At 43.5% G+C, this 72,089-nt stretch overlaps 2 protein-coding genes across 2 annotated transcripts; both read right to left on the bottom strand.

Annotated features, from left to right (window-relative positions):
- Positions 1-21,132: 21,132 nt before the first annotated feature.
- Positions 21,133-29,437, bottom strand: LOC123483226 (E3 ubiquitin/ISG15 ligase TRIM25-like; the record flags this gene model as incomplete). The annotated part of the gene is made up of 5 exons (XM_045212749.1): positions 28,841-29,437; positions 28,320-28,415; positions 21,597-21,830; positions 21,311-21,470; positions 21,133-21,185 (listed from the first exon to the last, which is right to left on the bottom strand). Coding segments are annotated over exons 1-5 (1,140 nt in total), but the record flags the coding sequence as incomplete, so codon positions are not given.
- Positions 29,438-53,889: 24,452 nt separating this feature from the next.
- LOC123483224 (tripartite motif-containing protein 16-like) lies at positions 53,890-67,991 on the bottom strand. Its single transcript, XM_045212748.1, has 6 exons — positions 67,362-67,991; positions 66,853-66,948; positions 55,081-55,314; positions 54,815-54,974; positions 54,630-54,689; positions 53,890-54,398 (listed from the first exon to the last, which is right to left on the bottom strand). Exons 1-6 carry the CDS (start codon positions 67,941-67,943, stop codon positions 53,890-53,892), a joined length of 1,641 nt encoding a protein of 546 aa, XP_045068683.1. The 5' UTR covers positions 67,944-67,991.
- Between the last annotated feature and the right edge of the window lie 4,098 nt (positions 67,992-72,089).

Here is a 72,089-nt window from a genome sequence, read left to right as displayed (position 1 = left end):
GCCTTCTTCACCACACTGTCTGCATGGGTGGACCATTTCAGTTTGTCAGTGATGTGTACACCAAGGAACTTGAAGCTTTCCACCTTTTCCACTGCGGTCCCGTCGATGTGGATATTTTGAACCAAACAAACTGCTAAATCTTCCAGTCTACATCACAAAACAAACACTGGCTGCAGTATATGTCTAACCAACACATACCAACATTTGAATTACACTCAGAAACCCAGATTTTACTCAATGCCATTGACCCAATGCTATTGAAATGACAAAGAAATCCCGCAAATAGCCCAATTACAATGGTTTGTCGTCTTAACATCAAATCAAATCAAATCAAATCAAATCAAATTTTATTGGTCACATGCGCCGAATACAACAAGTGCAGACATTACAGTGAAATGCTTACTTACAGCCCTTAACCAACAGTGCGTTTATTTTAAACAAAAAAGTAAGAATAAAACAACAACAAAAAAAAAAAAAAAAGAGTTGAGAAAAACAAAGAGCAGAAGTAAAATAAAGGGACAGGAGGGAGGCTATATATACAGGGGGTAACGGTGCAGAGTCAATGTGCGGGGGCACCGACTAGTTGAGGTAGTTGAGGTAATATGTACATGTGGGTAGAGTTAAAGTGACTATGCATAAATACTTAACAGAGTAGCAGCAGCGTAAAAAGGATGGGGTGGGGGGGCAGTGCAAATAGTCCGGGTAGCCATGATTAGCTGTTCAGGAGTCTTATGGCTTGTGGGTAGAAGCTGTTGAGAAGTCTTTTGGACCTAGACTTGGCACTCCGGTACCGCTTGCCGTGCGGTAGCAGAGAGAACAGTCTATGACTAGGGTGGCTGGAGTCTTTGACAATTTTGAGGGCCTTCCTCTGACACCGCCTGGTATAGAGGTCTTGGATGGCAGGGAGCTTTGCCCCAGTGATGTACTGGGCCGTACGCACTACCCTCTGTAGTGCCTTGCGGTCAGAGGCCAAGCAGTTGCCATACCAGGCGGTGATGCAACCAGTCAGGATGCTCTCGATGGTGCAGCTGTAGAATTTTTTGAGGATCTGAGGACCCATGCCAAATCTTTTTAGTCTCCTGAGGGGGAATAGGCTTTGTCGTGCCCTCTTCACGACTGTCTTGGTGTGCTTGGACCATGATAGTTCGTTGGTGATGTGGACACCAAGGAACTTGAAGCTCTCAACCTGTTCCACTACAGCCCCGTCGATGAGAATGGGGCGTGCTCAGTCCTCTTTTTTTTCCTGTAGTCCACAATCATCTCCTTTGTCTTGGTCACGTTGAGGGAGAGGTTGTTGTCCTGGCACCACACGGCCAGATCTCTGACCTCCTCCCTATAGGCTGTCTCATCGTTGTCGGTGATCAGGCCTACCACTGTTGTGTCGTCGGCAAACTTAATGATGGTGTTGGAGTCGTGCCTGGCCATGCAGTCATGGGTGAACAGAGAGTACAGGAGGGGACTGAGCACGCATCTGATCCATAATGAAATTCCTGCACTTCCTCACCATAGCACCTCAATGATAATACATTTAATGGAAACCCTGAATTGGCTTTGTACAATGTTACAAGTTACGTCTATAAATTCCAGTCCTTATGGGCAGTTTATTCCTTAAACCTTATCTCTATCACATGACCCATCAACGGCACCAACTTCTAAAGCTTTTATTTATTGTTTCTCACACCCAACGTACGTCTACGTTTTGGGGTTAACATATTGTATACTAATAATATTCCAATTATTACTTTATCAAATCTCTAGTAATCGCTTAAACACACATAAAATTCATCACATTTTCATATATTCACATAATCCATATAGAACGTTAGAAATCCTTAAGTACTCACATCAAACAATCCCTTCTTTTTTTAAACGATTCTCAATCGACACAAATGAACTTCTCCAAACATACTCCCAGCGGAACCAAAAAACAGACTGTAGTTTCCAGGACCCTGCCCTGCCTGTCATGGGATCCTCCCAGAAAATACAGACTTTTCCACAACTCTCTAAAATAACCTCACGCTCTCCATACCACTCCTTGATATTCTATGACCTAACTCTGTGATATATCGAAACTTCTTATCGAAACTTATATCAAATTATCATACACATTTATATAATTTATTATGCACCCTTCAGATTAAAAGTACTTTCTGCTGTTTGTTCATAAAATAGCCTATGTTGTTCCATTCCATTACTTAACTTCGTTAGCAGACTTTTTCTCCTAATTAATTATATTTCCAGGTCATCGTGCGCTCATTAAATCGCATGCTTGATACGCCTCTTTCATATAATCTAAATCCCATTTCGTGTTGCTTACGGCGATATTGCCAATTATATATTTTCACGCTATCTGTAATTTATCCCTTTTAAAAATCCCTTCTTGAGGATACTCATTATCTGTCCATGCTGCTACATCACTGAGATGTGGTTCCCCAGAGACAAATCCTAATTTACTTAACATCCATTCGCCCATTCTCTGATTTTCGATACTTTTAGTACAGACTTGTTTAAAATACTGATTTGTCTGTAATAATTTAGTCATTTCCTTTCTCTCTCTTCGAGTTAAATGAAGCTCTGATTTATTCTTGTGATTGTCTTGCCAGATTCCAGTCTACTGAGTTGACACTATAGTTTTTATTATTAGTTCATGCAATATTAGTAATCAAATACTTGAATCAAATCCCCAACTTGATCTTTATTAAAATTTTGTTTGCCTGATTTGTCATTGGTGCCATGATTCAACATGCTCGTTTTGAGTAATTCACAAAGGACTAATTCTGTACTTCTTTTTATGATGATTTACCACACCAAAGGCCCGTAACCTATCTCTTTATAATGTCTCTATACACTAAGGGATACCTGCGCCCAATCTTTTTATAATGTACTTTAAACATAATGGAATAACACCCACTCTGACATTCAGAGACTCGTCCCGAAGCCATTACACATTAAGGGAAGTCCTGCGCCCACTCTGTTTATAATGCCATTACACATTAAGGGAAGTCCTGCGCCCACTCTGTTTATAATGCCATTACACATTAAGGGAAGTCCTGCGCCCACTCTGTTTATAATGCCATTACACATTAAGGGAAGTCCTGCGCCCACTCTGTTTATAATGCCATTACACATTAAGGGAAGTCCTGCGCCCACTCTGTTTATAATGCCATTACACATTAAGGGAAGTCCTGCACCCACTCTGTTTATAATGCCATTACACATTAAGGGAAGTCCAGCGCCCACTCTGTTTATAATGTCATTACACATTAAGGGAAGTCCTGCGCCCACTCTGTTTATCCTCTGTTGCTTTTTTACTCATTACTCTGAACACACCCTATTTTGAATCATAGCACCATGTCATTGTCTAATTTGATATTTCTCCTTACATATGTTTACATACTTGAAAACCACTAATCTATTCCCCTAAAATAAAATATTGAATTTTAAACGTTCGTTACAGCTCAGCTTTACCACAGATAAGCAGAATTTGACAATCAATATAATGAAAGTCTGCTGGTCTCCTGAGTGGTGCAGTGGTCTAAGGCGCTGCATCGCAGTGCTAACTGTGTCACTAGAGATCCTGGTTCGAATCCAGGCTCTGTCGCAGCCGGCCGCGACCGGGAGACTCATGGGCGGCGCACAATTGGCCCAGTGTCGTCCAGGGTAGGGGAGGGAATGGCCGGCAGGGATGTAGCTCAGTTGATAGAGCATGGCGTTTGCAACACCAGGGTTGTGGGTTCGATTACCACGGGGGGCCAGTATAAAAATATATATATATATATGTATTCACTAAATGTTAGTCGCTCTAAGAGCGTCTGCTAAATATGTAAAATGTAAAATGCTTCCCTGTTATTTCAGCTGTAAACTGTATCCTGTTCATTTAGATGCCAATCTGTTACGACGAGTTCCTCTGGTATCAAGTAATTCATGATGCAAGAAGATATTTAACACTTAGATGGAGTTGATGCAAAGTATTTAATTGATTACGGTACCGGGTTCGTATAACAAACGGCACGTGCTTTGCCTCTTGTCATCCGAACTCTGGACAAAGGAAATCTCTCAGTTTATATATTTCATGTTACACGTTTCTTCAACAACATCTGGTAACCATCAGTGGGCACTCCCCACTCTGATGTTATTACCTTGTACCCCAAGTCAGTATATTCCATCTAGCAATCATTCTAAGATAAACCCTAGTAAGCTCCCTCGAGATAATGGAATCCTTGGCATTCAGACTCTGTGGCACCATGTGGCACCAAGAGTTACCTATCTAACAGATTTAACTTAGTTCCCACAACACTATGACAAGACGTTATATCACTTTACATTAGTGTGGTTATTACTGTTAGGCCTAGGGTCAGGGTTAGAGTTACTACATTCAGCAGTAACCCTAACCCTAGCCATATCTAGGACTAAAAAGAGAAGACGTTTTATAATCAGAATTCTTTGTATCTCTTCTTAGTCAGACAGAAACCCCCCACATCTTATAGGTGGACGGGGTTATGAACATATCCAATGAATTGTTTTCTGCAACCAGATGAAATGAAACTGCCTTTCAGCAGGAAAAGCTTCTCTAATAATCCTAACCATTGCTGGGTGTCTTCAGAGACTGAGGTATAGAGACACACTGTCAAGTCAAATCATCTGGCTGTGCTTTCATGTCAAAACATTTATTATTTTCTATTCATAAAATTATATTCTATTATATTCTTTGATAACATATTCTATCCATAGGCTCCACTCTGTATAGTGTTAATGATGACTGTTTGTTCTGTACATTGATTGAAAGGTTAGGACTATCTCACTGTATTCACTGTTTAAATCCCAAGAGACCAGGAGACCTAAAGGAAGCCTTCAACACTGTATCCCTTCATCCAGTCATAGTAAACAACCTCTGTCTGTCTGTCTGTAAACACAGCCAACTTTTCTACGGTGGTTGTTGTTGCTATCAGTGCTGCACAGCTATTTTCAGGTCTCTCCAGAGATGGTTGATCGGGTTCAACTCCAGGATCTGGCTGGACCACTCAAGGACATTCAGAGACTTGTCCCGAAGCCACTCCTGCGTCTTGGCTGTGTGCTTAGGGTTGGTGTCTTGTTGGAAGTTGAACCTTCGCCCCAGTCTGAGATCCTGAGCGCTCTGAAGCAGGTTTTCATCAAGGATCTCTCTGTACTTTGGTCTGTTCATTTTTCCCTCGATCCTGGCTATTCTCCCAGTCCGTGCCTCTGAAAAACATCCCCACAGCCTGATGCTGCCACCACCATGCTTCACCATAGGGATGGTGCCATGTTTTCTACAGACGTGACGTTGGCATTCAGGCCAAAGAGTTCAATCTTGGTTTCATCAGACCAGAGAATCTTCTTTCTCATGGTCTGAGAGTACTTTAGGATCCTTTTGGCAAACTCCAAGCGGGCTGTCATGTGTCTTTTACTGAGGAGTGGCTTCCGTCTGGCCACTCTACCATAAAGGCCTAATTGGTGGAGTGCTGCAGAGGTGGTTGTCCTTCTGGAAGTTTCTCCCATCTCCACAGAGGAACTCTGGAGCTCTGTCAGAGTTACCAGAGGGTTCTTGGTCACTTCCCTGACCAAGGCCCTTCTCCCCCGATGCTCAGTTTGGCCAGGCGGCCAGCTCTAGGAAGAGTCTTGGTGGTTACAAACTTCTTCCATTTAAGAATGATTGAGGCCATTGTGATCTTGGGGACCTTCAATGTTGCAGAAATGTTTTGGGACCCTTCCCCAGATCTGTGCCTCAACACAATCCTGTCACAGAGCTCTACGGACTCTTCACCCTCATGGCTTGGTTTTTGCTCTGACATGCACTGTCAACTGTGGGACCTTATATAGACAGCTGTGTGCCTTTACAAATCATGTCCAATCAATTGAATTTACCACAGGTGGACTCCAATCAAGTTCATCTCAAGGATGATCAATGGAAACAGGATGCACCTGAGCTCAATTTTGAGTCTCATAGAAAAGGGTCTGAATACTTATGTAAATAAGGTATTTCTGTCTTGTATTTTCAATAAGTGTGTAAAAATAAAAACCTGTTTTCGCTTTGTCATTATGTGGTATTGTGGGTAGAGTGATGAGGAAAATGTTTTATTTAATCAATTTTAGAATAAGGCTGTAACGTAATAAAATGTTGAAAAAGTCAAAGGGTCTGAATATTTTCCGAATGCACTGTATGGCAGCTAGAAATCAAAACTGGATGGTCTTCAGAGATAGATGGGAGGGGCTGAGGGTAGCTGAAGGCGGGACTAAAACAAACAAAAGATAACTAATGTAAAATGTAGTGTCTGTGAAATGTATGTAGTATGTACATTTATAAGCTGGAAGTGGAAGCCTAAGTATTGTTTGTCCATTAGTTTAGGAGGGGTGGTAGGGTTAGGGGAAAATAATAAAGAAGGAAAATATATTTAAAATAATATTTACAAAACATATATATGGGGGATTGGAAATGATGCAGACAATTACACAGATAGAAGCCCCAATATATCTGCAATGTTAAAGCTGATCCTATAGCTGTACGGTGGCTTTGACCAGCTGGTGCTTCTTCAAAGCAGGAGATTCATAGTGAGGTTGGAGGTGAGTCTCACAGTAAGAGGCCAGACACACCAGACAGGACATGAGGGCTTTCTGCTTTCTGGTCCCATTGCAGACATCACACGCCACATCTCCAGGTCCAGCATAGCACAGAGCAGGAGGGGGAGCAGCCTGGAGTCCTGTCTTCTTCAGTTTCTCCACCACTTAGGCGAGCACAGCACTCCTGTTCAGAATAGGTCTTGGGGTGAAGGTATGTCTGCACTGCACTCAATCTGGTTTATTTAGTACCCCAGCGCAGGTTAAGTAGTGGAAAGAACATGTTGGGTTATTTTGAACCAGACAGTTTAGTTGCGTGAATAACCCAATATGTTGGGTTGTTAGTATTAACAGAACACGGGTTAATTTAACCATCAGTTGGGTATTTTTTACACTCATGCTTGGTTGACCTAGCAACTGGGTCTGTTTTAATGTCATGCTTGGTTGACCTAGCAACTGGGTCTGTTTTAATGTCATGCTTGGTTGACCTAGCAACTGGGTCTGTTTTAATGTCATGCTTGGTTGACCTAGCAACTGGGTCTGTTTTAATGTCATGCTTGGTTGACATAGCAACTGGGTCTGTTTTAATGTCATGCTTGGTTGACCTAGCAACTGGGTCTGTTTTAATGTCATGCTTGGTTTACCTAGCAACTGGGTCTGTTTTAATGTCATGCTCGGTTGACCTAGCAACTGGGTCTGTTTTAATGTCATGCTCGGTTGACCTAGCAACTGGGTCTGTTTTAATGTCATGCTTGGTTGACCTAGCAACTGGGTCTGTTTAATGTCATGCTTGGTTGACCTAGCAACTGGGTCTGTTTTAATGTCATGCTTGGTTGACCTAGCAACTGGGTCTGTTTTAATGTCATGCTTGGTTGACCTATCAACTGGGTCTGTTTTAATGTCATGCTTGGTTGACCTAGTAACTGGGTCTGTTTTAATGTCATGCTTGGTTGACCTAGCAACTGGGTCTGTTTTAATGTCATGCTTGGTTGACCTAGCAACTGGGTCTGTTTTAATGTCATACTTGGTTGACCTAGCAACTGGGTCTGTTTTAATGTCATGCTTGGTTGACCTAGCAACTGGGTCTGTTTTAATGTCATGCTTGGTTGACCTAGCAACTGGGTCTGTTTTAATGTCATGCTTGGTTGACCTAGCAACTGGGTCTGTTTTAATGTCATGCTTGGTTGACCTAGCAACTGGGTCTATTTTAATGTCATGCTTGGTTGACCTAGCAACTGGGTCTGTTTTAATGTCATGCTTGGTTGACCTAGCAACTGGGTCTGTTTTAATGTCATGCTTGGTTGACATAGCAACTGGGTCTGTTTTAATGTCATGCTTGGTTGACCTAGCAACTGGGTCTGTTTTAATGTCATGCTTGGTTTACCTAGCAACTGGGTCTGTTTTAATGTCATGCTCGGTTGACCTAGCAACTGGGTCTGTTTTAATGTCATGCTTGGTTGACCTAGCAACTGGGTCTGTTTTAATGTCATGCTTGGTTGACCTAGCAACTGGGTCTGTTTTAATGTCATGCTTGGTTGACCTAGCAACTGGGTCTGTTTTAATGTCATGCTTGGTTGACCTAGCAACTGGGTCTGTTTTAATGTCATGCTTGGTTGACCTATCAACTGGGTCTGTTTTAATGTCATGCTTGGTTGACCTAGTAACTGGGTCTGTTTTTAATGTCATCGCGCTTGGTTGACCTAGCAACTGGGTCTGTTTTAATGTCATGCTTGGTTGACCTAGCAACTGGGTCTGTTTTAATGTCATACTTGGTTGACCTAGCAACTGGGTCTGTTTTAATGTCATGCTTGGTTGACCTAGCAACTGGGTCTGTTTTAATGTCATGCTTGGTTGACCTAGCAACTGGGTCTGTTTTAATGTCATGCTTGGTTGACCTAGCAACTGGGTCTGTTTTAATGTCATGCTTGGTTGACCTAGCAACTGGGTCTATTTTTAATGTCATGCTTGGTTGACCTAGCAACTGGGTCTGTTTTAATGTCATGCTTGGTTGACCTAGCAACTGGGTCTGTTTTAATGTCATGCTTGGTTGACATAGCAACTGGGTCTGTTTTAATGTCATGCTTGGTTGACCTAGCAACTGGGTCTGTTTTAATGTCATGCTTGGTTTACCTAGCAACTGGGTCTGTTTTAATGTCATGCTCGGTTGACCTAGCAACTGGGTCTGTTTTAATGTCATGCTTGGTTGACCTAGCAACTGGGTCTGTTTTAATGTCATGCTTGGTTGACCTAGCAACTGGGTCTGTTTTAATGTCATGCTTGGTTGACCTAGCAACTGGGTCTGTTTTAATGTCATGCTTGGTTGACCTAGCAACTGGGTCTGTTTTAATGTCATGCTTGGTTGACCTATCAACTGGGTCTGTTTTAATGTCATGCTTGGTTGACCTAGTAACTGGGTCTGTTTTAATGTCATGCTTGGTTGACCTAGCAACTGGGTCTGTTTTAATGTCATGCTTGGTTGACCTAGCAACTGGGTCTGTTTTAATGTCATACTTGGTTGACCTAGCAACTGGGTCTGTTTTTAATGTCATGCTTGGTTGACCTAGCAACTGGGTCTGTTTTAATGTCATGCTTGGTTGACCTAGCAACTGGGTCTGTTTTAATGTCATGCTTGGTTGACCTAGCAACTGGGTCTGTTTTAATGTCATGCTTGGTTGACCTAGCAACTGGGTCTATTTAATGTCATGCTTGGTTGACCTAGCAACTGGGTCTGTTTTAATGTCATGCTTGGTTGACCTAGCAACTGGGTCTGTTTTAATGTCATGCTTGGTTGACATAGCAACTGGGTCTGTTTTAATGTCATGCTTGGTTGACCTAGCAACTGGGTCTGTTTAATGTCGTGCTTGGTTTACCTAGCAACTGGGTCTGTTTTAATGTCATGCTCGGTTGACCTAGCAACTGGGTCTGTTTTAATGTCATGCTTGGTTGACCTAGCAACTGGGTCTGTTTTAATGTCATGCTTGGTTGACCTAGCAACTGGGTCTGTTTTAATGTCATGTTGGTTGCCCTAGCAACTGGGTCTGTTTTAATGTCATCCTTACTGTAGGTTATTTTAAGGCGTTTACATACTGTAAACTCAATTTTTCCTTATTAAATTATTCTATAATATGTAGAGTATTTATTACATATTATAATAAGGTATATCACTGTATCATAGCCCAACAATGAGACATACGTGGACTTTTAGGAAACTCTATAAGCATAATTGAAGCTAAAAAATGTCAATGTTCAACCTTAACATGTGCTAACTACGCAACAGACTAGATGAACAGGAATTATATTTACTCTCATGGGTGGCAGAAATAACTATCTGAAAGCCACACCCCTACTAAACTATGCCTACAGTCTTCTGATCTGACCTGCTGGGTCATATCTCAATAACCAAGCAACAATAACCCAACACCCAGCATCCATAACCCAGCAGTTTTTAAAGAAAACAACCCAACTAAGTGACCCAACGCCTGCAACCCAACATTTGGGTCAACCAAACAACCCAGCATTTTTTAGAGTGTGGGGACAGTTGTAGACACCTTTCAGATCATCCTGATCGCAGCTTTCTTTAATACAGCCCATACAGTAGCTGTGTCCACAGGCAGTAGTCACCGGATCCTTCAGTGGATCCAGACAGACGGAGCAACAGAACAGTTCTAGATTGTCAGACATTTTAGTGCTTTCACCTGAAGGTTGAGCAACAGGGTGTCAAAGATGACTTTCTGTTTCATGGAACTCTACACCAGAGGACAGGGAGTGGCTTCCTCTTGACTGTGTACTCTGTCTCTACAGGTTTTTTGGGATGGAAGTCAAGCTAGGAAGATGACGTTGCATACAGCTGTGTCCACAGGGAATAGTAACTGGATCCTTTGGTAGATTCAGACAGCAGAGTGGATATTTTAAAAGGGCCTCTGCAATGTCCATACAATAAACTGCACAGCAGAGTATCAGAGATAACTTAAATTTCTTTGAAAGTCTGAGTGGTGGGGGAGGCCTTTTAGATCTGTTTGGAGACGTTAGTCCTGGATGGATGCACTGAGGTATATAGGGATGGAAGCCATAGTGACGTGTAACCAAATATAAGGTTGTAGTAAAACATTACAACGTTTTAAAGGTTCCATAAATGTACAGTGACCTATTCAGAAGCCACAGTGGTGAATGATGAATATGTCAAATCAAAAGTGTTATTTCATTTTCAGTCATGTAAAATGATCATAAATTGTAAAGAAACATGTGGATGCAGTGGGGTGCAAATACCTCTGTAGAATTAATTAAGCGAGAAATGGCAGTGGAAACGCTTAATGCAAAAATACTGATATAATAACCATCATATTAAAGTAAACTTGGAGTCACACAATGTTATGTGATGTGGTCCTCCCACTACAACTCGGGAAACCATGCAGTTTATTAAGCTACAGATGAAATAAGTTATGCTGAACTTCACAGGGTGGTGAAAGTTCACAGTGAAGAGCTTGATGCTCCTTTGCAATAAATATCGAGGGTCTTTTTGTCCATAATAATGTCATCATGTAGGCAGCCTATCCAGAGTGGGCGTGTTCACTATATAATGCCCCCAAAACATCTGACAAAACCATCGGTAGAGTTGAAAATGTGATGGAAACCCATTTAACATAACTTTTTAAACCGGTACATGGGAATTTAACTGCAAAAATATATTAGTATTTTCTAAAATATATATTTGTATGTGCATTACGTCATCACGCACAGCCATTTATCTTCAACACGTCAATTTGATGGAAACATCTCTGCTGGTAAAATGCACATGTTTTTATGAAGATTTTACAATATTCACATGAAAATCTGACGCCAGTCAAATGGAAACAGAATTTCATGCGAATATTCAAAAATCTGCATAAAAATAATATCCTCATCTATAAACAATATCCCATTAGAATTGAATAGTAAATTACGTATTGAGTCATTTTGGAAATAAGAACATAATATGTTTAAGCGACTCCAAAATGACACAATACATTATTTACCATTCAATTCTATTGGGCACAACATCATCTGAAACACAACCGAAACACACTGCAAATGCATCCAACAAGAGTCCCAAGCTTGATGTAGTCATAGCCTGCTAGGAATATGGGACCAAATACTAAACTTTTGACAAAGTGTAATACACTATAAGTGAATTTGTCCAAATACTTATGACACCTACATATGGAGGGCCTGGATACAGATGAAGTCGGAAGTTTACATACACCTTAGCCAAATACATTTAAACTCAGTTTTTCACAATTCCTGACATTTAATCCTAGTAAAAATTCCCTGTCTTAGGTCAGTTAGGATCACCACTTTATTTTAAGAAGGTGAAATGTCAGAATAATAGTAGAGAGAATGATTTATTTCAGCTTTTATTTCTTTCATCACATTCCCAGTGGGTCAGAAGTTTACATTCACTCAATTAGTATTTGGTAGCATTGCCTTTAAATTGTTTAACTTGGGTCAAACGTTTCGGGTAGCCTTCCACAAGCTTCCCACAATAAGTTGGGTGAATGTTGGCCCATTCCTCCTGACAGAGCTGGTGTAACTGAGTCAGGTTTGTAGGCATCCTTGCTCGCAGACGCTTTTTCAGTTCTGCCAACACATTTTCTATAGGATTGAGGTCAGGGCTTTGTGATGGCCACTCCAATACCTTCACTTTGTTGTCCTTAAGCCATTTTGCCACAACTTTGGAAGTATGCTTGGGGTCATTGTCCATTTGGAAGACCCATTTGCAACCAAGCTTTAACTTCCTGACTGATGTCTTGAGATGTTGCTTCAATATATCCACATAATTGTCCTTCCTCATGATGCCATCTATTTTGTGAAGTGCACCAGTCCCTCCTGCAGCAAAGCACCCCCACAGCATGATGCTGCCGCCCCCGTGCTTCACGGTTGGGATGGTGTTCTTCGGCTTGCAAGTCTCACACTTTTTCCTCCAAACATAACGATGGTCATTATGGCCAAACAGTTCTATTTTTGTTTCATCAGACCAGAGGACATTTCTCCAAAAAGTATGATCTTTGTCCCCATGTGCAATTGCAAACCGTAGTCTGGCTTTTTTATGGCAGTTTTGGAGCAGTGGCTTCTTCCTTGCTGAGCGGCCTTTCAGGTTATGTTGATATAGGAACCCCTGTGGATATATATATTTTTGTACCTGTTTCCTCCAGCATCTTCACAATGTCCTTTGCTGTTGTTCTGGTATTGATTTGCACTTTTCGCACCAAAGTACGTTCATCTCTAGGAACAGAACGCGTCTCCTTCCTGAGCGGTATGACGGCTGCGTGGTCCCATGGTGTTTATACTTGCGTACTATTGTTTGTACAAATGAACGTGGTACCTTCAGGCATTTGGAAATTGCTCCCAAGGATGAACCAGACTTGTGGAGGTCTACCATTTTTTTCTGAGGTCTTGGCTGATTTCTTTTGATTTTCCCATGATGTCAAGCAAAGAGGCACTGAGTTTGAAGATAGGCCTTGAAATACATCCAAAGGTACACCTCCAATTGACTCACATGATGTCAATTATCCTATCAGAAGATTCTAAAGCCATGACATAATTTTTTGGAATTTTCCAAGCTGTTTAAAGGCACAGTCAACCTAGTGTATGTAAACTTCTGAATTGTGATACAGTGAATTATAAGTGATATCATCTGTCTGTAAACAATTGTTGGAAAGATTACTTGTGTCATGCAGAAAGTAGATGTCCTAACTGACTTGCCAAAACTATAGTTTGTTAACAGGAAATGTGTGGAGTGGTTGAAAAACTAGTTTTAATGACTCCAACCTAAGTGTATGTAAACTTCCGACTTCAACTGTAAATAAAGTATATTCATTTCTAAACAGTAAAACAGACATGAATCAAAATACACTCAAATAAAAGGTGACATTCTGTACTGTCACCTCATATAAAACATTTAATGTGAAATCTAAAATGCTGGAGTATAGAGCCAAATTCAAAGTTTAATAAATTCAAAAACCAAGGGTGGGTCAAAATTTTTCCCATAATGTAGAAGTTTCAGTAGATTAGGAACTGCTTCCTATAAAGCTATGTGGTGTATAATGTAGCTGGACATTGTAAAGTCTGCTTCCTATAAAGCTATGTGGTGTATAATGTAGCTGGACATTGTAAAGTCTGCTTCCTATAAAGCTATGTGGAGTATAATGTAGCTGGACATTGTCAAGTCTGCTTCCTATAAAGCTATGTGGAGTATAATGTAGCTGGACATTGTAAAGTCTGCTTCCTATAAAGCTATGTGGAGTATAATGTAGCTGGACATTGTAAAGTCATACACACAATTATATTACTTCTTATTGACATTCAACCTGGGAATGAAAATTTAAGAAATTAATGTACAAACATGCCTAAAACAAATCCTGCAACAAAGGACCAGGTATGAATTTTCTGGGGGGTCTAAGTCTACCCCTAACCAGTTTGAATACAATGTTTGATTTCACCCCCAGACCCCAAAACACACCCCATTCATAACAGTTTCAACAGCCCCCCACCCGATGCAACTCAATATTAAGAAGGCATACAGTCAGTGTACAGCCCAATGCACTACCCCCAGGATCACAACAAGTCCCTCACACCTGGGACCACACACACACAATGTGAATGGAAATATATTATCATATTTTTATATATATTACAACCCATCACAAGAAAGGGTGTTGGTTATTTTATTTTTACAAGTAACCTTTCTTGCACATGTCCTTACTTTAAAAATAAGCATGTTTGTCTTGTTTGAATCAGCCCAATTCTCTGGTTATAAATAAAATAACCATGATTGGCAGAATCTTTCATTCACATTTACATTTACGTCATTTAGCAGACGCTCTTATCCAGAGCGACTTACAAATAGGTGCATTTACCTTATATCCAGTGGGATATCCAGTTTACACATTTTTTATTTTTCATTTTTTTTGGGGGGTTGGAGTAAAGGGGGGGGGGTAGAGGGATTACTTTATCCTATCCCAGGTATTCCTTAAAGAGGTGGGGTTTCAAATGTCTCCGGAAGGTGGTGAGTGACTCCGCTGTCCTGGCGTCGTGAGGGAGCTTGTTCCACCATTGGGGTGCCAGAGCAGCGAACAGTTTTGACTGGGCTGAGCGAGAACTATGCTTCCGCAGAGATAGGGGAGCCAGCAGGCCAGAAGTGGATGAACGCAGTGCACTCGTTTGGGTGTAGGGACTGATCAGAGCCTGAAGGAACGGAGGTGCCGTTCCCCTCACAGCTCCGTAGGCAAGCACCATGGTCTTGTAGCAGATGCGAGCTTCAACTGGAAGCCAGTGGAGTGTGCGGAGGAGCGGGGTGACGTGAGAGAACTTGGGAAGGTTGAACACCAGACGGGCTGCGGCATTCTGGATGAGTTGTAGGGGTTTAATGGCACAGGCAGGGAGCCCAGCCAACAGCGAGTTGCAGTAATCCAGACGGGAGATGACAAGTGCCTGGATTAGGACCTGTGCCGCTTCCTGTGTAAGGCAGGGTAGTACTCTCCGAATGTTGTAGAGCATGAACCTACAGGATCGGGTCACCGCCTTGATGTTAGCGGAGAACGACAGGGTGTTGTCCAGGGTCACGCCAAGGCTCTTCGCACTCTGGGAGGAGGACACAACGGAGTTGTCAACCGTGATAGCGAGATCATGGAACGGGCAGTCCTTCCCCGGGAGGAAGAGCAGCTCCGTCTTTCCGAGGTTCAGCTTGAGGTGGTGATCCGTCATCCATACTGATATGTCTGCCAGACATGCAGAGATGCGATTCGCCACCTGGTTATCAGAAGGGGGAAAGGAGAAGATTAGTTGTGTGTCGTCAGCGTAGCAATGATAGGAGAGGCCATGTGAGGATATGACAGAGCCAAGTGACTTGGTGTATAGCGAGAATAGGAGAGGGCCTAGAACTGAGCCCTGGGGGACACCAGTGGTGAGAGCACGTGGTGCGGAGACAGCTTCGCCACGCCACTTGGTAGGAGCGACCGGTCAGGTAGGACGCAATCTAAGAGTGAGCCGCGCCGGAGATGCCCAGCTCGTAGAGGGTGGAGAGGAGGATCTGATGGTTCACAGTATCAAAGGCAGCAGACAGGTCTAGAAGGACAAGAGCAGAGGAGAGAGAGTTAGCTTTAGCAGTGCGGAGAGCCTCTGTGACACAGAGAAGAGCAGTCTCAGTTGAATGACCAGTCTTGAAACCTGACTGGTTTGGATCAAGAAGGTCATTCTGAGAGAGATAGCAAGAGAGTTGGCTAAAGACGGCACGCTCAATAGTTTTGGAGAGAAAAGAGAGAAGGGATACTGGTCTGTAGTTGTTGACATCAGAGGGATCCAGTGTTGGTTTTTTGAGAAGGGGTGCAACTCTCGCTCTCTTGAAGACGGAAGTGACATAGCCAGCGGTCAAGGATGAATTGATCAGCGAGGTGAGGTAAGGGAGAAGGTCACCGGAGATGGTCTGGAGAAGAGAGGAGGGGATAGGGTCAAGCGGGCAGGTTGTTGGGCGGCCTGCCGTCACAAGTCGCAAGATTTTATCTGGAGAGAGAGGGGAGAAAGAAGTCAAAGCATAGGGTAGGGCAGTGTGAGCAGGACCAGCAGTGTCATTTGACTTAACAAACGAGGATCGGATGTCGTCAACCTTCTTTTTCAAAATGGTTGACGAAGTCATCCACAGAGAGGGGGGATTCAGCAGGGAGGAGAATGTGGCAAAGAGCTTCCTAGGGTTAGAGGCGGATGCTTGGAATTTAGAGTGGTAGAAAGTGGCCTTAGCAGCAGAAACAGATGAAGAAAATGTAGAGAGGAGGGAGTGAAAAGTTGCCAGGTCTGCAGGGAGTCTAGTTTTCTTCCATTTCCGCTCAGCTGCCCGGAGCTCTGTTCTGTGAGCTCGCAATGAGTCATCAAGCCACGGAGCTGGAGGGGAGGACCGAGCCGGCCGGGAGGATAGGGGACATAGAGAGTCAAAGGATGCAGAAAGGGAGGAGAGGAGGGTTGAGGAGGCAGAATCAGGAGATTGGAGGGAGAAGGATTGAGCAGAGGGAAGAGATGATAGGATGGAAGAGGAGAGAGTAGCGGGAGAGAGAGAGCGAAGGTTGCGACGGTGCATTACCATCTGTGTAGGGGCAGAGTGAGTAGTGTTGGAGGAGAGGGAGAGAGAAAAGGATACAAAGTAGTGGTCGGAGACTTGGAGGGGAGTTGCAGTGAGATTAGTAGAAGAACAGCATCTAGTAAAGATGAGGTCAAGCGTATTGCCTGCCTTGTGAGTAGGGGGGGGACGGTGAGAGGGTGAGGTCAAAAGAGGAGAGGAGTGGAAAGAAGGAGGCAGAGAGAAATGAGTCAAATGTAGACGTAGGGAGGTTGAAATCCCCCAGAACTGTAAGGGGTGAGCCATCCTCAGGAAAGGAACTTATCAAGGCGTCAAGCTCATTGATGAACTCTCCAAGGGAACCTGGAGGGTGATAGATGACAAGGATATTAAGCTTAAATGGGCTTGTGACTGTGACAGCATGGAATTCAAATGAGGAGACAGACAGATGGGTCAGGGGAAAAATTGAGAATGTCCACTTGGGAGAGATGAGGATTCCTGTGCCACCACCCCGCTGACCAGATGCTCTCGGGGTATGCGAGAACACATGGTCAGACGAGGAGAGAGCAGCAGGAGTAGCAGTGTTTTCAGTGGTAATCCATGTTTCCGTCAGCGCCAAGAAGTCGAGGGACTGGAGGGTAGCATAGGCTGGGATGAAGTCTGCCTTGTTGGCAGCAGAACGGCAGTTCCAGAGGCTGCCTGAGACCTGGAACTCCACGTGGGTCGTGCGTGCAGGGACCACCAGGTTAGAGAGGCAGCAGCCACGCGGTGTGAGGCGTTTGTGTAGCCTGTGCGGAGAGGAGAGAACAGGGATAGGCAGAGGCATAGATGACAGGCTGCAGCAGATGGCTACAATAATGCAGAGGAGATCGGAATAAAATGAGCTAAACATCTGGGGAAGGAGAGAGCGGGGCCTCCCTCACCACAACTCCCAAATATAATTCTCCCCACATCTCTGGCTATTAATAGATTGTGGAACTATGAAAAATATGGAATAATGTTCCCAACACACCCACCTCACAGTTCCTACACAGACTCTGAGGCACCATGCAGGTCTGACACCAGAGGAGGCTGGTGGGAGGAGCTATAGGAGGACAGGCTCATTGTAATGGCTGGAATGGAATCAATGGAAGGTATCAACCACAAACACATGAAACCACATGTTTGACTGAGTTCCATTTATTCCATTCCAGACATCACAATGAGCCTGTCCTGCTATCGCTCCTCCCACCAGACTCCACTGCCTGACAACCATTCTATTGTCTTGAGGACTTTACAACCATTTGGTCTGATCAAAGAGAAGGACACCCTTTCAAATAGATACATCCTCTCAGCCTTGATGACTAAACAAAGACTAACACACACACACACACACACACACACATACACACACACCACAGTAACCTGATCATGGTGACTCCACAGTAATAACATTTATAACTCATAAGTCACCAGGTGTGATTTACCTTTTGACAGATGAAACCCTACATCAACTACTAATGACTTATGGGAGGAAGTGAGCATTTCACATATTAAGATATAATACAAGGATACTTCCTTTGTGTGTTGCACAGAGACAGTAACTCCTGTATGGAAATCTTCATTCTATTGACAGTGAGCAAATCTCCAATCTCCACCCTATTCCCTATGTAGTGCACTACTTTAGATCTGGTCAGAAGTAGCCTAGTGCACTACGCAGGGAACAGGGTGTCATTTGGGCCAGAGTCAGTAACTCCCCTGGGTATGAATTCTCTCTCTATCTTATCTGTCTTCTATATTATGTTCTCTTCTCCTCCTCTCTTCTCTCCTCTATTCACTCTATTCTATCATCCACACCACATGCCAGCTTCAACACAATCCATTTAGAAGTTAAAGACACACCTTGGAATAAATAGCAAAGGAAAACTACTACTAGATGTATTTTTTATTTCCCATCACCATGAATCATATTTAATAACTGAACAGTAGCAGACCTAACTTCATCTGTTCCTGACTCTAGATAGTTCATTTAAAAAACCATCAATCTCCAATGATATTAAAGTACAATTCTGAACATTACTGATATTAAAATGTGTAAGTAGCTCTGGATAAGAGCGTCGGCTAAATGATGTAAATGTAAATATACTGAGTGGCAAGTCAAGATATCTGCTGTTTTTATTGTTTTGTTAATAGCACCACCTGCTGGACAGGTTTAATGTTGCTTGACTGAGCAGTATGGGAGCATTACATTTGCCAAATTTAGGGTCGGATTGCCGGACATCTCCATTGAACATGCTTTTAGTCTAGGACAAGGCTTAATATGTGTCCGGGAAACCGGCCCATATAGTTCAATTAGCAAGTAAGTAATTTATGCATAGTCACTTTAACTCTACCCACATGTACATATTACTTCAACTACCTCAACTAGCCGGTGCCCCCGCACATTGACTCTGCACCGGTACCCCCCTGTATATATAGCCTCCCTACTGTTATTTTATTTGACTTCTGCTCTTTTTTTCTCAACATTTTTTAGTTGTTGTTTTATTTTAACTTTTTTTGTTAAAAATAAATGCACTGTTGGTTAAGGGCTGTAAGTAAGCATTTCACTGTAATGTCTGCACCTGTTGTATTCGGCGCATGTGACCAATAAAATTTGATTTGATTTGATTTAATACTACCTGTTCCATGATACTAAGGAAAATGACATTGAGACAGAGAACCAATTGAGAAAAAAGTTCAATGGTTCTGAATGCAAACCAACATACATTAACAGCAAACATCATGATTAATGTAAATGTAGCCAATTAAAAAACATTATTAAAATGTATTTAAACTCTGAAGATTAAATCAGTCAGACAAAAATAATTGTACAGGAAAACAGAGCATTATATCTGGGGACCATCACCACCAGTATAACTTGTATCTATGTGGACCCTACTACAGTTTAACCAGCTCAGCTATAGACTACACCAGCATGACTAGTATCTATGTGGACCCTACTACAGTTTAACCAGCTCAGCTATAGACTACACCAGCATAACTAGTATCTATGTGGACCCCTACTACAGTTTAACCAGCTCAGCTATAGACTACACCAGCATGACTAGTATCTATGTGGACCCTACTACAGTTTAACCAGCTCAGCTATAGACTACACCAGCATGACTAGTATCTATGTGGACCCTACTACAGTTTAAACAGCTCAGCTATAGACTACACCAGCATGAATAGTATCTATGTGGACCCTACTACAGTTTAACCAGCTCAGCTATAGACTACACCAGCATGACTAGTATCTATGTGGACCCTACTACAGTTTAACCAGCTCAGCTATAGACTACACCAGCATAACTAGTATCTATGTGGACCCTACTACAGTTTAACCAGCTCAGCTATAGACTACACCAGCATGACTAGTATCTATGTGGACCCTACTACAGTTTAACCAGCTCAGCTATAGACTACACCAGCATGACTAGTATCTATGTGGACCCTACTACAGTTTAACCAGCTCAGCTATAGACTACACCAGCATGAATAGTATCTATGTGGACCCTACTACAGTTTAACCAGCTCAGCTATAGACTACACCAGCATGACTAGTATCTATGTGGACCCTACTACAGTTTAACCAGCTCAGCTATAGACTACACCAGCATGACTAGTATCTATGTGGACCCTACTACAGTTTAACCAGCTCAGCTATAGACTACACCAGCATGACTAGTATCTATGTGGACCCTACTACAGTTTAACCAGCTCAGCAGTACCACAGAGCCAAAACCCTGGATAGAGGGGCTGAGTGAATGTGGTCTGGACTCTGTGGAGGAGGGTCATTGTGTCAGAGACACTGTAGAAGGACAGAGTACCTGCCTTGTGATCCAGGTACACTCCTACTCTGGAGGACTGAGGGCCTGATACTTTAGTCCCAACATTATTGTGTCTGAACCAATAACCACCTCTATAACACTGTAAACTCCAGGACTTGTTATTGTCTCCAAATCCACCATCTGTCCATGTTCTGCTGATGTCTTTATATGAGACTGCTGTATCAACATCCTCCCCACTCCACTCCACCTCCCAGTAACAGTGTCCAGACAGACCCTCTCCACACAAAACCAACAAGTAGCTGGTGAATCTGTCTGGATGAACAGGATATCGTTGGACTTGGTATGTAAAGGTCACCTTTCTGTTCCCTTCAGACAGAGAGAGGCATTTGTGTGCTGTGTTTGGGTCCAGTGTGAGCTGACAGGAATCTGGGAGAAGAGCAGAGCAGAGACCAATGAGGGGAGTTAGAACAATAAGTGAAGTCAGATACTGTATCTACCCTGTCTTTGATTAGAGCACAGCAGAGATCAAATCAGAGAAATATGAGGAGTCAGATAGATACCCAGTCTTTGATTAGATCTACTATTGCTATATATTTCTAGAGGGATTGTTAGGAGTGTCAGTAAAAAGAGACTGTTAGTTACTTCAGAATAAAGAGACTCACATTGTAAGAACTGTTCTCTGGTCTTGGGCTCTGGAGGCAGTACAACCTCCACTATATTCACTACAGACACACAAACACATTCACAGAGAGAGGGAATGTTATCATCACACCATATTCCACATGTATATGACTAGTAGGGAACTTTCAATGGTCTAAAGTTGATGTTCTTATTATTTTCAACACACCTGTAGTGGAGATCTTGGTCCATTCTCCTTTAAGGACGTCTTCTAGTTTCTCTCTCAGTTCAGACACAGTCTTACTCACATCTCCAAAGTACTGAAGAGGACGGACAACGATGCTGGGTAAGTCTGAAGATACACTGTTACCGGAGAGAGACTGATAACTCTGGAGAGAGAGAGAGAGAGCGAGCGAGAGAGAGCGAGAGAGAGCAAGAGAGAACAGAACCAAATGATTGAGAGTTTCACATTGAGTTTTAGTTTCATATCACATGTATCAAGGCAGTTTAGTTACCTGGAGGAAATGGATGTGATCCTCTGTGTGTGAGAGCTGCTCCAGCTCAGTGCTTCTCTTCCTCAGCTCAGCTATCTCCTGCTCCAGTTGCTCCAGGAGTCCTTCAGCTTGACTCACTTGAGCCTTCTCTTGGGCTCTGATCAGCTCCTTCACCTCAGAGCGCCTTCTCTCAATGGAGCGGATCAGCTCAGTAAAGATCTTATCACTGTTCTCCACTGCTGCCTGTGCAGAGCGCTGTTGAGAGAGAGAGAGAGAGAGAGAGAGAGAGAGACTGACTTGTCTTACTTTAATGAGCCATCCTCATTACACTAACACCCCCCCCCCCTCCTAAAAACACATTGCGTGCCACCACAACCGCCACACAATCACATTATCCAGTACCCAACACCACAGTACAATACACAATCCAGCACCACATTCCAACCGTCCATCCAACCCCTCCTCTCCAGCCGTACAGACAGCCCCCCTGAGCCCCCATACCTCCTGAAACATCTCCACACTGTTGATCATTTTGTACAACTCAAACTCAACCCTAAGGCGTCAACAGTAATGGCATTACCCTGGCAACACAGAAAAAACATGATGAACAGTCTGTCATTGCAGAAAACGGACACCCCTCCCAAACTCCCAGGTCAACCCGAGCCAACCAGCTATTGGTGTCCAGGACTCCATGTAATACCCTCCACTGGAGGACCCCTGACCTTTCCAGCACTGGGAGCTTATAGAGCACCCTCCACCTATACCCTGCCATGCTCTCAGCCCCCACAACCCCCTGCCACTGATGCCCCTTCACTCCCGCTAAACTCCTGATGTGTCTAACCTTGACACTGAGGGTGTACAGCACCTTACCCCCCACCTCCTCAAACTCCCCCAGGCTCAGAGTGTTAAAAGTCAGTAAGTCCTCCGGACTCTCCTGCCAGTCCCCAGTCTCTGCTGTCACTTGCAGTGGTGGAAACGGTGGTGGCCCCTCCTCAGGCTGCTCCAGCCCCCTCCTCACTGGGTCAGGCAGAGCCTCCTGGACCTCCCCCCCATGACTCTCTCCAGCAGCAATTCAGTCACCTCTGGTCGACAAAAATGTATTTTTCTAGTTAAATTAATTGTCAAATTCATCAACCAGCACAGAGCCACTCTGCCTTCTCGAACAAGTAGCCAACTCAACAAGCCCGCAAAAAGCTTGTGCCGGCCAGCGGCAGCGAGCACTCTGCCTTCTAGCACAAGCAAGGGGCATGTTGAGGTACATTTTCTAACCGCGATGGTTGCATGATTTATTGGTGGGCTGGAATATATGAGATATTAAGATGATGTCATAATGCATGTTTACTAGGGTTGAAGTTAGCACATCTGACTAGTGATTATTTGGCCGGTGTTCAATAAATGTTATAGTTAATATTTTGTTGCTCTCCCAAAAGCAACACAGGCCTAATACGAGGTATATAGCTAACTGTAAAGTAATGAGTGACCTTTTTAGAAAATCATAGGACATAGTCTTTGGTTGCATGCTATTTTATGCTTGTAGCCTATAACTGATGCTTTGTGGTCTTATGCAGCCATCTATTGGAAATATTTAGCAATTAAAAGTTATTAATTCACGTAAAGACATTGGTGAGGCAGCTGAGAAATAAAGTGTATTTTTCTTATTAATTCTAGGGTTAGAGTTTCTGTATAGCACTTTGTGACATCTGCTGATGTAAAAATGACTTTATAAACATTTGATTGATTGATTGTTAGGTTTAGGGTATTTAAAGCAAAGAAAATGAATAGGTTTATAGCTCTCTAGCTCCTCCCTGTGGCCTTCTGTGGGTACTACATACCTCATTCACAACACTTGCTAGGCTCATTATCTGAGGTAGCAACTGTGTCAGATCTATAAATCAATGAGCTACACCTGTCCATTTAGTTTACAACTCAGTGAACCTGCGCAGCATTCGCTCAATTCAATGCCTATGAACTTACAGATTTCGACCCATATCAAATTACCCAGCAGTAATATAGAAACAATAAATTGAAAAATTTCTTCATTGAAAAAATGTATTCTGGCTGTTTAAATCGGCCACATCTTGAAAAAGAGGACGGATATGCGTTTTGGTTAGGTTATACACCTTTTTCTGAAAGAAAATATGATTAACTGTGACCAGAAAATGTTAATTGTTTGATTGCTATGCCCCAACCACATGTAGCACTGTGGGTCACCACAACGTGTACCCTGGTGAACAGTGAGTTTGCTCACCAAGTAGTCATAACCTTGTTAATAATAAGTTACCTGAGGTAAAGCTACAATGTTAATACGGGCTGGTCTCATTACCAACAATAGTGAAGCTGGCAGTGTGACGCAGAACAATGGGCTGGGAATAGAACTTTCATTAGGCGAGTTGGTGCCACAGACCTCAAAACAACTAATAGGAGCTGGCAGGGTGAAACATGCCCTATCATTTCTAACCTACGGCAAGCATCTGGGACATATGGTAATATTATGAAACTGGGCTCCATGGCGGATGCAATTATGTAGTTCTATCAGAAAAAGGTGTTAAAAATGTATTGTGTCCAGCCTAGTCCTAGCCCTTTTCTGCACTAGCATTATGCCCTACATCCCCGCACTAGAAACACCCAAAATTATCTGTGCTAGCAAACCCTGCGTTCCACCCCTCCCCTGTGTAACCTTGAAGTTTGTTAAGAAACAAACACTTGTCTACGAAAAGAGACAACATGTTTATCGGATTCCGCTTGGCACCCAGCCGAGAGCACACGAAACCACTTGCAAATTTACCAAAACGAACCAACTACTTACAGTCTGTTCATAAGTAATAAACGGAGGCAGATTAGCCACCACAACTCTTGTCGAAAGAGGTGACAAACCCCTCACAAAAATCCCACTCGCAACAAGACAAACCTTTTTCATTAACACATCCACCGCCTTGTTCATTCTGGATGCAGAGTGCAGATGTTCCGCTGCAACCTGTTCGCCGACCATGAGCAAAACTTCCTCCACACCTTTCTCCGGAACGCACCCGGGCGACAGCGTTTCTTCTCCACTTTCGGTTGAGGCCATCACGCCGCCCTAACAAACTACCCCTACTCCCCGCTCAACTCTAAACGATAAACAGTGGAAACCAATAAACAAACCCTCCACCATGAGAAAATGAATTCAGAAAATACGCAAGAACCAAAAGAAAAAAGAATAGTAGCCCTCCTCACGAACCACAAATCTCTCACACAACCAACTTCTTCTTCTATGATATAATGGCGGTCCACAAACCAACGTTAAAGGTGCATGCCGCCACCTATTGTGCTGGAGTGTGTGGTCAATCACGGTTTCCAACATTTCTAAATCCTCCTACCTAACTCAGTACTTCTGAGAAAATAAAGAAGAGCCCTACTAACTTCTAATAGAACCTCCCCCATCCCCAAAATCCCTTCCAAACCCCCCCAACCCCGTCCAACCTCAATGACCCTACACTTCAATCTTTCCCTCTCTTCAACATACTTACAACAATATAACAACACATGCTCCACCGTTTCATCGACCGTACCCCCCAGACACAAATCATTCACATGCTTGCCAACCAGATGTAATGACGAGTTCAATGTACAATGTCCTAAGCGCAATCTAGTAAACACCACCTCTTCCTTCCTAATCTGACATTTGAATCTTGGTCCATCGACCTCTCTGTAAAACTGTAAACTATTCATATAAATGCCGGCCCTTGTGCTCAGAGTACCATCTCTTCTGCCACACATCTATCAAAATGGCTCTGATCTTACATTTGGCCTCACCTCTACCCAGTGGAACATTAATATCAATTATATCTTGTTTCAAAGCTCTTTTAGCTAACTGGTCTACAATTTCATTCCCTTCCACACCCGTATGTGCTGGGACCCAGCAGAATCTCACTACTACACCCATTCTCTCAATTCTCCATAATAACATTAATACCTCCAATAGCAGGTACCTCCTATTAGATTTCCCAGATGATAAACTATTCAATACAGACAGAGAATCTGAGCATACTATAATTCACCCACTGGAGGGCAACTATTATCGCCAACAGTTCAACTGAGTATACTGACAGTTCATCTGTTACTCTTCTACATATCTGCACATCAAATTCAGGAACGTAAACGCCTGCTCCTGTAAGCCCACTATCTGGGTCCTTGGATCCATCTGTGAAAGCGGTAAAAATGCATAAAAACTTCTACCAATGTAATTGTCAACCAGTTTCACTATATCACTGACTTCTGACCAATCTTTCCTTTTCTCTACCAAGGTTAGATCAACAACAGGGTCTGGGAGTAACCATGGAGGAACATCCCCTATCACCACAGAAGGGCCAACCTCCAACTCCCTCAAACCACTCTCATCAGCAAGCTTTCCAACTGTCCAACCAACACCACTGCCTTGTCTACTAGTATATTCCCAACAGTCATCTAGAACAGTAGCAGTGGGATGCTCAACCTCACAGCCTTTCAACCCAATAAGATAATGACCATTTTTACACTGTATATCCAAAGGCATCTCGCCTGCCTCCACCAGTAAGGCACATACAGATGTTGATATAAATGCCCCAATACATATCCTTAAAGCTTTATACTGGATTCTGTCTTTGCCGCTGTTCCATAAACTATACACCCAAAATCAATTGTCGTCCTGATCAGAGCTCTATAAATATCCATCAACGATTGTCTGTCAGCACCCTATTCATAACCAGAGACCCACACAACCAACTGATGGAATGAGAGAGACAGAGACATCGTTACAACACTTTACATAGCCATAATATAACGGTTCTTCTTCTTTGGAGTTTAACGGCGGTTGGCATCCAATATGTTGCATTACCGCCCCCAACTGGACTATAATATCAATCCATTATACTTTGTGATACAAAATGGGAAAAGGGGAAATTATAATAATACAGAAAAACACCCTTCCAACTAACCCTACACTAATTAAATACCCACTACCCCATTCCACTATTTTGACCCTATCTGCTCCTACACCATGCCAAAGGCCTGGGAGGACGGGACACCACCACTCAACACACCCTGTAACTCTTCTGAAGTCTAATCTTGTATGCCCAAATACTTCTCTGCAGCTGCCACCACAACATCTATTTTCTGTGATTTACGTTCCATTTCTGCGGTACAGTTGATAACCATTGCTATGAACGCTAAGAAGCTAACTTTACTAAAGCATATATCACTCGTTGGCCTATCCCTCTGTGCTGGCACAGATCTACTACTCACAGGGATCCTCTCAGGATCTCTCACCCTTGACCCATCCTCCTCTACTTCCTTCACTGCCTCAGCATACGACACCTTCTGCACTACTCTGACTCTAGGCACCTCAACATGCCTCTCTCGCACCGGACACTTCCGATCCCCAGCAACATGGGCATCCCAACAGTTGACACACACAACTTTATCCACCGAAACTACACAATCCTCTATCCCATGCCCTCCTGCACACTTCCCACATCTTGGAATCTCCCTCCTACAAACTGCTGCAACATGACCATAAATGTTGCACCTGAATCAGCACACAAAAGCTCTAACAGGATAACTGATATATCCTAACATGACTTTGTCGGGTAAAGACTCAAACCTCAAAAGGACTGACAGTGACTCCTATGTTTTACCACGCTCACCACCGGGTCTGTGTTGCACCAAACGGCGGGAATCACAAACACCAGCAGTCTTCAACCTTAATTGCTCCACTTCTACACTTAACGCTACCGCAGAAATCACTCCTTTCAATGGTGCCCTGTTCCTACGAGCAAAGCAAGAAACAGATGTTGACCCAGGTTGCGTGACACGGAGCGCCCACTCCCTCTGGTCAGAAGAAACACAAACAAATATCACAAGTCCACTACAGGTTACCTTCACTGATTCAACTGCACCCAACTCCTTTCCCACCCACCCTGAAACCACAAATGGATCTGCCAAAAGGTATGGATCCACTTTCTCCAACAATGTAACTCCTACGGCACCAGATTCTTCTTTATCATGTCCATTGATGCCAGGCTCTGGTTCTGAGCTCTTCACCACACCTTCTACCTCACTTAACTCTCCCTCATTCATTTCCATTTCACCTCCAGAACTCAGTCTGGCGCACGACTCACTCTGTTTTCACTTGAATTATAACATTTGAAATGTCTCTATTACTTTGAAACGTTTGTGAGTGTAACATTTACTGTTCATTTCTGATCATTGATTTCACTTTCGTTTATTATTTATTAACCTGCTTTGGTAATGTAACATGTTTCCCATGTCAATAAAGCCCATTTAATTGAATTGAGAGAGAGTGAGAGAGAGAGAGCTCCGTGTTAATGTATAGCGGACATGAGTCACTCATGGTTACTCATGGTTATGTGATGAGGTAGCCCACTTGTGACTTTAAAATCAGTGTCGGCCCAGTAGGGAATCTCCTCTTGGTGTAACATAATAATATATATAATATGCCATTTAGCAGACGCTTTTATCCAAAGCGACTTACAGTCATGTGTGCACACATTTTTACGTATGGGTGGTCCCGGGGATCGAACCCCCAAGATGTTGGTTTCTCCCGCAGTAGACCCGGGTTTATATCCCGTCAGTTACATTAAGCCGTGTGTTCTCTGAAAGGGGTCCTGTTTCCAGTCAGTGGGATTAGATAGAGGACTGTCTCTCTCCCTCTCTCTGACTGGAAGTGAGAAGTGAAATGGTGTGTCTCCTCTGGTCAACAATACTCACCTTGAGAGACTCCACAGCCTGTTTGAGCTCCTTCAGCTCCTTCTCTCTCTCCTGGATTCTCTGCTGGACCTTCTGCTGACTCATCCCCAGCTGCCTCTGTGGAGAATCACTCTTCAATGAGCTATCAAGCTTTATTTGTCCAGTAGATCAATAGTATAGTAATGTGACATAGGGCACATAGAGAGGAAGGTATATAATCTTGAGGAAGTCCCTTTCCAATATTATATTTGTTTATCTTGCTATGTGAAAGATTATAGTTTTTATGGTAGGCGTACACGTATCAAAGGGTTAAGGCTGAACTTTGGACTTATAAAAGGGCATTCAGAATGATAATAGTGTTTGACTTCAGAAAATGGTGATACATTTGGATCAAACTCAATATACTCAAGGTTTGTGTTCATATTTGTTCTGCTGAGGATCAATTTCATTTGATTTCTCTCATATTCAAACAGACTTAGTTCCTACTGTATCTTTAATTTTTTGATTATCAGACAGTCACCAACAAGTAGTTCTGGTCTTACCTGTTTCTCAGTCCTCTCTGCTGCAGCTGACACTGTATCATGGCCTTTATGTTTATCCATTGTACACAGATAACAGATACACTGCTGATCGGTACGACAGTAAACCTCCAGCAGTTTGTCATGATGCGAGCAGATCTTCTCCTGTAGTTGTGCAGTGGCTTTGATCAGCTTGTGCTTCTTGAAACCAGGAAATTCATAGTGAGGTTGGAGGTGAGTCTCACAGTAAGAGGCCAGACACACCAGACAGGACATGAGGGCTTTCTGCTTTCTGGTCCCAGTGCAGAAATCACACGCCACATCTCCAGGTCCAGCATAGCACAGAGCAGGAGGGGGAGCAGCCTGGAGTCCTGTCTTCTTCAGTTTCTCCACCACCTCAGCCAACATGTTATTTTTCCTCAGAGTAGGCCTTGGAGTGAAGGTCTCTCTGCACTGAGGACAGCTATAGACACCTTTCAGAACATCCTGATCCCAGCAGCCCTCAATACAGCTCCTACAGTAACTGTGTCCACAGGGAATAGCCACCGGCTCCTTCAGTAGATCCAGACAGACAGAACAACAGAACTGGTCCTGGTCCAGCAGAACTCCCTGCTGAGCCATTTGGACGGTTGTTCACTCTCACACAGACAGATGACACAGAGACTCAGATCAGTTTCGTTTCCACAGAAGAGAGTTTGTGGGAGGGGGAGGGACTTCCTGGTTCTGCCAGAGGGGTGGGGTTAGAGAGAGAGAGAGAGAGAGAGAGAGAGAGAGAGAGAGAGAGAGAGAGAGAGAGAGAGAGAGAGAGAGAGAGAGAGAGAGAGAGAGAGAGAGAGAGAGAGATGTTAATAGAGACAAAGATTTGTGTTCCTAGGTTAGGGCCCTTAATAGGGAATAAATTAAATAGAGTGGTTAGAATATATAAAGGGTAACAGTTTCTATGAAGTACATATGCTTTTAATTAATTGTGTAATGCCTTAAACTTATGTGCTATGACACTAACTATAACCATCCATAATAACTCATACGTGGTTGTAAAACTGTACAATGTGTTATAGATAATTTGCTACAATGGGGGAGGGGGGACTTGAAATGGATACAATGTACTGTAGCTGAAATGAATACCGTATGTATTGACTGATCATTGAGAATGATGTAACACTTTACATTACAGTGTGTTTATTGGTGTGTAATTATTCCTGTTAGTACAGTGGTGTAAAAGTACTGTGATGCCTCATTCTTACACTGTACTAGCAGCAGTAACCCTAGCCAGTAATAAGGCTACTGTAATGGAAAGTGTTACAGGAAATATAAAGGAAGGATTTATACATGTCATCTATGATATACTGTATGTAATGATATGTCTATGTCTTATATATGGTTTTCTATACTGTATGTAATGATATTTCTATGTCTTCTATATGGTGTTCTATACTGTATGTAATGATATGTCTATGTCTTCTAGATGGTGTTCTATACTGTATGTAATGATATGTCTATGTCTTCTATATGGTGTTCTATACTGTATGTAATGATATGTCTATGTCTTCTACATTGTGTTCCATACTGTATGAATTCAGAGGATTTAAATATGAATCTATAATCATGCTTCCCTTTTCATGTCAATGTGTGTTTGTAACATTCTAATACAGTGTTATAATAGTACTTTGACGAAGAAGCTTTATTCGGAACGTGTCAGCAAGTATATCATTAAAGCGAATTAATATGCCCTCCTGCACCTTATTTTACAATTTCACTATTTGAAACCATTTCAAAAGCTTGATTAAACTTGGCTGGTCAAATGGAGCCAATAGAAAAGTGAGAAAAGTCCAAAACCCCGCCCACCCGACACTCCAGGCTGGGAAAAGCAAACACTCAATGTATTTGAAAGATTTCAAATAGTATTTGAACCCCGCAGTGCTTAATTTGTCAATCGGGAGGTGCCGGAACAAACAGTGAGCTCGAGAGGGTGGTGACCTGGGGAGTTCTGAGGTACTGGAATGCATGAAGAAAGAAATCTCCTTCATAATAAAGCATTGCATTCATATCATCAAATTTGCGTAGTGGCATAGAGCAGTAGAGTAGAGGCACTTACAGAAGTTGTACACATGGGGTAAATTTTTAGTAGATGTTATGATGAGTTCCTCTGGTATCAAGTAATTCATGATGCAAGACGATATTTAACACTTTGATGGAGAGTTAATGCAAAGTATTTAATTGATTACGGTACCGGGTTCGTATAACAAACAGCACGTGCTTTGCCTCTTGTCATCTGAACTCTGGACAAAGGAAATCTCTCCGTTTATATATTTCATGTTACACGTTTCTTCAACAACATCTGGTAACCATCAGTGGGCACTCCCCACTCTGATGTTATTACCTTGTACCCCAAGTCAGTATATTCCATCTATCAATCATTCTAAGATAAACCCTAGTAAGCTCCCTCGAGATAATGGAATCCTTGGCATTCAGACTCTGTGGCACCAAGAGTTACCTATCTGACAGATTTAACATTGCTCAAACAACATTTTTACATTTTACATTTTAGTCATTTAGCAGACGCTCTTATCCAGAGCGACTTACAGTTAGTGAATACATATTTTTTTTATACTGGCCCCCCGTGGGAAACGAACCCACAACCCTGGCGTTGCAAACGCCATGCTCTATCAACTGAGCTACATCCCTGCCGGCCATTCCCTCCCCTCCCCTGGACGACGCTGGGCCAATTGTGCGCCGCCCATGAGTCTCCCGGTCGCGGCCGGCTGCGACAGAGCCTGGATTCAAACCAGGATCTAGTGGCACAGTTAGCACTGCGATGCAGTGTCTTAGACCACTGCGCCACTCAGGAGTTCAAAGTAGACACTATGACAAGACGTTATATCAATCCCGCATTTCTTTTTATTTTGTTGTAAGTAAAATTCCCCTTGTATAACATTACTTAAACCCAACAATTCACACAAAACTTCATATTAACTAAAATGTACCCAAATCAGTAGTATAGACATATGATTAGACCCTAAACTATGCTAGATACCGGAGAATTCATCCCCCTCTACTTTCTATACCTGAATCCAACCAGATTCTCCATATATTTCATCAACAAAGGTATAGATTCTCAGTCACCTGGCTCCTGCACGATCAAACATCTCAAACCTCTATGGAGTCAGTACGAGTAAAAGATCAATACATGATTAACTACTATATTCACGCTTAATATCTATGTAGGCAAAACCTCACTTATACATAAGGAAAAATCCCACATAGACCATACAAGAAAAACATACATAAAATGAATGTTGAACATCATGACATCATCCAACCAGATACATTGATTCATGACCATTTCTAAGTTACATGTAAACTACAATATAGGTATATGAATATATCCCAATAAAAACTGAATTCTTCATTTTCTTGATTCAGAGGAACCCCAAGCTTTTCTCTGGTTACTTGGAGCGCTATCTGATCTACTAAAATAGTCACGTTCCCCGTTACGCATCCTGTAAACCTTGTATTCAACGTCATACAATTCCCACATCACATTCCCAAATCCTCAGTCAACAGTATCAATGGACTCTACACTTGAATAAGATGATATAGATGATGTATTTGTACTTTTCCTCCTTGCATTAATATTGACTGATACATTTATTTTTATTTTTATTTAATTTTTTATTTATTTAACCTTTATTTAACCAGGTAAGCCAGTTGAGAACAAGTTCTCATTTACAACTGTGACCTGGCCAAGATAAAGCAAAGCAGTGCGATAAAAACAACAACAACACATAGTTACATATGGGGTAAACAAAACGTACAGTCAATAACACGATAGAAAATCTATAAACAGTGTGGGCAAATGTAGTAAGTTATGGAGTTAAGGCAATAAATAGGCCATAGTGCAAAATAATTCCATTTACATTACATTTTAGTCATTTAGCAGACGCTTTTATCCAGATCGACTTACAGTTAGTGAGTGTATACATTTTTATTTTTCATACTGGCCCCCCGTGGGAATCGAACCCACAACCCTGGTGTTGCAAACACCATGCTCTACCAACTGAGCTACATGCCTGCCGGCCATTCCCTCCCCTACCCTGGACGACGCTGGGCCAATTGTGCGCCGCCCCATGGGTCTCCCGGTCGCGGCCGGCTACGACAGAGCCTGGATTTGAACCAGGATCTCTAGTGGCACAGCTAGCACTGCGATGCAGTGCCTTAGACCACTGCACCACTTGGGAGAAAATTTACAATTTAGTATTAAAACTGGAGTGATAGATGTGCAGAAGATTATGTGCAAATAGAGATACTGGGGTGCAAATGAGTAAAATAAATAACAATATGGGGATGAGGTAGTTGGATGGGCTAATTACAGATGGGCTGTGTACAGGTGCAGTGATACAATAATTACTATGGCCACTAGGGGATCTAGAATGCTTGCCATCCATGTTCCTATTGAATTACCACTAACAAACCTTGAAAAGACTTCAACAGCGTTCAAATTGCTATATCCCCTTAATATTTTTGCATCTCTATTTGTATTCTTAATTCCATCCTGTATTTCTCTAATATTTCCCTTAGCTTCCCAAGACCTTCCTGATTCTGATGGCAAGTATGCCCAACATGTATCTCCTCCTACAATCGCACACACGCCCCCTTGAGCTGCTGTAATAGCATCCAATGCTATGCGAGTATCCATTACATATTGTCTAATGAGGGCCCTTTCAGACCCAATTGCTTGAAAACCCAATACTGTTAGTAGGTACCATGTTTAGTCTGAACTCTGTTCAACCCCGACTCGCTCCAGTAATATTCCTTAGATAGAGACAAAGGATAACACTCTGGTTCCAGTCCCTGATAAATCAGGACTGCCTTGGATTAGTTAGGAGCGAGGAATTCAACCCGAGGTCAGATCAGATAAAGATAGAAAACAAACATTCCTCTTTCACATAGCAACCCCAGTGATATGAACCCATTAAGTTCTAACAACACATATGTACCAATGTTTAAACCTTTCAATGTAAAAATACACCTCAATCCCCCCTCTCTGGGACTTCATAGGTCCCATATCAATACATCCCAATATAATAAGGTATAGAGTGACCAAACCCAGTGAATCAACATGTTCCTGATATCAGGCACAATCCTTGCATCAACCTTACATGTTTCAAACAGTAATATTCCAAAATGTCTAGTCGCGATAAATCATAAGTGTATCCTAACACATTATAACTAATGTAGCATTGTTTTAACCATAATATCTATTTAAGACATGTATCTTGCGATTGTACCAGCACTGCCAGGGCATGCTGAGAATAGTTTGAACATCTTTAGCCCACATAACTTCTTTACCCATATCACAATTAGTATAACAATCAAAATAATCAATATCAATATCTAATACATACTTAAATCACTCAGTCATCTTATAAATCATAACCAAAATCAAATTAATTATCCAACACAAATTTAGAATGACAATTCTTGGTGATTCACATTGTTCCTATCACTCAAAGTTAAAACGCTCAACTTAGCACCCATTGACACTGGCAGAATGTACATTTATATTAACATACAGTATAACTATCCAGAATTCTAGTATTACCTTCCTCATCATGATAACTACAGATCACAATGCATTCTTAGTCCAAATTACTATACATTTAGCAGTGTATATACCTTCTACATCAACCTCATACCCAAATTATCAAATTTAGAGAAGTCCAAATTAATTATGGACACAGCTGACCAACCCCTGTCACGGTCGTTGAAGAACGGGTCAGACCAAGGCGCAGCGTGAAATGCATACATGTTTATTAAACTGAATAAACATACAAAAACAACAAAAGGCAATGAAACGTGACGTCGGAAAGCTATACACTAACAAGACAAACTCACAGAGCACAAACAAGATCCCACAACCCAGGCAAGAAAACTGACTGCCTAAGTATGATCCCCAATCAGAGACAACGAGCGACAGCTGCCTCTGATTGGGAATCACACCCGGCCAAATATAGAAATACACAACATAGAAAGTCCACATAGAAAAACACACACATGATATTCACACCCTGACCAAACTAACTAGAGTTCTATAGGTCAGGGCGTGACCACCCCGTCCTTCCCCGGCACTCAATCTTCTGGCGTTTCTTCATTATGTTCTTCAGATAGCTTTATATTTCAACTTGAATTTCCCATAACAATGTCCCAATTTCAATGTTTTATCCGAGCCGCTACCATCTCTACCCCCAATTCTGTCTCGTCCATTTGCCAACCAGTATACCAACAACATGAGAAATGTATTTGAACGGATCTCTCTCCATGCCCACTCCACATGGACTCCTGTCACACTCCACATGGACTCCTGTCACACTCCAGATGGACTCCTGTCACACTCCACATGGACTCCTGTCACACTCCACATGGACTCCTGTCTCCCGTGAGAAAAGCATGAGATAAAAGACAGTTGATAGCTTCTATTGGATGCTGTACATCGGTTGCAGGAAGAAGTGGTGCTGTACAGGAATGTCTTCAACGCCTCTGATGCTCATCTTCAGCCGGTTTCGAGGGGTTTTGAGGTTCACACTGTTCTTGACCTAATTACCTCTGCTATGCTTTCCAGACACCATCTGTAGTTACCTCGAGAAAGAGGACAGATCATAACAGTTCAGCTGAGTTCATTTCTAATCCAAGAAATCCATATAAGCATTGACTATATGACAAATTATTATGTTTTACCAATTATTCTTAATACTAATTTCTAATATACTCTCCTTATCACCCTGTGGAATCAGCCAGAGCACGTAGCTCATCATTAGCCTTCCCATTGTCATCGTCTCCCATCTCCCGATTCTGATCATCCTCAGGATCCTCATCTTCCTCCTCTCCAGGTCGTCGGTTTCCTCGTGGTACTCTGGTGCAGTGGTTTAGATGATACGAGGTCGATCTCCCCTCTATCCGTACAGCCGTTGGTGTAGCCTGGATGACGATGTACGGTCCCTTTAGCTCTGAACCTTCTTCCGTCACTAGGGTCTCGGATCAGTCAGAGTCCCTCTCAATCAACCGACATCGGTCTGTGGATAGTGTCCTTCTGGCAGCATACCAATAGGGAAGCTGAGAGTCACTACTGCAAAGACACACAGACACAAAAGAAAATAACGCTACCCAATGGCGAGGCCATCTTCCTCATCCGGGGTTGGACCTCTCCTACAGTGAGAGACATGGATCTAGGTATCTCTCTCTGCTACTTTCCCCTCCATCGAGGTAGCCAGTAACACCTAGTACTGACCTCCCCACCTAGGGTTCGTCCATCTCTTACTTCTGTAATCCTTTAACGCCACAAAGCCTCCAGGGTGGCAGAAAATGCCCAGATTCTCCTGTTAGGTTGGGCAAAGTTGCCTTCACCCATGGGAAGAAAGTCTTAAGAACATTGTTAGGTGAGACACAGTATGCTACTGTACCATGTCTTCTCCTCAGTCAGGAGAAACCTTGAGATTAGGAAGTGCACATCCTTACAGCCCGTTGTAGTCCACTAGTTTCAGACACAGGCCTCCTCTACACCCTGCCTCCTACCACAAATACACTTGCACATAAACATTTTATCTAACCCATAACACATTAATAACTACTGCTCATATTCTTAATACTAATTTGCATATTTACCAAAAAGGCCCCAGGAGACCAGTAATTCCTCCTCACATCGGGATTCATGCGTTCAAAAAACAAAACAACAACATTGCCTGTTAAACCAACATAATAAATGAAATTAAAATGACAACCTTTGATAATATCTTAACTTAATTGTATCCCATAAAGTAATTCAAGAATAGTAACATTTACTAGCGACAGGTATCCCTCATTCAGGGCTAGCACTCCCTTTCTGTCCTTGTCATAGTCCGAATCATATATACGATTATGAACCATAACCTTCGTCATAATTATCAGTATTACAAATTACCCTCAACTCGTTATAATAAATGACCTTAAATTCACCATCCTATGTCTCTCGGGTATCCAGTGTGGGTGATCAAATCACACTAGAAAGTCAGGACAGAGGTCAGAGGTCAATCAAATCCTTCAAAGAAGTGCTTCATTCTATAGTAGACTAATCCTCAACAACAGTCAAAACATTTCATACATATCGTATCCCCAGTGTACAGTAAGACTTCATTACAGTTCTTATCAAAATAAATCACATATGATTAATTAAAACTCACTCAGAAAATAAAACTTCAAAAAATTCCATGTGTGTGTCCCTTTAAGAGATATAATTTCTAATCCGTGAAAACCCCCTCAACGAAATTAAATAGTCCACTCAGTGAGACCACATACTAGGGAACATCTGAAAAAGATAATGAAACCCCCTTCTCCTGGAACAGAAAGTTGACTTGTTGTTAACATTCAGTTATAATCAGCAATCCCCAAAATAGTAATTACACACAAAACATGATGCAGATAATTCCACTGTACTACCTCATATCACTAAACGTTTCTTTCAATCCAATTCCTCGTTTCTACTCAAGAATAAGATGACCTAAAATCTCTCACAAGATGAAAACCACCCAATGTTCTCTGAGTTTGCAATGAGTAATTTCAACCGAGTACCCTTTAGAATCCACTTTCTGTAATTCTGTCACGGATTCTGCCGAGGCTGCTCCTCCTCCTTGTTCGGGCAGGCTTCGGCGTTCATCGTCCCCGGAGTACTAGCTGCCACCATTGAATGTTTCTATGTTTGATTGCTTTTGTCTGTCTATTGCACCTGTGTCCGTTTGTGTCTGATTATGTGTTCTATAAGTTGCCTGTTTTGGATTGGTTAGGTTGTGTGTTGTTTTTCGCATGTCAGTTAGTGCTGCGTCTTTTGCTCTGTTTGTTGTTTTGGAGTTTACGCACAGTTTGCGTAATCGCTCGCCTCTGTGTGTATTTGAGGCCGTTTATTGTATTTTTGCCTAGTGGTTAACTAGTAAACTTTGTTGGACTAAGTTTCGGTGTCCTGCGCCTGACTTCCACACCACACTTACATCAGCCCTTGACAGAACAACACACCATTATGGAGTCAGCAGGAGCAGCGGCGGCACCCAAGTCGCTGGAGGATCGGATCAGCGACCAAGACACCATGATCCGGCAACTTGGGGGCCGCCATGAACGAGGTGTCCAACACTCTACGCCGGTTGGTTACGGGAGAGGTGCCCACGCCTTCGACACCTTACCATCACCATCGGCCAGTCCTCCTCTCCCAGCACCGGAACCCAGTGGCATTCGGCTCGCCTCCCGAGGGCATATGATGGTTCTGCAGCCGGGTGTCAGGGGTTCCTCCTGCAGGTGGAACTATACCTGGCCACCATACACCCGGTGCCCTCGGGATACGAGAGCGTCTCCGCCCTCATCTCCTGTCTATCCGGCAAGGCGTTGGAGTGGGCCAACGCCGAATGGAGGGGAATAGATGCCGCTACCATCACCTACGCGGAGTTCTCCCGCCGCTTCAGGGCTGTGTTCGATCATCCACCTGAGGGGAAGGCGGCGGGGGAGCGTCTGTTCCACCTCCGACAGGGGAAGAGGAGTGCACAGGAGTTCGCCCTGGAGTTCCGGACTCTAGCGGCGGATGCGGGGTGGAATGAGAGGGCCCTCATCGACCATTACCGGTGTAGCCTACGAGAGGACGTTCGTCGTGAGCTGGCCTGCAGGGACACCAACCTATCCTTCGACCAGTTGGTGGACATTTCCATCCGTCTCGACACCCTGCTGGCTACCCGCGGACGTCCCAAGTGGGGTCGTCCATTCCACCCTCCAGCACCTCCGAGCCGATTCCCATGGAGCTCGGGGGTGCTGGCGCTAGGGAGAGGAGGAGAGAGAACCCGAGGGGGGCCGTCCCCTGCACCAACTGTGGCCGTGGAGGACACACTGCAGCTAGGTGCTGGGGAGGGTCTCCTGGGAGAGGGGACAACAGGTCACGCACCGGGGAGTCATTTCAGGTGAGAAGGCGCCACACTTACCCAGAGCTCTCTGTTGGTCACATGAGTATACTTGTGAGATTTCCACAGGTGGCACCTCATTCCCAGCATAAGGCGCTAGTAGATTCAGGCACAGCTGGGAATTTTGTTGATCGTGAATTTTGTTATAGGCTAGGAATTCCCCTTCGGCCGGTAGAAGTCCCTTTTCCTGTTCATGCCCTAGACAGCCGGCCGCTGGGGTCGGGGTTGATCAGAGAAGTCACAGCACCACTTAAGATGACGACGCAGGGGGGTCATGAGGAGATCATTCAGTTTTATCTGATCGACTCTCCTGCGTATCCCGTGGTGCTGGGGCTTCCCTGGTTAAGCGCCCATGATCCTATCATTGCGTGGCAACAGAGGGCTCTTATGGAGTGGTCTGCCCAGTGTGTAGGGAAATGTCTAGGTGTTTCCTTAGGGGCGACATCGGTGGAGAGTCCGAACCAAGTGCCCTGTAATGTCATTCCCCCCTGAATATGAGGATTTAGCACTTGTGTTCAGCAAAACTAGGGCAACACGGCTACCACCTCATAGACAGGGGGATTGTGCGATAGATCTCCAAACAGGAGCGGCACTTCCGCGGAGCCGTGTGTATCCTCTGTCTCAAGAAGAGACAGCGGCTATGGAGACTTACATAGCCGAGTCCTTGGCACAGGGATACATCCGGTCCTCCACTTCCCCGGTTTCCTCGAGTTTCTTCTTTGTGAAGAAGAAGGACGGGGGTTTGCGCCCGTGTATTGATTACCTTAGTCTCAATCAGATCACGGTTAAGTACAGTTACCCTCTTCCTCTGATTGCGACTATGACGTAGTCATTACGCGGAGCGCGGTTCTTCACAAAGTTGGATCTCAGGAGCGCGTACAATCTGGTGCGCATTAGGGAGGGGGGGATGAATGGAAAACAGCATTTAGCACCACCTCGGGTCATTACGAGTATCTCGTCATGCCATACGGGTTAATGAATGCTCCTTCAGTCTTCCAATCCTTTGTTGACGAGATTTTCCGGGACATGCATGGGCAGGGTGTGGTAGTATACATTGACGACATCCTAGTGTACTCTTCTACCCGAGCCGAGCATGTAGCCCTGGTGCACCGAGTATTGAGGAGGCTGTTGGAGCATGACTTGTATGTTAAGGCAGAGAAATGCCTGTTTTTCCAGGAGTCCATCTCCTTTTTGGGTTATCGATTGTCCGCGTCTGGTGTGATGATAGAGGTTGACCGTGTGTCGGCCATGCGTAATTGGCAAACTCCAACCACTGTAAAAGAGGTGCAGCAGTTTTTGGGTTTTGCTAATTACTACCGGAGGTTTATCCGGGGCTTTGGACAGGTGGCAGCTCCCATTACGCCCCTGCTAAAGGGGGTCCGGGTGCGTTTGCAGTGGTCAGCTGGAAGCGGACAGGGCATTTGTTAGACTGAAGAACCTGTTCACTTCGGCTCCGGTGCTGGCGCATCCGGATCCCGCTTTACCATTTCAAGTTGAGGTAGATGCGTCCGAGGCCGGTGTTGGGGCAATCCTGTCGCAACGGTCCGGCACTCCACCCAAGCTCCGCCCCTGTGCGTTCTACTCTAAGAAGCTCAGCTCGGCGGAGCGTAATTATGACGTAGGGGACAGGGAGCTGTTGGCTGTAGTCCAGGCCCTAAAGGTGTGGAGGCATTGGCTTGAGGGGGCTCAACACCCTTTCCTCATTCTGACTGACCACCGTAACCTGGAGTACATCCGGGCAGCTAGGAGATTGAACCCTCGTCAGGCTAGGTGGAACATGTTCCTGACCCGGTTTGTTTTTAAGATCACATACATCCCAGGGTCCCAGAACGGTAAGGCAGACGCCCTGTCCCGGCGGTATGACACAGAGGAGAGGTCCATCGAGCCTACTCCCATACTGCCGGAGTCTTGTCTGGTGGCTCCGGTGGTGTGGGAGGTCGATGCGGAGATCGAGCAGGCACTGCGTACCGACCCTACTCCCCCCGAGTGTCCTGTGGGGCGGACGTACGCTCCGCTCGAGGTTCGTGACCGCCTTATTTATTGGGCTCATACATCACCCTCCTCTGGACATCCAGGTATTGGCCGGACAGTGCACTGCCTTAGCGTGAAATACTGGTGGCCAACGTTAGCTAGGGATGTGAGGGTTTATGTCTCCTCCTGCTCGGTGTGCGCCCAGTGTAAGGCGCCTAGACATTTGCCCAGGGGAAAGTTACATCCCCTGCCCATTCCACAATGACCATGGTCCCACCTCTCGGTGGATTTTGTGACCGACCTTCCCCCCTCCCAGGGGAATACCACCATTTTTGTCGTTGTGGATCGGTTTTCCAAGGCCTGTCGTCTCCTCCCAATGCCGGGTCTCCCTACTGCCCTACAGACCACTGAGGCCCTATTTACCCACGTGTTCCGGCACTATGGGGTCCCCGAGGATATTGTGTCTGACCGAGATCCCCAGTTCACCTCCACAGTCTGGGGGGCGTTCATGGAACGCTTGGGGGTCTCGGTGAGCCTTACCTCGGGGTACCACCCAGAGAGCAATGGGCAGGTTGAACGAGTCAACCAGGATGTGGGTAGGTTTCTGAGGTCATATTGCCAGGGCCGGCCGGAGGAGTGGTCTAGGTATATCCCCTGGGCAGAGATGGCCCAGAACTCTCTCCGCCACTCCTCCACCAATTTAACAACTTTCCAGTGTGTTTTAGGGTATCAGCCGGTCCTGGCACCATGGCACGAGAGCCAGATCGAGGCCCCTGCGGAGGATGAGTGGCTTCGGCGCTCGGAGGAGACGTGGGACGCTGCACATGTCCATCTGCAGCGGGCCATCAGTCGACAAAAGGCGAGCGCCGATCGCCACCGCAGTGAGGGACCGGTATACGCACCGGGAGATCGAGTCTGGCTCTCGACTCGAAACCTGCCCCTCCGCCTGCCCTGCCGGAAGCTGGGTCGGCGGTTTGTGGGGGCCCTTTAAAGTCCTGAGAAGATTGAACGAGGTGTGTTAAACAGGTTACAACTGCCTATTGATTACAAGAATATTAACCCCTCGTTCCATGTGTCTCTTCTCAGGCCGGTGGTAGCTGGCCCCACTCCAAGAAGATGAGATAGGAGAGACCCCTCCGCCCCATTGGACATCGAGGGGCCCCGCGTATAGGGTCCGGACCATCTTGGACTCGAGGCGCCGGATGAGTGGTCTCCAGTATCTCGTGGAGTGGGAGGGGTACGGTCCGGAGGAATGGTGCTGGGTGCCTAGGAGGGACATCCTAGATCCATCCCTCCTGACTGAGTTCCACCGTGGGCATCCCACGCGCCAGGGTCCGCGTCCTCCCTGGCCGCCCCCGAGGCCGGGTCGGCGCACGGCTGTAGCCGCCGCCAAGGGGGGGTAATGTCACGGATTCTGCCGAGGCTGCTCCTCCTCCTTGTTCGGGCAGGCTTCGGCATTCGTCGTCCCCGGAGTACTAGCTGCCACCGTTGAATGTTTCTATGTTTGATTGCTTTTGTCTGTCTATTGCACCTGTGTCCGTTTGTGTCTGATTATGTGTTCTATAAGTTTCCCCCTTCTGATAACCAGGTGGCGAATCGCATCTCTGCATGTCTGGCAGACATATCAGTATGGATGACGGATCACCACCTCAAGCTGAACCCTGGCAAGACGGAGCTGCTCTTCCTCCCGGGGAAGGACTGCCCGTTCCATGATCTCGCCATCACGGTTGACAACTCCGCTGTGTCCTCCTCCCAGAGTCTGCGAAGAGCCTCAGGCGTGACCCTGGACAACACCCTGTCGCTTCTCCGCCAACATCAAGGCGGTGACCCGCTCCTGCAGGTTCATGCTCTACAACATTCGGAGAGTACGACCCTGCCTTACACAGGAAGCGGCACAGGTCCTAATCCAGGCACTTGTCATCTCCCGTCTGGACTACTGCAACTCGCTGTTGGCTGGCCTCCCTGCCTGTGCCATTAAACCCCTACAACTCATCCAGAATGCCGCAGCCCGTCTGGTGTTCAACCTTCCCAAGTTCTCTCACGTCACCCCCTCCTCCGCACACTCCACTGGCTTCCAGTTGAAGCTCGCATCCGCTACAAGACCATGGTGCTTGCCTATGGAGCAGTGAGGGGAACGGCACCTCTGTACCTTCGGGCTCTGATCAGTCCCTACACCCAAACGAGGGCATTGCGTTCATCCACCTCTGGCCTGCTGGCTCCTTCCTCTGCGGAAGCATAGTTCCCGCTCAGCCCAGTCAAAACTGTTCGCTGCTCTGGCACCCCAATGGTGGAACAAGCTCCCTCACGACGCCAGGACAGCGGAGTCACTCACCACCTTCCGGAGACATTTGAAACCCCACCTCTTTAAGGAATACCTGGGATAGGATAAAGTAATCCTTCTACCCCCCAAAAAAATTGTAAAGTGATTATCCCACTGGCTATAGGGTGAACGCACCAATTGGTGAGTCGCTCTGGATAAGAGCGTCTGCTAAATGACGTAAATGTGCCCTTGAGCAAGGCACTTAACCCTAATTGCTCCTGTAAGTCGCTCTGGATAAGAGCGTCTGCTAAATGACTAAAATGTAATGTAAATGTTTTGTATTGGTTAGGTTGTGTGTTGTTTTTCGCATGTCAGTTAGTGCTGCGTGTTTTGCTCTGTTTGTTGTTTTGGAGTTTACGCACAGTTTGCGTAATCGCTCGCCTCTGTGTGTTTTTGAGGCCGTTTATTGTATTTTTGCCTATTGGTTAACTAGTAAACTTTGTTGGACTAAGCTTCGGTGTCCTGCGCCTGACTTCCACACCACACTTACATCAGCCCTTGACACCCTCATTCAGGGCTAGCACTCCCTCTCTGTCCTTGTCATAGTCCGAATCATATATACGATTATGAACCATAACCTTCGTCATAATTATCAGTATTACAAATTACCCTCAACTCGTTATAATAAATTACCTTAAATTCACCATCCTATGTCTCTCGGGTTTCCAGTGTGGGTGATCAAATCACACTCGAAAGTCAGGACAGAGGTGAGAGGTCAATCAAATCCTTCAAAGAAGTGCTTCATTCTATAGTAGACTAATCCTTAACAACAGTCAAAACATTTCATACATATCGTATCCCCAGTGTACAGTAAGACTTCATTACAGTTCTTATCAAAATAAATCACATATGATTAATTAAACCTCACTCAGAAAATAAAATTTCAAAAAATTCCATGTGTGTGTCCCTTTAAGACATATAATTTCTACCCCATGAAAACCCCCTCAACGAAATTAAATGGTCCACTCAGTGAGACCACATACTAGGGAACATCTGAAAAAGATAATGAAACCCCCTTCTCCTGGAACAGAAAGTTGACTTGTTGTTAACATTCAGTTATAATCAGCAATCCCCAAAATAGTAATTACACACAAAACATGATGCAGATAATTCCACTGTACTACCTCATATCACTAATCGTTTCTTTCAATCCAATTCCTCGTTTCTACTCCAGAATAAGATGACCTAAAATCTCTCACAAGATGAAAACCACCCAATGTTCTCTGAGTTTGCAATGAGTATTTTCAACTGAGTACCCTTTAGAATCCACTTTCTGTAATTCTCGCAAGGATTATTCCACCCCAAAATCGGCTCCATTTGCTCCCATGTCAAATTATCCTAGTATCATTACTTGATCAACAACATAGGAAATATCTGTTTCCCCTTATATTGTTCCTGTCACCCCTCTAAATGTCCTATTTTATTCATTCGCCAATATAATCAATTACTCCACGTAAGGAAGCCGTGATATTTTATCCCAGGCATCTATTAAAAAAGTTGTTTGAGACGTTGTCTCCTACTTTTCCTTTAACATATACTGTAGGGACCTTCCATCAATCCTGGAAAAAAAACTCCCACTCAAGACACATCAGATAATACCACGTTTCATTAATTGGAATAAACCTATAACCCCTTTCCGTTAATTTAATCATCGCTATCTGTTGCATTGATTTAGTAAAAATATAAACCTGTTGACCAACAAATCTAGAACCTTCAAAAAGTTAGCGCTGCCCGATCAGCGTAATAGTCAAAACTACCTGCCATCCCCTAATTTCAACGTAACAGAAACAGATGATCGTTTTTAGAATTAATTAACTGTCTACATAACTCACTGGTGTTACGCAAACTATAGAATTGAATAATAATAATTGAAAATTGTCAAAGAACGTTTCCTATTCACATCTCTGCTTCACATTACCCTCTGAGTCCTATACATCCTGATATAGCCCAATGAGCACGACTCTCTTTCACCCGCGGACTAAATCATGGCATTAGTCAATTCTATCCACAAACCACTAATACCTAATAACATATTTGCATTCACATTACTAGAAGGCATTATTTTAATACTAGTCTACTCAAACAATCCAATTCGACATGTCTCATTTCCCAATTAACCTACTTACTTTTTAACCCAGAAAACCCTCTACAATTTAAATTATTCTCTACTGCTGTCTTTCCATCCAATGTTACTTTAGCAGGTGACAAATTATTGTTAAATTATAGTCAAAACAAACAATTTTTTTTTTTAAACATCTATTCACAGTGTATCCACTTTAATTACTACATTATCCTAGGCCGCCATGGATTGGTAGGACAATCCCTTTCCTATAATCTAATCAAGTCAATAGCATCAATGTAACAGTTTTGCTTCCGTCCCTACGTGGGCTTGAACCAGGGACCCTCTGCACACATCGACAACAGTAACCCTTGAAGCACCGTTACCCATCGCTCCACTAAAGCCGCGGCCCTTGCAGAGCAAGGTAAACAACTACTTCAAGGTCTCAGAGCGAGTTACGTCACCAATGGAAATGCTAGTAGTTCTCACCGCTAAGTAGCTAGCCATTTCACACTGGTTACACTCACCCCCCCATTATGTCCCTTATAGCCCCCTGTAGTTCAGCGAGCCCCAGTCGCTAACACCCGCAGACAAAACCATGGAAACTCTTCCATTCTTACTAGTAGACAAAAAATAAAACCCATTCTCAAATAGCGTTCTGCGTTTACCTCTATCGTATGGTTAAAAACTAACTTGACAACTTTCACAATCCTAGATTGCTGTTGTAGCTTTATGTTTTGGTTCAGTGTCTCTGTTAGGATGCAAGGTAAATTACTTCTGTTAGTTTTCTCAGCAAAAAGTGTTTCTAGCCCTCAGTTAATGGTATCTCTCTCCCTAATATATCTTCATACTCTGCTTCTTTTCAACAATGAGTTTTTATCCCTTGTGTTTTTAATAGTCTGTTTATTCTCTTTGTCCTCTTGCTTCACTTCCCATTAAGAAAACACACTCACTTTCCTGTGCTTTGGTATTATATTCTTTATTTTTCTTATCTCAAACCTATAAAACCACTTTCTTCTCCTGTGCTTAGGTATTTCCCAAATGATTTATTCAGCTTCGGGTCACTAGACCCCACCCTATTTTATCAAATATTCCTACGTTCTATTTTCTATCTGTGCCTACTTGCCTCCCCAGTACTGTAGCTCGTTTCAGAATAACCCACCTCAACTCTCTCAACACTACAGCCACTGCTTTATATTGTGCCCCTTCCCTAGAATGTTGTCATGGCTACAGCTCTATCACAATTACCAGTTCCCTATTATTAGAAGTCAGTAGATTTAGGTAACTGTCCCATCTAATTAGGCTACAGGTAGTAAAACAAACACCTACTCTTTTTGGACGATCATACATTCAATTTATATCTACAGTGAGGGAAAAAAGTATTTGATCCCCTGCTGATTTTGTACGTTTGCCCACTGACAAAGAAATGATCAGTCTATAATTTTAATGGTAGGTTTATTTGAACAGTGAGAGACAGAATAACAACAAAATAATCCTGAAAAACGTATGTCAAAAAGTTATAAATTGATTTGCATTTTAATGAGGGAAATGTATTATTAATATTAAATCTATTGATTGACATTACGACGCCATTTCTCAGTCGTTTAAGCTAGCAAACCATTAGGCAACTCAAAAAAATGACTACCTCGAAATCGTCACGCTATTTCTGTGGCATAAGTGAGTCTTTCAATTTGAACCAAACAAGCTGCTAAATCTTCCAGTATACATCACAAAACAAACACTGGCTGCAGTATATGTCTAAGCAACACATACCAACAGTTGAATTACACTCAGAAACCCAGATTTTACTCTATGCCATTGACCCAATGCTATTGAAATGACAAAGAAATCCCGCAAATAGCCCAATTACAATGGTTTGTCGTCTTAACATCTGATCCATAATGAAATTCCTTCACTTCCTCACCATAGCTCCTCAATGATAATATACACTGCTCAAAAAATAAAGGGAACACTAAAATAACACATCCTAGATCTGAATGAATGAAATAATCTTATTAAATACTTTTTTCTTTACATAGTTGAATGTGCTGACAACAAAATCACACAAAAATGATCAATGAAAATCACATTTATCAACCCATGGAGGTCTGGATTTGTAGTCACTCTCAAAATTAAAGTGGAAAACCACACTACAGGCTGATCCAACATTGATGTCCTTAAAACAAGTCAAAATGAGGCTCAGTAGTGTGTGTGGCCTCCACGTGCCTGTATGACCTCCCTACAACGCCTGGGCATGCTCCTGATGAGGTGGCGGATGGTCTCCTGAGGGATCTCCTCCCAGACCTGGACTAAAGCATCCGCCAACCCCTGGACAGTCTGTGGTGCAACGTTGCGTTGGTGGATGGAGCGAGACATGATGTCCCAGATGTGCTCAATTGGATTAAGGTCTGGGGAACGGGCGGGCCAGTCCATAGCATCAATGCTTTCCTCTTGCAGGAACTGCTGACACACTCCAGCCACATGAGGTCTAGCATTGTCTTGCATTAGGAGGAACCCAGGGCCAACATTTTCAAATATTCACATAATCCATATAGAAAGTTAGAAATCCTTAGGGACTCACATCAAACAATCCCTTCTTTTTTTTAAACAATTCTCAATCGACACAAATCAACTTCTCCAAACATACTCCCAGCGGAACCAAAAAACAGACTGTAGTTTCCAGGACCCTGCCCTGCCTGTCATGGGATCCTCCCAGAAAATACAGACTTTTCCACAACTCTCTAAAATAACCTCACGCTCTCCATACCACTCCTTGATATTCTATGACCTAACTCTGTGATATATCCAAACTTCTTACCCAAACTTATATCAAATTATCACACACATTTATATAATTTATTATGCACCCTTCAGATTAAAAGTACTTTCTGCTGTTTGTTCATAAAATAGCCGATGTTGTTCCATTCCACTACTTAACTTCGTTAGCAGACTTTTTCTCCTAATTAATTATATTTCCAGGTCATCGTGCGCTCATTAAATCGCATGCTTGATACGCCTCTTTCATATAATCTAAATCCCATTTCGTGTTGTTTACGGCGATATTGTCAATTATATATTTTCACGCTATCTGTAATTGATCCCTTTTAAAAATCCCTTCTTGAGGATACTCATTATCTGTCCATGCTGCTACATCACTGAGATGTGGTTCCCTAGAGACAAATCCTAATTTACTTAACATCCATTCGCCCATTCTCTAATTTTCGATACTTTTAGTACAGACTTGTTTAAAATACTGATTTGTCTGTAATAATTTTGTCATTTCCTTTCTCTCTCTTCGAGTTAAATGAAGCTCTGATTTATTCTTGTGATTGTCTTGCCAGATTCCAGTCTACTGAGTTGACAACATCGTTTTTATTATTAGTTCATGCAATATTAGTAATCAAATACTTGAATCAAATCCCCAACTTGATCTTTATAAAATTTTTGTTTGCCTGATTTGTCATTGGTGCCATGATTCAACATGCTCGTTTTGAGTAATTCACAAAGGACTAATTCTGTACTTCTTTTTATGATGATTTACCACACCAAATGCCCGTAACCTATCTTTTTATAATTTCTCTATACACTAAGGGATACCTGCGCTCAATCTTTTTATAATGTACTTGAAACATAACGGAGTAACACCCACTCTGTTTATAATGCCATTACACATTAAGGGAAGTCCTGCGCCCACTCTGTTTATAATGCCATTACACATTAAGGGAAGTCCTGCGCCCACTCTGTGTATAATGCCATTACACATTAAGGGAAGTCCTGCACCCACTCTGTTTATAATGCCATTACACATTAAGGGAAGTCCTGCGCCCACTCTGTTTATAATGCCATTACACATTAAGGGAAGTCCTGCGCCCACTCGTTTATCCTCTGTTGCTTTTTTACTCTTTACTCTGAACACACCCTATTTTGAATCATAGCACCATGTCATTGTCTAATTTGATATTTCTCCTTACATATGTTTACATACTTGAAAACCACTAATCTATTCCCCTAAAAAAATATATTGAATTTGAAACGTTCGTTACAGCTCAGCTTTACCACAGATAAGCAGAATTTGACAATTAATATAATGAAAGTCTGCTTCCCTGTTATTTCAGCTGTAAACTACATCCTGTTCATTTAGACGCCAATCTGTTATGACGAGTTCCTCTGGTATCAAGTAATTCATGATGCAAGAAGATATTTAACACTTAGATGGAGAGTTGATGCAAAGTATTTAATTGATTACGGTACCGGGTTCGTATAACAAACGGCACGTGCTTTGCCTCTTGTCATCCGAACTCTGGACAAAGGAAATCTCTCAGTTTATATATTTCATGTTACACGTTTCTTCAACAACATTTGGTAACCATCAGTGGGCACTCCCCACTCTGATGTTATTACCTTGTACCCCAAGTCAGTATATTCCATCTAGCAATCATTCTAAAATAAACCTTAGTAAGCTCCTTCGAGATAATGGAATCCTTGGCATTCAGACTCTGTGGCACCATGTGGCACCAAGAGTTACCTATCTAACAGATTTAACTTAGTTCCCACAACACTATGACAAGACGTTATATCACTTTACATTAGTGTGGTTATTACTGTTAGGTCTAGGGTCAGGGTTAGAGTTACTACATTCAGCAGTAACCCTAACCCTAGCCATATCTAGGACTAAAAAGAGAAGACGTTTTACAATCAGAGTTCTTTGTAATACTTATTAGTCAGACAGAAACCACCCACATCTTATAGGTGGATGGGGTTATGAACATATCCAATGAATTGTTTTCTGCAACTAGATGAAATGAAACTGCCTTTCAGCAGGAAAAGCTTCTCTAATAATCCTAACCATTGCTGGGTGTCTTCAGAGACTGAGGTATAGAGACACACTGTCAAGTCAAATCATCTGGCTGTGCTTTCATGTCTAAACAGTTATTCTATTATATTCTAAGATAATATATTATATCCATAGGCTCCACTCTGTATAGTGTTAATGATGACTGTTTGTTCTGTACATTGATTGAATGGTTAGGACTATCTCTCTGTATTCACAGATTAAATCCCAAGAGACCAGGAGACCTAAAGGAAGCCTTCAACACTGTATCCCTTCATCCAGTCATAGAAAACAACCTCTCTCTCTCTCTCTCTCTCTCTCTCTCTCTCTCTCTCTCTCTCTCTCTCTCTGTCTGTATGTCTGTCTGTCTGTCTGTCTGTCTGTCTGTCTGTCTGTCTGTCTGTCTGTCCTTCTCTCTCTCTCTCTCTCTCTCTCTCTCTCTCTCTCTCTCTCTCTCTCTCTCTCTCTCTCGACAGATGTAGACACAGCCAACTTCTCTGTGGTGATTGTTGTTGCTATCAGTGTTAAGGTCAAGGTACAAAGTGATTGACCTCACTCTGACCCATATACAGAGTTCAACCACTCTGATATACCTCCATCTTGGGACAGAACTCACTAGGCCACAAATTAGAATACATTTAAAGTTGTCAAAACATATCAACTTCTTTATCCTGTATTGTATATAGCTCTGATTTCACTGTCCTAACACAACTCTTCCTGGTCTATAGAAATTGCCATCATGGGAAGGAGTGAGTGGATTCTGTGAGATCCAGTCGTCGTTCTTCCTGCGCTGTAAAGACCTGAGTCTCCGGGTGCTCCATGTGATGGCCTACAGTCTGGGCCTGGAGGCTGAGGTCTTCCTGAGTGCAGACAGACACATAGGGAGTGAGTACAGCTCTCTCTCTCTCAGGGGGTTATCTATGTACAATCACACCTGGGTGAAGGGCTGCTCAGTCCTAGGAATGTAAAACTGAAGTTCCATGGTAATAGAGTGAAACTGACACTCAGATTTTTCAGTTTAAAATGGACGTCAAACAAAAACGAATGATTGCAAAGTTAAACAAACCTTACAACTTTATGCACAAGGACTACTTTTAACAATATATACACAAAAAATAACAAAAACACATTGACTTGAAGAACAGCGCAGATGCAAAGTTTGGTAACAGAATGACGGCACAGTACTGACAACATAGCAGACCTGATGCAGAGGTGGACCAGTGATGTTTTCCTCTTAGTGGTGAGACTTGCCCTTCCATTTGACACACCTTTACCTCATAAGATCATACAAGTTGTTACAGGCTTATTGCATGTGGAAACAGACCTGCGTTCAAATAGTATTTAAAATAATGTTGAATACTTAATAAGCAGTGCTTGATTGAGTTTGCCTGTTGTAATGGAACCAATAGAAAAGTCCTAAAAGTACAAACATCAAAAACTTTTCTCGTTCAGTTAGTCCCTCCCTGTTTCAGCTAATTATCTTCAGTTTGGTGCCTAGTGAATACGACTCAGGTCTCTATGGAAACATCAATGTAAATTCACCTTAGGTTTTTACTCCTCACTTTCCCTTTCAGGTCTATAGAGTTTTGCTTCCCCCTGCTGGAGACTGGAGCACAAGGCAGTCCCTGGCTTTCTTTGGGCAGCTGGAGGATGAGGCCCTCCTCACCTGTTGTGACGGGTCCAACAAATATCCCCTGGTGAAGGCAGGGGCCTATCTCATCCAACGCTTCAATGACTCTTATGGGAGGCAGTGAGAATTTCCCATGTTAAGCTATGTAATTAATTGTACAGCATTGGATTGGTGTTGGCATGGGGTAGAGGGAGTTTACATATACCAGTCATTTCCTTTTAAATCCATGAAGGGAAGTGGACAAGTTCAAACTTAGAAAGGAGATAATAGTTACACACCCCATGTGTCCTGATAACTACAGGAATGAAACCATATTGAGATTGTCTGCTTTCTATACAGTTTGAGGAGAGAGAGACCAAGAAAGATGTTGGAGAGAGAGAGAGAGAGAGAACACATCAGGTAAAGTTCTGGAGATGAGGGAATATGTGTCCAGAAACCCTCCATAATGGTTAACCACAGTTAGGCCCAGTATGGACTATCAAAACAAGTGACCATTTAGAATGTGACCCAGTTCAATGGGTCTTAACAGAACTGGGGGATGTCAGCCATGAAGTTGTCTAAACACAACTGGAATATAATTTGTTTCTGATTCATTGTTAATGGATTTTCCATTAGGAACACAGGGGGAAAACCTAACACAACAACACACAACCAATAAAAACAAAGGGGGAGGAAACCACTAAAGTCATTACCATATTGTCATTTTCTAATGACAGGGAGAAAACATGTAAAATCTAGAAGACTACTTTAGATCTGGTCAGAAGAAGCCTAGTGCACTATGCAGGGAACAGGGAGAGATTTGGGACAGAGACAGTAACTCCTGGATGGAAATCTTCATTCTAATGACAGTGAGCAAATCTCCAATCTCCACCCTATTCCCTATGTAGTGCACTACTTTAGATCTGGTCAGAAGTAGCCTAGTGCACTACGTAGGGAACAGGGTGTCATTTGGGCCAGAGTCAGTAACTCCCCTGGGTATGAATTCTCTCTCTATCTTATCTGTCTTCTATATTATGTTCTCCTCTCCTCCTCTCTTCTCTCCTCTATTCACTCTATTCTATCATCCACACCACATGCCAGCTTCAACACAATCCATTTACAAGTTAAAGACACACCTTGGAATAAATAGCAAAGGAAAACTACTACTAGATGTATTTTTTATTTCCCATCACCATGAATCATATTGAATAACTGAACAGTAGCAGACCTAACTTCATCTGTTCCTGACTCTGGGTAGTGGATTAAAAAGACCATCAATCTCCAATGATATTAAAGTACAATTCTGAACATGACTGATATACTGAGCATCAAATCAAGTCAAGATAGCTGATGTTTTTATTGTTTGGTTAATATCACCACCGGCTGGACAGGTTTAATGTTGCTTGACTGAGCAGTACGGGAGAATAAAAGATGCCAAATTTAGGGCCGGTTTCCCGGACATCTCCATTGAACATGCTTTTTAGTCTAGGACTAGGCTTAATCTGTGTCCGGGGAAACCGGCCCATATAGTTTAAGTAGAAAGTAAGTTATTCCAGCTTGTAGTGGGCTGACTAGTCCTTGGGAATTGTCCTTTTGTTCCTGGACCATTTTCCATGCAGCTCCAGGTGAAAGAACACAACAGTTAGGGCCGAGACTACAAGCTGTTCAATGATACTGAGGGAAATTACATTGAGACAGAGAACCAATTGAGAAACATATCAATGGTTCTGAATGCCAACCAATACACATCAGAAACATACATCATGATTAATGTGAATGTACAAGACAAAAACATTGCACTTAAATATATATGAATACAGATTTTAATTCATAACATCTTCTGAAGATCAAATCAGTCAAATCATTGTACATAAAACAGCCGAAGAATGAATCATCACATCTGGGGACCATCACCACCAGCATGACTAGTATCTATGTGGACACTACTACAGTTTAACCAGCTCAGCTATAGACTACACCAGCATGACTAGTATCTATGTGGACCCTACTACAGTTTAACCAGCTCAGCTATAGACTACACCAGCATGACTAGTATCTATGTGGACCCTACTACAGTTTAACCAGCTCAGCTATAGACTACACCAGCATGACTAGTGTCTATGTGGACCCTACTACAGTTTAACCAGCTCAGCTATAGATTACACCAGCATGACTAGTATCTATGTGGACCCTACTACAGTTTAACCAGCTCAGCTATAGACTACACCAGCATGACTAGTATCTATGTGGACCCTACTACAGTTTAACCAGCTCAGCTATAGACTACACCAGCATGACTAGTATCTATGTGGACCCTACTACAGTTTAACCAGCTCAGCAGTACCACAGAGACAAAACCCAGGATAGAGGGGCTGAGTGAATGTGGTCTGGACTCTGTGGAGGAGGGTCATTGTGTCAGAGACACTGTAGAAGGACAGAGTACCTGCCTTGTGATCCAGGTACACTCCTACTCTGGAGGACTGAGGGCCTGATACTTTAGTCTCAACATTATTGTGTCTGAAAAAATAACCACCACTATAGCACTCTAAACTCCAGGACTTGTCATTGAGTCCAAATCCACCATCTGTCTCTGTTCTGCTGATGTCTTTATATGAGACTGCTGTAACACACCACCCACTCCACTCCATCTCCCAGTAACAGCGTCCAGACAGACCCTCTCTACACAGAACCAGCCACCAGTTGGTGAATCTGCCTGGATGATCAGGATATGGTTGGTCTTGGTCTGTATAGGTCACCTTTCTGTTCCTTTTAGACAGAGAGAGGAGTGTGTGTGCTGTGTTTGGGTCCAGTGTGAGCTGACAGGAATCTGGGAGAAGAGCAGAGCAGAGACCAATGAGGGGAGTTAGAACAATAAGTTAAGTCAGATACTGTATCTACCCTGTCTTTGATTAGAGCATAGCAGAGATCAAATCAGAGAAATATGTCAGATAGATACCCAGTCTTTGATTAGATCTACTATTGCTATATATTTCTAGAGGGATTGTTAGGAGTGTCAGTAAAAAGAGACTGTTAGTTACTTCAGAATACAGAGACTCACATTGTAAGAACTGTTCTCTGGTCTTGGGCTCTGGAGGCAGTACAACCTCCACTATATTCACTACAGACACACAAACACATTCACAGAGAGAGGGAATGTTATCATCACACCATATTCCACATGTATATGACTAGTAGGGAACTTTCAATGGTCTAAAGTTGATGTTCTTATTATTTTCAACACACCTGTAGTGGAGATCTTGGTCCATTCTCCTTTAAGGAAGTCTTCTAGTTTCTCTCTCAGTTCAGACACAGTCTTACTCACATCTCCAAAGTACTGAAGAGGACGGACAACGATGCTGGGTAAGTCTGAAGATACACTGGTACCGGAGAGAGACTGATAACTCTAGAGACAGAGAGAGAGAGAGAGAGAGAGAGAACAGAACCAAATGATTGAGAGTTTCACATTGAGTTTTAGTTTCATATCACATGTATCAAGGCAGTTTAGTTACCTGGAGGAAATGGATGTGATCCTCTGTGTGTGAGAGCTGCTCCAGCTCAGTGCTTCTCTTCCTCAGCTCAGCTATCTCCTGCTCCAGTTGCTCCAGGAGTCCTTCAGCTTGACTCACTTGAGCCTTCTCTTGGGCTCTGATCAGCTCCTTCACCTCAGAGCGCCTTCTCTGAATGGAGTGGATCAGCTCGGTAAAGATCTTATCACTGTCCTCCACTGCTGCCTGTGCAGAGCGCTGTTAAGAGAGAGAGAGAGAGAGAGAGAGAGACTGACTTGTCTTACTTTAATGAGCCATCCTCATTACACTAACACCCCCACCCCTAAAAGCACATTGCGTGACACCACAACCTCCACACAATCACATTATACAGTACCCAACACCACAGTACAATACACCATCCAGCACCACATTCCAACCGTCCATCCAACCCCTCCTCTCCAGCCGTACAGACAGCCCCCCTGAGCCCCCATACCTCCTGAAACATCTCCACACTGTTGATCATTTTGTACAACTCAAACTCAACCCTAAGGCGTCAACAGTAATGGCATTACCCTGGCAACACAGAAAAACATGATGAACAGTCTGTCATTGCAGAAAACGGACACCCCTCCCCAACTCCCAGGTCAACCCGAGCCAACCAGCTATTGGTGTCCAGGGCTCCATGTAATACCCTCCACTGGAGGACCCCTGAACTTTCCAGCACTGGGAGCTTATAGAGTACCCTCCACCTATACCCTGCCATGCTCTCAGCCCCCACAACCCCCTGCCACTGATGCCCCTTCACTCCCGCTAAGCTCCTGAGGTGTCTAACCTTGAACAGCACCTTACCCCCCACCTCCTCAAACTCCCCCAGGCTCAGAGTGTTAAAAGTCAGTAAGTCCTCCGGACTCTCCTGCCAGTCCCCAGTCTCTGCTGTCACTTGCAGTGGTGGAAACGGTGGTGGCCCCTCCTCAGGCTGCTCCACCCCCCTCCTCACTGGGTCAGGCAGAGCCTCCTGGACCTCCCCCATGACTCTCTCCAGCAGCAATTCAGCCTAAGAGACGTTTGTCCCGCCTGCTGTGCTGACGGGTTTTCCACCCCCCGGCAGCCGCAGGTCTGCTAGTCTCATGATGCCTGCTGCCATTAAAGGTCCCTGCAGGATGGCTGAATGAGTGGACCTCAACAGGATCAGTGGGTTGTGGAAGATGGGCTCCTCCCATACCCATGGCCCAGGCACCACACCCCCCTCTGGTGTGGGCCTCAGCAGCTGCCAGGCCCTCAGTACTACAGCATAGAAATCAGAGACCCCTGCTGTATTGAGTCTCTCCTGCCGCATGGTCTCTCCTATCATTGCTATGCAGACGACACACAATTAATTTTCTCCTTTCCCCCTTCTGATAACCAGGTGGCGAATCACATCTCTGCATGTCTGGCAGACATATCAGTGTGGATGTCGGATCCCCACCTCAAGCTGAACTTCGGCAAGACGGAGCTGCCACCCATCAGGTTCCCTCATCTCCCCCACAACAGAAGTTACTCCCCCTTCTGCTGTCCCCACCTCTCCCAAAAGCCTTGGTAGCTCGAGCAAAAAGTGACATCTTCTAAGAGCTTTACATGGAATTTCCAATAGGACACCTTCCTGGGCCCTGGTGAAACAGAGAACTGAGCCCTGTACTAGGTGCAGACACATTTTGGAAAGCAAAGACAAGGTCACTGATTTTGGCTCTAACCACTAACAACCTACCCTTACACACCTCTTTTGCTACCCCTGCACTAAGATTTGTGCCATGGCTCAGCACCTGCGCCCATTTACACCAAACCCCCAATACACTTAATTAATCACATCACTGTGTGTCTTGCAAAAAAATCACGTTTAAATGTTTTTGGTTTACATATTCCCCCAGTCTCTGCCGCCGTTCATGTTAAGGAAGTCTAACCGTGAAATCTCCATAAGAGGTGGGAGGGAAATCACCACAATCAGAAACCAGTAGAGAAGCCCATAAAGCCACCATGCCAGAAAAAAACATCAATTTAAGCAGATTCTGAAGACATGCCCTTAAGAACCCATGACCCATTTTCTCAGCCTATACCACTTCCTGGGTGAGAGGACACTAAACCCTCATTCTTCATCACGTGTTGTACTGACCTTACAAACCTTCCAGGATCAATAAAATAAGACTCCAGCAGAACCTTCTTTTTCCCCTTTTGTCTCCATCAGGAACCTAGAAAGTTCTCTCACCGTATATACTGGGCCCTCAGCCTGACTGGCTGTCAGCTCTGGATCCAATGAGCCGTCTGAAAATGAGACGCCTTGTCCTCCGCTCCCGCAGACTCACCTCCCCCCTCTTCCTCCATTGTTACGGTACCGTCCTCCTCCTCCCCAGTCTCTGCCCCCCTGCACTTCCCCCCTGATCAGTGCCTCTTCCCCAATGACAGGCAATATTTCCTGGGATGAGCCCACCAAGCCTTTGCCCACCGGAGTCTCTGTTACTACAGAAACCTGCCTCAGCTCATATAGCCCAGTTGCAACCCCCCCCCACCACCGCTTTCTCCACGGCCTGCGCACCACCACTTGGCCATGCACTACTACCTGTAGCTCAGTTGGTAGAGCATGGCGCTTTGCAACGCCAGGGTTGTGGGTTTGTTTCCATGGGGGACAGTATGAAAATGTATGCACCCACTAACTGTAAGTCACTCTGTATAAGAGCATCTGCTAAATGACTAAAATGTAAAAAATGTACTCTCCTCCCTCCTGGTACCCCTGCCATTTATTTTGCAATTCTGAGTAATCACTATTTTAGTACGGATTAGTAAGGAAAAACACTTTATTCAGTACTACTGCAGTTGCTTATTAATTCCAATAGATGGCAGCATAAGACCATGAATGACATTTCAGAAGATTAGTTTAGTTCTCTCCCTGGATACACCACCACTCTCCCTCACAGGAAAACTCCTGCCTGAGCTTTTTACTGTCCCTTTCCACACTGCTAATGCAAGAGGAAGGACTGAAAAAGCATTTAACACGTTACTGTGGAGTAATATAATGATGAGTCATGTTTATTATTACCTGTTTTTATGGTCATGTTTTGAAATTATACTTCATTACTATAATGATTATGTAGTGTATGAAGAATTATGACTTTGCTAATGTTTTCAAGTGGATTCTGAGAAGATGTTTATTCAGTTTCAGAGGGAGCCGTTTTAGAGTGACACCCCATAGAACAGAGGGAGTCTGTTTGTTGTAGACAGGGGATTGGTCAGTATGGGTAACAGCCCATATCCTGGGTAAAGATTAAAAGTACTGGGTTTGAACAAAGGAGAGCAGAACAGACATATTCTTTTGGGACTCTGTTCTCCGAATGATCTTGACATCTGTAAACTTATGCTGAAATCTTGTGATATAAATAAAACGTATGATCAAAGCTCAGTATAAGCGGACTCCTTTGTTTCACAGCATAATTAGCAACATTTACTCGACACTACAATTATCAATAAGCCTAAACATTAATTCAGTCACCTCTGGTCGACAAAAACGTATTTTCCTAGTACATTAATTGTCAAATTCATCAACCAGCATCGAGCACTCTGCCTTCTCACGCAAGCGAGGGGCATGTTGAGGTAAATATGCTAACCGCGACGGTTGCATTATGTAATTTATTGGTGGGCTGGAAGATGCAGTGTTTTTTCTTTTCTATTCAGAGGATATTTACTCCCTTATAATGCATGTTTACTAGGGTTGAGGTTAGCGCATCTGAGTAGGGATTATTTGGGTTCAATACCTGTCCTACCTATCAATCATATTGCTGATTGTAGCCTATAACTGATGATCCTGTAGTGTATTAAGATTATGACTTTGTTAATGGTTTTAAGTGGAACCTGAGAGGATGGTTATTTTAGTGTCAGAGGGAATTGTTTTAGTGTGATGCCACATACAACAGACAGGAAGTGTGTGTTGTAGACAGGGGATTGGACAGTAGAGGGAGCCACCCATATCTTGGGAAGATTATATATACTGGGTAAAAACGAAGAAGAGGTTAGAGCGGCCATTGCAATCTGGGACGCCGCTCTCCGGGTGGTCATGACATCCGTAACCTTATGCTGGAATCTTGTGATAGGAATAAAATTTATGATCAAGGGTTCAGTATGAGCGGACTCCTTTGTTTTACAGCAATAACTAGCGACATTGACTCGACACTACAAATGGCGTCACGAAAAGGGAGGGTCTGCATCTCTCCTTTGTTCCATTCAAGCGCCAAGCTGACTCGTTCCGACGTTATGGCCAGATAAGGGTGAGTTTTTTCTCACCACTTTGGGCATTTGTTAGGTTGGAGGCTATTTGAGTGTGCACTGGAGAGATGTACTGTTAGGACCGATGTGTGCCTTGTGTTGCTTTATTGCTGAGAACTGGGGGTCTGGCTAACCATACATTTGTTTGCACTGGTAGACAGCGCAAAAGGGGGGAGAGAGACCTCAGGGAGTGTCTATAGAAATAGGCTTGAATAGGAATTCTAGAACAATCGATGGTAGTGAATAAGGCAGATATACAAGGCAGATATACGTATACAACTTAGGGTATTGCGAATCTGGAAAGACCCCAGGGGGGCGATCTTAGGATGGGCCGAAAATCCTTTTACGCGTTAGATGTGTTTCAGGTGAGTTCTGGGAACTCGAGACGGTGGTATATATATTTTATTGTAAGTTACTGCTCATCTTGTATCCGACGGGGTATCTGTTTGGGGGAACCTCTCATAGGATATCCATTGAACTCACGGCATCATAAAAGGTAGAGACAAAGAGAAAGAATTTAGGCGCAATGCAGGTTACATGTTGCACGCCACATGTTACATACATGCTAAGGCTAAAAGCTAAGGCTAAATGCTAATGCTAAATGCTAATTATGCTGCATGCTACATGCTAACATGTGACCTTAGAGGGCCATTGCGATGTAATAATGCCTCTTAAATTATGTTTGTGTGTAGAATTTAGGTTCTATGCTTTGTGAGCTCTGTTAAATGTTGTTTGACTATGAGGAGAAAACGGAGTTACTGTTAACCGTCTGTTTGGGTTGGAGAGAGAGCTGAGGAGCTCCCTTCAACGGTTAAATCGTATTGGTGAATGTACTGCGCATGCGTGGACACGTCTGATTTTACGGCACTACATTACGACACGTGTGATTTTACGACACTAGAGTGACATAGGGAGAATATGCCTCTGTTACACTGCAAGGGGGGAGACACAGACACAGACGGAGGAACAAAGATTTAGACATTTAGAGTCTAATGGTGTATTCTGGTTGTTACATCGGCTGTTGTTTAAAGATTGAAACTGTTTTTGTGACCTATTGAATTGATAAATGAGAGAGATATGTTGACGGATTAAAAATAAAATAATTAAATAAATAAATAAAATAAAAATGTTATTGAGATATCTATAATTATTCCTGAGTTAATTCTTAGAGCGAATGTGACTGGAGGAATATTGAATGGTTGAAGAGACTCAGTGACTGCATAAACTGCTAAATTCTTGTCTGTTTCTTTTGTTCTTCGGTCATATGAGACGGGAGGGAGGAGAGAGAGATACAGGAAGTGCTGACGTGTACATCACGTGACAAGGTGTGACGCGACAGAGGATCGAGTCAAATATCAGGCTAGTACTGTTCTGTTTACAAAATCTTCCCCTACAGGATATTTGATGTTATGACAATTTCACAGAGACTTGGCAGAAGATTGATCAATTGATTAGATTAAAAATTGCGTATTGGAGTTTCTGTGCATGAGTTGGTTTGATTAGAGTTTTGTTGGAAATCGAGTACTGACATTATTCTGTAAAATTAAGATAATGGGATGCTTATTAAGCAATGGGGTTTATGAGTACTGTAGTGTTGCTGGATTATAGATATTATACATACCACCTTCAATCAGGAAAGGTAAGACAGCCACTAATTGATAAATTAGTAAAATAGGAAATATAAATAATTATTATTTTTTTGGATTATTCATAAATTTATTTTAAAAATTATATTAAAAATTAAAGGGAGGAAGCCATAGGCTATATAGTCTAAAATAAAATAATGCACATTAAAGGAATATAAAAGAGTTGTTAAGATGGGGAAAAAGGATATAAGGACTAAGAAGGTAATTACACCTGTTGATATAGTTGAAAATAGTAAACATTGCAATACCATTAACTAAAGGTTGCCTGGGGCAGAGGGGCCGTGAGAGAATTTTACTGTCTTGATTGATGGATGGATAAACGAAGAAGGCTGCCAGACAGGTTTTTCGCTCTTACACTCTGTTACGGATACAGGTATCCTGTGTTTTTGTGTGTTTCTCTCCTTCTGCCCTAATCACAGGTGTCCTGTATGTTCCTGATTGGTGGTCGTTGAGGTGTCTGCTGATTGGACCAATCAGTGAACATTCCTGTGCATTGCACCACCTGTTACTCGTTTTTTTTAATCACACATCCCATTGTATAAAAACCAGTCTTGTGTTTGTTGAGAGGAGAGAATATTTCCGTATGTGAGTATGGACACTGTGGTGTCCTGTTTTTGGTTACTCACTAAGTTGCTGGTTACTATGATTGGTAATTCTGTTAGACCACTGTTTTGTATGTGAGTAATGGATACTGTGATGTCCTGTGTTTAGAGTACTCATTAGTTTGCTGGTTACTCTGTTTGGTAACTATTGTGTGTTTCTGGGAAAAGGGGAGTTTGAGCTAGCTGCCCTTGGGCATACATTTCCCGTAGAAAGAACTGTCTATAAACACTAGTTAGACCTGAGCGGACCACCCCCTGTATTTTTGTATGGTAGCAGTAGCCTAGCGGTTCTTGAGGCAGGCAAGATCAGTTTAGGGGTGTTTTACACTATTGTTTCATTTCTTGGGTCCTGCTCAGCCCTTTTTCCCAAACCTTTACCGTGTGTTCAGAAATAAACCATTTGTGTTTGACGGTAGTTCATGGTTGTTGTGTCATATTTGTTCTCACTGTTCCATGCCACCCTTATAATTTACATGAATTATGTTACGGGTCTCATGTCCATCCACCCTAGATGTTTAGAGCCACGGGGTTCGTAACACACTCCATAAAGATTTGTTCATATTTCATAGTAATGTATTCACACTTCATAAAGATTTGTTCATATTTCATAGAAAGGTATTTACACTCCAGAGGGAAATGGTTTTGGTTTATTGTTAAAGATACTCAATAAGATAAATTGTAACTTGTCATAATCCTGTTCTTTTTGTTTTCGAGACTTTTAGTTAGTCTCGAAGGGGGGAATATGTAGTGTATTAAGATTATGACTTTGTTAATGGTTTTAAGTGGAACCTGAGAGGATGGTTATTTTAGTGTCAGAGGGAATTGTTTTAGTGTGATGCCACATACAACAGACAGGAAGTGTGTGTTGTAGACAGGGGATTGGACAGTAGAGGGAGCCACCCATATCTTGGGAAGATTATATATACTGGGTAAAAACGAAGAAGAGGTTAGAGCGGCCATTGCAATCTGGGACGCCGCTCTCCGGGTGGTCATGACATCCGTAACCTTATGCTGGAATCTTGTGATAGGAATACAACTTATGATCAAGGGTTCAGTATGAGCGGACTCCTTTGTTTTACAGCAATAACTAGCGACATTGACTCAACACTACAATCCCCACACTAGAAACACCGAAAACTATCTGTACTAGCAAACCCTGTGTTCCACCCCTCCCCTGTGTAACCTTGAAGTTTGTTAAGAAACAAACACTTGTCTACGAAAACAGACATGTTTAACGGATTCCGCTTGGCACCCAGCCGAGAGCACACGAAAACCACTTGCAAATTTACAAAAACTAACCAACTACTTGCGGTCTGTTCGAAAGCAATAAACGGAGGCAGATTAGCCACCACAACTCTTATCGAAAGAGGCGACATCTGCACCAACACACCCCTCACAAAAATCCCACTCACAACAAGACAAACCTTTTTCATTAACACAACCACCGCCTTGTTCATTCTGGATGCAGAGTGCAGATGTTCCGCTCCAACCTGTTCGCCGACCATGAGCAAAACTTCCTCCACACCTTTCTCCGGACCGCACCCGAAGCGACAGCGTTTCTTCTCCACTCGGTTGAGGCCATCACGCCGCCCTAACAAACTACCCCTACTCCCCCCTCACCTCTAAACGATAAACAGTGGAAACCAATAAACAAACCCTCCACCATGAGAAAATACATTCATAAAATACGCAAGAACCAAAAGAAAAAATAATAGTAGCCCTCCTCACGAACCACAATCTCTTACACCTACAACTTCTTCTTCTATGAAATAATGGCGGTCCACAAACCAACTTTAAAGGTGCATGCCACCACCTACTGTGCTGGAGTGCGTGGTCAATCACGGTTTCCAACATTTCTAAATCCTCCTACCTAACTCAGTACTTCTGAGAAAACAAAGAAGAGCCCTACTAACTTCTAATAGACCCTCCCCCATCCCCAAAATCCCTTCCAACCCCAACCCCCCCAACCTCAATGACCCTACACTTCAATCTTTCCCTCTCTTCAACATACTTACAACAATATAACAACAAATGCTCCACCGTTTCATCGACCATACCCTCCACACACAAATCATTCCCATTCTTGCCAACCAGATGTAATGACGAGATCAATGTACAATGTCCTAAGCGCAATCAAGTAAACACCACATCTTCCTTCCTAATCTGACTTTTGAATCTTGGTCCACCGACCTTTCTTTGGAGGACATATAAATGCCGGCCCTTGTGCTCAGAGTACCATCTCTTATGCCACACATCTATCAAAATGGCTCTGATCTTACATTTGGCCTCACCTCTACCCAGTGGAACATTAATATCAATTATATCTCGTTTCAAAGCTCTTTTAGCTAACTGGTCTACAATTTCATTCCTTTCCACACAATAGTAGGTCACTCCTATTAGATTTACCAGATTATAAACTATTCAATACAGACAGAGAATCTGAGAATACTATAATTCTACCAGGTTGTACGTCCTCCACCCACTGGAGGGCAACTATTATCACCAACAGTTCAACTGAGTATACTGACAGTTCATCTGTTTGTCTTCTACATATCTGCACATCAAATTCAGGAACGTAAACGCCTGCTCCTGTGAGCCCACTATCTGGGTCCTTGGATCCATCTGTGAAAAGCGGTAAAAATGCATAAAAACTTCTACCAATGTAATTGTCAACCAGTTTCTCTATATCACTGACTTCTGACCAATCTTTCCTTTTCTCTACCAAGGTTAGATCAACAACAGGGTCTGGGAGTAACAATGGAGGAACATCCCCTATCACCACAGAAGGGCCATCCTCCAACTCCCTCAAACCACTCTCATCAGCAAGCTTTCCAACTGTCCAACCAAAACCACTGCCTTGTCTACTAGTATATTCCCAACAGTCATCTAGAACAGTAGCAGTGGGATGCTCAACCTCACAGCCTTTCAACCCAATAAGATAATGACAATTTTTTACGCTGTACATCCAAAGGCATCTCGCCTGCCTCCACTAGTAAGGCACATACAGATGTTGATTTAAATGCACCAATACATATCCTTAAAGCTATATACTGGATTATGTATTTGCCGCTGTTCCATAAAATATACACTCATAATCAATTGTCGTCCTGATCAGAGCTCTATAAATATCCATCAATGATTATCTGTCAGCACCCCATTCATAACCAGAGACCCACACAACCAACTACCGCAAAAGTGATGGAATGAGAGAGACAGAGTCATCGTTACAACACTGGACATAGCGTAATATAACATTTCTTCTTCTTTGGGGTTTAACGGCGGTTGGTATCCAATATGTTGCATTACCGCCCCTACTGGACTATAATATAAATCCATTTTACTATGTGATACAAAATGGGAAAAGGGGAAACTATAATAATTTTAAAAAACACCCTTCCAACTAACCCTACACATTAAATACCCATTACCCCATTCCACTACTTTGACCCTACCTGCTCCTGCACCATGCCAATGGCCTGGGAGGACGGGACACCACCACTCAACACACCCTGTAACTCTTCTGAAGTCAAATCTTGTACGGCCAAATACTTCTCTGCAGCTGCCACCACAACATCTATTTTCTGTGATTTACGTTCCATTTGTGCGGTACAGTTGATAACCATTGCTATGAACGCTAAGAAGCCAACATTACTAAAGCATATATCACTCGTTGGCCTATCCCTCTGTGCTGGCACAGATCTACTACTCACAGGGATCCTCTCAGGATCTCTCACCCTTGACCCATCCTCCTCTACTTTCTTCACTGCCTCAGCATACGACACCTTCTGCACTACTCTGACTCTAGCCACCTCAACCTGCCTCTCTCGCACCGGACACTTCCGATCCCCTTCAACATGGGCATCCCAACAGTTGACACACAACTTTCTCCACCGAAACTACACAATCCTCCATCCCATGCCCTCCTGCACACTTCCCACATCTTGGAATCTCCCTCCTACAAACTGCTGCAACATGACCATAAACGTTGCACCTGAAACAGCACAGTGGATTCGCCACAAAAGCTCTAACAGGATAACTGATATATCCTAACATGACTTTGTCAGGTAAAGACTCAAAACTCAAAAGGACTGACAGTGACTCCTATGTTTCACCACGCTCAACACCAGGTCTGCACCAAACGGCGGGCATCACAAACACCAGGAATCTTCAACTTGAATTGCTCCACCTCCACACTTAACATCACCCCAGAAATCACTCCTTTCAATGGTGCCCTGTTCCTAAGAGCAAAGCAAGAAACAGATCTTGACCGAAGTTGCGTGACATGGAGCGCCCACTCCCTCTGGTCAGAAGAAACACAAAGAAATATCACAAGTCCACTACAGGTTACCTTCACTGATTCAACTGCACCCAACTCCTTTCCCACCCAACATGAAACCACAAATGGATCTGCCAAAAGGTATGGATCCACTTTCTCCAAAAATGTAACTTCTACTGCACCAAATTCTTCTTTATCATGTCCATTGATGCCAGGCTCTGGTTCTGAGCTCTTCACCACACCTTCTACCTCACTTAACTCTCCCTCATTCATTTCCATTTCACCTCCAGAACTCGGTCTGGCGCACGGCTCACTCTGTTTGCACTTGAGTTATAACATTTGAAAGTCTCTATTCCTTTGAAACTTTTGTGAGTGTAATGTTTACTGTTAATTTCTGGTTGTTTATTTCACTTTTGTTTAGTATCTATTTCACTTGCTGTGGCAATGTAAACATATGTTTCCCATGCCAATAAAGCCATTTGAATTGAGAGAGTGAGAGAGTGAGTGAGTGAGTGAGTGAGTGAGTGAGTGAGAGAGTGAGAGAGTGAGAGAGTGAGAGAGAGAGAGAGAGAGAGAGAGAGAGAGAGAGAGAGAGAGAGAGAGAGAGAGAGAGAGAGAGAGAGAGAGAGAGAGAGAGAGAGCGCTCCATGTTAATGTATAGGGGACATGAGTCGGTCATGGTTACTCATGGTTATATGATGAGGTAGCCCCGCCTTCGACTTCAAAATCAGTGTCGGCCCTCAGCCCAATAGGGAATGTCCTCTTGGTGTAATGGTCAAGATGTTGTTTTCTCCCTCAGTAGACCCGGGTTCATATCCCGCCGGTTACATTAAGCAGTCTATTCTCTGAAAGGTGTCCAGACAGCCTGTTCCCAACAGTGGGGTCAGTGGGATTGGATAGGGGCCTCTCTCCCTCTCTCTCTCTCTCTCTGACTGGAGGAGAGAAGTGAAATGGTGTGTCTCCTCTGGTCAACAATACTCACCTTGAGAGACTCCACAGCCTGTTGGAGCTCCTTCAGCTCCTTCTCTCTCTCCTGGAATCTCTGCAGGACTTTCTGCTGACTCATCCCCAGCTGCCTCTGTGGAGAATCACTCTTCAATGAGCTATCAAGCTTTATTTGTCCAGTAGATCAATAGTATAGTAATGGGACATAGGGCCCATAGAAGATAGGGATTAAAATGTTGAGGAAGTGTTTGTGTGAAATTATATTATTATATTGTTATGTGAATGATTATAGATTTAACAGTGCACATAACAGGGGAGCTGATTGGGTGTTTGATAACAAATTACAATGGTGTTTGACGTTAGAAAATGGTGATACATTTGGAGACTCTGGGTTAACACATCTATATAATCAAGGTTTGTGTTCATATTTGTTCTGCCGTGGATCTATATCATTTGAATGATCTCATAGTCAAACAGCCTTAGTTCCTACTGTATCTTTAATTATTTGTTTATCAGACAGTCACCAACAAGTAGTTCTGGTCTTACCTGTTTCTCAGTCCTCTCTGCTGCAGCTGACACTGTATCATGGCCTTTATGTTCATCCATTGTACACAGATAACAGATACACTGCTGATCGGTACGACAGAAAACCTCCAGCAGTTTGTCATGATCAGAGCAGATCTTCTCCTGTAGTTGTGTGGTGGCTTTGACCAGCTTGTGCTTCTTGAAAGCAGGAAATTCATAGTGAGGTTGGAGGTGAGTCTCACAGTAAGAGGCCAGACACACCAGACAGGACATAAGGGCTTTCTGCTTTCTGGTCCCAGTGCAGAAATCACACGCCACATCTCCAGGTCCAGCATAGCACAGAGCAGGAGGGGGAGCAGCCTGGAGTCCTGTCTTCTTCAGTTTCTCCACCACTTCAGCCAGCACGATGTTTCTCTTCAGAACAGGCCTTGGGGTAAAGGTCTGTCTGCACTGTGGACAGCTGTAGACACCTTTCAGATAATCCTGATCCCAGCTTTCTTTAATACAGCCCATACAGTAGCTGTGTCCACAGGCAGTAGTCACCGGATTCTTTAATAGATCCAGACAGATGGAGCAACAGAACAGTTCCTGATTCTCTGCCATTTTGGTGCTCTCTCCCGTAGGTTAAGCAATGGCAGTGTCAAAGATTACTTTCTGTTTTATGGAACTCTACACCAGAGGACAGGGAGGGGCTTCCTACTTGACTGTGTACTCTGTATGTAGAGGGGGTGTGGTTTCTTTGATAAGGAAGTGTGACAGAGTGTTGGGTAGTAGGCAGAGATAGTTAGTATTTATGTTACATGTATTTGAAATACATATTTTAATTACTTCTGAGTATTTAGTCATTTGAATTATGCTGGGCTGAACTACACTCCAATGTATTTTCAAAATACTAAATATTTTTCAATACCATTTTTTATAACGGTTCACATCTTGTGGCCCCGCTTTCACCCTGCATTAGTATCAGAAGTCTGATAGCACTATGGTGTGATAAGAGCGTCTGCTAAATGAACGAAATATACATGAAAAAAAGAACACTTGAAAAGCATGCTGGGTATTAAAATAATGAGCTCTGCACCTGAAAGAAGGCCAATAATAATACCCAGTGTGCTTTGCAATTGTTCATTTTTACATTTACATTTCAGTCATTTAGCAGAGACTCATATCCAGAGAGACTTACCATCAGTACATTCAACTAATTTAGATGAACAATCTCATATCACAGTCATAGAAAGTAAAAGCTGTTTTCTTCCGTCACTGAGAATGTTGTTGTAGTGAAGGTGTGTACTAGCAAATGTATTTACCTGTATGTATTTGTATTTTATCTACATACAACTACAAAAGTATTTTGTATTTTTGTTTGATACATTAGTCTTTAGAGTATCTTGTATTTTTAACAAGATCCATTTTTGATGTACAGTATATTTTGCCCATCTCTGTATTGATATATAGTCTCTCAGTGACTAGCTGATTTGGTTATGGCTACCTAGATTCATGTGGAGATCACAGGTCCTGCATTTAATTCCAAAAAGTTTCCCCTCAACCCTGTTTGATATGTTGTCCTCTCAGGTTCTACTGACTGGTGAACCTGAAGTGGACGGTAGTGTTTCTGGGTATCACCTACATCCAGCAGTCAGTAGCCAACTTGGCTACTGACTGCTGGATGTAGGTGATACCCAGAAACCGCATGGTCCAAAACAACCTCATCTTCAGGTCCAAGAAAGGTAACACAACCTCAACCTCATCTTCAGGTCCGCGCCAAGGAGAACAACGGGGGGGCGCTACAGTGAGACGCACATGGAGAACGTCAAGGTCCTGGCCAGGCTCTTTCCCCTGTACCTCTTGCAGATACTGTACCGAGCCTGCATCACTCAGGCAGGTCGATGTAATGGAGAACATCAGGGCTCTACACTGACATGCTTCAAAGGAGATAAAACAGGCAAATCTATCATGTTTATTTATGCTCCATAAAGTTGTCCTAGAATCTGTTGTTACCCTGACCTCTCCCACAGATTCCATCAGGTTACTACATTCAGACCATGAACTCTAACCTGCACCTGAACAGCTTCCTCCTGCCCATCGGTGCCACGAACGTCATCAGCATCCTACCTCTGCTGCTGCTGGCCCCTCTCATGGAGTGTGTCACCTCCTGTTACCTGTCCATGGAGAAAACACCCTTCTCCCCCGCCAGAGTCATCAGTAAGCACATACACACACACACACACACACACACACACGGACAGACAAACAGACAGTCAGACAAACAGACAAACAGACAAACAGACACACACACACACACAGACACACACAGACACACACACAGCCACACACATGCACAAATACCATCCACATCAATGAGCCAGTCAATTTTAATTACTCTCTCTCTGTTTCTCTCCCTGTCCCATCCCTCCTCTCCTCTCTCAGTGCTGGGTCATGCGTGTGCAGCCCAGTCTGTCCTGGTAGCAGGCCTGTCTGAGGTCCACAGGAAGGGCTATCCTCTGACGGAGCAGGCCCTGTCAGGGAAGGTGCTCCAGGTGTCCTCCATGGCCTGCTTCAGCTGCGCTCCCCAGTACATCCTACTGGGGCTGGCTGAGGCCCTCGTCACCCCCTGCCTGTGAGTGACAGAGAGCCAGCACGTATTTCTGACACACCTATTGCTGCTACACTGTTCGTACACAGAGACAAACTGGGTTGGAGATTTACAATGTCAATGGACACCATATGTAGTTGAGATGAAGTTAGAATGTGGAGTGTTGGAACCAACTGCCAACATGGAGGATAGTATTCTGAACTCTGGAAGCTAGGGTTAGGATGACCCCTACTGGTGTATTAGAGACAGACAAGAGACGTTTGAACCAAATGAATGCTTCTTTCTCTTCCCAGTCTTCCTCTCTTCTCTGTTCCAGGCTCTGTGATCTCCTTCCACCTGACACCCAGTCATATCAGAGGCATCTCTCTGCACTTCCTCCCCCTGTGGATATACTGCTACATAGATTACTGGAAATAGCTGATTCATTGTGTCAATCAATTCAATAACAGAGCAATTCCAATGTCATGATTTTGACTTTTATATTGAAAGATCACATTGATTCAGTAATTGATTCAGAATACAGAATTGTTTGGATTCATACATGGACATGGGGGATTTAAATATTCTCGTCTGATCATAAATGGATCAACAATGATCCCAGTTTCTGATTTGACTGGTTTGCCAGTACTACAGTTTACATCAAGAGAAAAAGAGACACATTTACAGAGGATTGCAACAGCCAAGAGGTGATCAGGTAGACAGTAAAAGTCTGAAGCCTGAGTGTCAGTCTGTATGTGCTATCATGCCATCTGTTTAGCAAGACCACTAACAGATCTGGGACCAGGCTACAAAGAATGTGCTATGTCTAAAGATGTATTTTCTTACAATAATGTTAAAAAAGGGGAATTGAACCAGATCATAGCCCTATTGGAAGACTGTTAGTTTTTTACAATCACTTTGGCACTAATTTCAGAACCTTGACGTCATTTTTCAAAACTCTAGACACAAAACTCAAAACATTATGGTACTACATGTAAATACATCCCTGTAAAAGTACTGCAGTAGTAGAGAGAATACTACAGACACAGTGGAATCATTGAACAAAATCTGAAATATATTGATGAAAAACAATACAGTACTGTAAAACATCAAATGCAGTGTTCCTCAACTTGCTTGCTTGTACTGTAAAAAGCAAAACATAGGAGTGATTACTGTACTTCTACATTTTAATCAACTCTGTCTTGTGGATTTGGCCACAGGTTCTCATCTACATCACAATGGATGTTTTCATTAGCCAAACATCTTGGAAAAAACCTTCGGGCATGGCGAATCCAGGCCTGACACTGGTCTGCCGTGACGTCATTGCATGTGTCATCCATGGCCTGGAGAAGAGTGACTTGTTCATGAGGGCGCCTATCATAAACCTTCCATCTCCATGTGGAGAGAAATTCCTCAATCGGGTTAAGGAAAGGAGAGTATGGGGGTAAATACAGGGTGGTAAATTGTGCATGGGCCTGAAACCATGCTTGCACCATATGAGCATGGTGGAACCTGACATTATCCCACACAATGACATAGGTCACACCATCAGCTCTACAGACCTGATCGAGCTAATCAAGGAAGGTTAAGGAGAGCTTCATTATATGATCCAATACGAGGTCTGCGTCCCACCACACCATCTTCTGATATAGCCGCACACATGGTAACCCGAGTGGCGCAGTGGTCTAAGGCACTGCATCGCAGCGCTAGCTGTGCCACTAGAGATCCTGGTTCGAATCCAGGCTCTGTCGTAGCCGGCCGCGACCGGGAGACCCATGGGGCGGCGCACAATTGGCCCAGCGTCGTCCAGGGTAGGGGAGGGAATGGCCGGCAGGGGATGTAGCTCAGTTGGTAGAGCATGGTGTTTGCAACGCCAGGGTTGTGGGTTCGAAAAAAATAATGTATGCGCAAACTGTAAGTCGCTCTGGATAAGAGCGTCTGCTAAATGACCAAAATGTAATGTAATGTAACGTTGGCCCCACGTTGTCCAGGTACTTGGGATGGTTGCCTGCTGGCCAATGAAATTCCAACCTCTTCTCCTTGTCTTGGCCAGGTTAAAGCCTGCCTCATCCAAATTTGTGATGGTTGTCATCAGCATCCAGCTCCATCACCCTCTAAAAATACATTTTGGAAAGAGATTTACTGATTACTGTACAATGTAGAATTATTAGGGAATTTTA

Source organism: Coregonus clupeaformis, unplaced genomic scaffold, assembly GCF_020615455.1.
Source record: "Coregonus clupeaformis isolate EN_2021a unplaced genomic scaffold, ASM2061545v1 scaf0048, whole genome shotgun sequence".
Taxonomy (NCBI): domain Eukaryota; kingdom Metazoa; phylum Chordata; class Actinopteri; order Salmoniformes; family Salmonidae; genus Coregonus; species Coregonus clupeaformis.
The sequence above is the reverse complement of the archived record's forward strand: the minus strand, read 5'-3'. Positions and strand labels throughout refer to the sequence as shown.

Excerpts from the sequence above, each read along its gene's own strand:
- LOC123483224 (XM_045212748.1), bottom strand. The coding sequence starts at position 67,943 with ATGGCAGAGAATCAGGAACTGTTCTGTTGCTCCATCTGTCTGGATCTA. Across the intron at positions 66,949-67,361 it reads CAGAGAGGACTGAGAAACAG|AGGCAGCTGGGGATGAGTCA; the intron begins GTAAGACCAGAA and ends GATTCTCCACAG. Across the intron at positions 54,399-54,629 it reads CAGAGAACAGTTCTTACAAT|ATTCCTGTCAGCTCACACTG; the intron begins GTGAGTCTCTGT and ends CTCTTCTCCCAG.